Genomic DNA, 70,435 nt, shown 5'->3' on the forward strand with positions numbered 1-70,435 from the left:
TCACCAGGCCTGAAAATTCCATACACCTGGGGTGGGCCAACTTGGGGCCTCAATCAGAAACATCACTGTTTCCAGCCCGAACACCCTGAGCAGCCTCAGGGGATGGGACAGACAGGCCTAAGGCCCTGAGATTAGCAAGGGGCACTTCCAGGTTGCACACAGCAGAACACCAGGGAAACAAAGAAGCCCAGAATAACTTCCTGGGGCCTGATGAGGGTACTTGTTGCAGAGAAGCTGCTGGCTTCAAGGGGAAAGCTTGTGCCCAGCTCACAGCCTGAGGCCAGATCGCTCCTGGCCCGACTCCCTCTGGACAGAGCCAAGGCCAGTGTAAACACTGTGAGGGAAACATGGTGTCTCCTGGCAGGGATGCTCCCCAACAATGCTCTGGATTCCTTCACGGCACTCACCAGTGCAGCTGGAAAAGGCATTGACCTTTCATTCCTGCCCTCAGTCAGACAGCCCCTGTCTCGGTGCCCTCGGGTTGTCCTGTCCATCTGTACAGTCCGTGTGCATGGTGGGTCAATGCTTGGAGGCTGGCTCGCTTCACAGAACCCTTGCTACCCGCCCTGGGCACTGACTGGGATGAAGGAACGCTGCCAGCATGACTCTTGCCCTCACCACTACTGCCCTCAAGAAATACCCAGCCCTAGAGGAGGACAAGCAACTACGCAGGAGTCTCCAGGGACCGCCATTCTAAAGATGGTGGGGGTCTAGAGTCCAGGAACAGGCAAGGGAGCAGGTATGGGGAAAAGGAGTTTGCTCAGGAGGGTCACACTCCTGGAGGAGGCAAGATGGGACACGGTAACCAGGATAGTGGCTTACCTCTCTAGAGACCAAGCCTGGGCATGGGGCCGTTGTGACAGCTACAAAATGGCTATGACCTCTCCCCCTCTGTCTGAGCTCACCCAGCGTCACCTGCCCCAGGTTCTGCAGTGGCTGTTGTGAGTATGGAGGTTGAAGCAGGAGCAAGGGCCTGACCCACAGGCAGTCTGAACTTGGGGTAGCCTGTACTTACTCCAGTTTTTTTGGTTTCCTCTTTGCTCTAGCTGGAACCTACCCTTCAGGCAGAGCAGACATGAGGAAGCTCACAGACTTAGAAGTAGCACTGTGACCTGGGTATGAACACGGCCCGTGGCCCCCGAGGGCAGAGCGAAGGCTTCAGTAGAGACCATTCTGGAGATAGCAGAGCTAGCTAGGCAAACACACCAAAGGAAGAAGTGCCCAGAAAAGAGGCTATGGCTGTGGGAGGGAGGAGAGGATGAGGCAACACTGGTGACACCTGATGAACAGATGATGGCACCTTTGCTTCAAAGAACCACAGAGCAGGTGACATGAGAGGTATGTATGCAAGGGACATGTGGCCAGGAACCACCGGGCAGCACCCTGGGCCTAGCTGACAGCTGAGTTACCATTCATCTATTCTAAACACATTTATCAGGACATCAGAGACAGCAGGGACTTGGGCATCCTGCCTGGGCTCTGTCCGCCCTTGTTAAGTTCTGTCTATGTGACAGTCCCTAACTAGTGTGACCCTGTGTCTTTTGTTTCCTCATGTGGGGGTGAGCCGAGGCCTCCTCCTGGGGTTGTTATGAGCATCACTGTGTGGACTGTAAAGCAATGTTGGACTAAGCACTCACGGGGCCTCTCTGGTCTCACTCATTACTGATTTGCCAGGAGCTGGGTTTGTGCTCTGGAGGTCCTCCAGCCATACAGAGGTGGCATTTATGAAAACAAATGGTCACTGGTCTGTGGCATAAGGGATAAAGACAAGAAGAAGCCTACTTTGCCTACAGAAAGAATTTTACACACATAAACATTTAAGTTGGGCATTCCAGAGTAAATAGGAGTTCCGTAGACAGAGACTAGGAGGAAGAAGGACATGGAAACTCTGGGCTAAGACCCAAAGATTTGAAATCCAGGACCATGATTCCCAAGAATTTGGTTTTCAGAGAATGACAGGAACGTTGGTTCAGTCTGCAGGGGCCAAGGATTTTGATTTCATTCTGTAAACAGCAGAGAGATACGACAGAATTTTAAGCCAGGGACCCACACGGTCAGGTTTACGTTTGGACAAACAACACATAAAAGATGAGAGGGTAAGAAACTACAGCAAAAGATAAAGGACGTTTTTTAACAAAACAACACACGAGAGGAAAGCCAACCCTGGCTTTCGCAGGCTCGCTGCCCAAGCACAGCTATTCATAGGCTCGCTGCCCAATCACTACTAGGTAGAGACCAAGACTCAGACCTGCTGCCTGTTGGATCTGAGCTGGCTTTGGGGCCCCAAAAGATGAATCAGGCTTAGCACCAACTGTGGACACAGGTAGACCAGATAGACAGGCCGGCAGTGTTAGGGAGTGGTATGTATTTGGGGAGGCTGGGATACATGAGGGCTCTGAGGGGCTGTTGCTACCCTGGGTGGAGAGGGGTGTCCTGGAGGAGGTGCCACTGGAGAACGAAGAACCTTCTAGAAGGAAGAATGCTGAGCAAAAGTGTCACAAGGGAGCTGGTCTGGAGTGCGCTGAGACACAACCAACATTTGCAGTCTAGAGTTTGAAGAAGTGCTAGAAAGGTGGGTGGGGGACGCAGCAGGAGCTCAGACTGCATTCCGTGGTCTAAGACTCACAGCCAAGGAGACAGATCAGAACCATGCATTTGGGCAGCCTCTAAAGCAGAGGTCTGGGGTGAGAGAAGCCAGCTTCCCTAGCACATGTGAGGCCTGGCTTCCACCCCCAGCACCTCATAAGCAAACCCCATAGATGGGCCTGAGTGAGTGCATGCAGGGTGGGCTTCTGGAGCATCGCACCTGTCCTGGGGCTCAGAACCCTTGCCACAGGAACCAAGAGCCACAGGAAAGATGGCCTAGCCAGGCTCACCTCTTGGGGCTGAACAGATGATGTGATGGGGGCTCGTCAGGACACCACAGGAGAGGACCAGGTCTGGAGGAATCAGTGTCCTAGCAGACGAGAAACAAGCAGACTTAAAAGCCACAGAGGAGGGACCCTGACAGAATTTGGAGTCCAGGAATACTGGGACAGGAATGGTGATGGGCAGAGGCACTCACTCCTGCGACATCCACTTGAGGAGAATCTGAAGCCAGGTCAGTGGCTCCTCAGCCTAAGTGTGAAGATTTCTTTTCAATATTGGCAAAAAGTATGTGGGGCTAAGAATATGATTCAGCAGGTAAGAGCTACGCTCTGCAAACACCAGGGCCTGCGTTCAAATCTCCCACACCCATGTAAGAGATCGGGCATAGTTACATGTGCCTGTGACTGGAAAATTGTCACGTGGAGACTGATGGCTCCCGAAAGCTTGCTGGCCGGTGAGCCTAGCCCAAAAGCTGAGTTTCTGGTTCCATGAGAAACCCTGCTTCAAGGCAATAAGAGAGCAACAGAGGAATACACATGACACCCTGCTCTGACTTCTGCACACAGGCGAGCACATTCACACACTCACATGCAGAAACGCACACACACATGCACGCATGCATGCACACGCCTGTGCACAATGTCTTGATAGACATTCCAAGAATAGAAAACACCCTGCAAACCAAGCCCTGGAGCTTCTGTAGATTTAGATCCCTGTATATACCGTGTCAGCACAGGCACCCACAAGAGACAGAGCAGATGCACAGGTCCTGATGCTGTATCTGCTCTCACTGGTGTGTGATCTTTGACTTATGGACTAGATGTCTGGTTTCTGAGCAATGGGTCTTGCTTAGCTCCTGTCCCTGGAGAGGTGCAGAGACCTGGAAGGCACCTGCCAGGCAGGAACTCTTGGGAGATCTCTCTATGCTCCTGGCAGGTGTGAGTGTCAGGGTCCAACCCCAACATACATTATCTCTCTTGACTGGCATGGAGGCACGGGAATAATTGAGACACGGTTCACGCAGCAATATCGGAAGGGAGTCTCAGGGTACATTTAAATCCTGAAGATCACTGGTATTTATTCTCAAAACAGCTTTTATATCCAAAGGTAAACTCAGGGAGAAGCTCATTAGCATCCTGTTTCCGGGGTAGCAGGACTGAAATCAAGTCCGCAACTACAGCTGCTCTGCCGCTAGCTTAGGTTAACACCTCTTCCCAGGCGATCTCTGTGATTACAAGGAAGGGAGCTGAACAACACCGGCATATCCTGACCCTCACAACAGCCAGTCTGTGCGTGCTAGGTGACCACCTCAGATGCGACCTATGGCTTGCGAGCCTGGCCGCCATACAGTGTAAAAATACGTGCCCTGTAAAATACCGCCTCACAGTGAGGGCACCCAGGTCAGGGTAGTGTCTTTGGCGGAGCTGCCTTGCTCTTGCCTGCCTAGATTGTGACAGGGGACACAGCTGACCAAAACATGTCCATGGACTGATCATTGTCCCATCCTTGAGAGGAAGTCATTCTTTGACCCCAAGGCACAGAGAAGTTTAACAAAGCGGGCAAGCTCATCCTGACACCTAGAGCTGAGCCCCATCACTGTCGCGACTCGTGACTTTTACTACATTAACGTTAGACTGGAGCTTCTGTAAGATGCCATCAGACCGTCCAGGAACTTGGGAGGCCCTTACCTTGGCACGCAGATGTTGGCCACTGGCCAGAGGTTGCAATCTAACATTGCTTAGCAGCTTTCCCCAGGCTTGACACAATATGGAGGACTCCACCCCCACCCCAGGCTTCCTGCTTTCTTCTTAGCCTTATCTGGAGGATGTCTCGAGACCCTGATGCCTGACTTATCTCAAGGATGACCCTGGTCACGGTTCCCTGCAATAGCTCTTCCCCTGCTGCCCACATGGTAATTAAGTACCAACTCTGTAGCTATGTTTGTAGCTTTGCACAGGAGCGCGCCACCTCATGCAAATTAGGGTTTGCCCAGCTACTACCCCAATCCTATACATCCCCTGTGATCTGGAATAAAATTGATCTGTCTCACTGAAGCTGTCTCCCGGAAGGCTGTTTCCACCGTGGTCACAGGCTGCCCAAGGCTCTCTGTGGCAGCTTTTGCCCCCCCCCTCGTTCTTGTGGACTGCTGGCCCACAGACTGCGAAGAGAAAGGACCCCGTATGCAGAAAGCTGTCATTCCCCACCTGAGCTTGGCTTCTTAAGGACCCGTGACGCAGAGCAGGGCTCATTGAGGCTACTGCCCAGCCATGGCAGCTGGGCAGCTTTGCATGCATTGCTGGAGCAACGGGATTGTCATGCCCTTGTGTGCCTCTCTTACCATTTCTACCCTGCCTTCTCTGCAGGGCTGCTGGGATGGTCTGCAAGCTGAGGAGCCCTAGGCAGGATTCCTGACAACCAAGGGAAAGGGATGCCATGGTTACCTCTTCCTTCCCTGGCCTTTGCCCTGCCTCCTTCTGTGGAAACAAGCAGAGAAGTCTGTAGGGAGGAGAAATAGAAACAGTCTACAAAGTGCCTCTGGCCCCATTTTCCACGAGCTTGAGCCATTGGGGGATTCTGGGTATAGACGGGTGTCTTGGCCAGAAGTAACCGGGTGAAGGAAACTCTTAGGCTGGGGATGGGGTGAGGAAGAATAAGGAAGATCAGTAGAACCCAAGAAAGCCACTGGTCATCTCTCTGATACAATGCCAGGCAGCAAAAGAAAATGATCACCCTAATGTCAAGTTGGGAGTGTAGGCCCCAGTCCCTCACATCTATCCCAGCCCCCAGGCCTGGTCTGGACTTCAAATTCCAGCAGGCCAAGGTCCTGACCCCTCCCTGGGGGGAGTCAGGACCACTCCCCAGGGTATTTAAGTGATTCCCCAAAAGAAGAACACGTGGTCTCTTTCTTCCTCCCGGGGGTGGGGGTAGCATTCCTGCAGCTTCCCAGTTTCCCCCTTGGGGCCACCCGAGAGTGCAGATCTCCCATTAAACCTGGATATTTCTTAATTTGGCTTGATTGGGAATTTTTGCATCATCAGGGAGCTCGCGTTAGGAAATATTCCTAATACCTACAAAGGGCTTCTGTCCCTCACAAATGCTATCCAGGAAGGGATCAAAGAGCTGCTGGGCTAGACCAAGGCTGGTTGTGTCCTACAGCGTGGGAGCAGGAGGCATGTCCTCACACAGCCCTGCCCTGGTGGTCCAGCACCACTAAGTCTGTCTTCGGGAAGCTGCAGATGAGCCCAGAGTGGGGATGCCAAGGATGCGGTGGAGTGTTCGCCACCTTGCTGAGACTAGCTCTCGGTTCCAGTGCTGTAGGGCAAAGGTAAGGAATGGGACAGGGCTGTTTGCCCTCATTGAGTTCACAGACTATAACTGATATCCCCACATGAGAACACAGAAACTCCGGAGGGACCTGAGTGGCCCAAAGGCTCCTCTAGTCAGCATGGAGAGGAAGCAGGGCCAGGACTGGTACCACACATGTGATCCTCTAAGCCCAGCACCGCTGACCTCAAATGAGGGACCCAAGGCAGGAATGGTGGTGCACAGCTGTGATCCCAGCATCTGGAAAAAGGAAGCAGGAGGATCAGGGGTTCAGAGTCATCCTTGGCTACATCATGACATGAAGCCATTTTGGGGTATGTATTATTCAAGGTTCTCTGGAGGAACAAACCCTGTGGAGTGAATTTATATATATTAAAGAATTTACTAATTCCGTGTACAGTAAAATAGCAACAACAACTGAATCACACCTGAGAGGCCAGGAACCTGGTAGCTGTTTGAGCCATGAGGCTGGATGCCTCAGTAGCTGGAGTAACCTCACGCTGGCTTTCTCTCACTGTGGGATGGCAACTTGGAAGATGCTCAATCCACAAGACTGGGTAGCTCAGCAGTCCCAATCAGATGCTGGAAGCCTGAAAACCTCCTTGGTCCATAACAGCAGGCTGGGAACACGGCTCTGACATCAGCGGGAGAAACGGTTGCTGTTGCAGCAATAGCAGCTGGGTAAAAAAACTCAGCAAGAGGGAAGGCCAATTGAGCATCAGGAGCCGCCTTCCCTTGGCCTTCCTGGGCTGCTACCAGGAGGTGCTGCCCACATATGGGGCGGGTCTTTCTGCATCAGTTAAGGCAAGGACAGTTCTTCAAGAGAGGTTCCCTTTCCAGGTGGTCCTAATTTATGCCAAATTGACATTCAAATCAACCATTATAGGCTCCATGAGGCCCCATTTCAAAGCAAAAACAATTTTTTAAAAAATCAAGAGCCCAAATGTCCAACAAGAGGAGGCACTGGGCAAATGAACTTGGGGGAGAAGAAACAGGGAAAGAACTGTGTGCACCGACATGGAGCAGCTGGCAAGTGATCCCGGGAGGGGACATTAAAAAGAGCAAAGGTAGGTGCTGGTGTGGCCTAGCCAGCAGCACTCAGGAGGCAGAGGCAGGGGATTACAACCTGCCTGGACTATTAAGAGGAAAAGAAGGAAGGGGAGGAAGAAGTGGGGAGGGAGGAAAGAAGGGGACGGAGGAGGGACGAGGAGAGACAAAGGAAAGCAGCTGAAAGAGAAGGAGAGGGAGGAAGGGGAGAGAAGAAGAGAAAGAAGATGAGGAAGAGGAAGCTGGAGAAGCAGAAGGGGTCCGCGGAGGAACAGCTCTGAGGCAGCAGAAAAATCTGGAACTTTTAACTCCAGCTACTCAGTAGGCAGAAGGAAGGAAGGAACGCAAGTTCAAGGGCAGTCTAGCAACTCAGTGAGACCCTGTCTTGAAAAGAAATGTTAAGGAAAAAGCAGCTGGAGATGTGGTTCAGTGAGAGGGTGCTTGCCTAGCCAGGACCAGGCCCTAGGTGGTGTCCTCAGTATCAGAGACAGAGGAGGGAGCAAAGACACTGCACATGGGGTCCCCTGGGTGGAAACAGGCATGGATCCACAATCAAATTATGATACATTAATAATAATAATATTTTTGTAAGAAGTGAGTGACAGAAACTGTCCTTGTTTAACCCTCTTAAACCCAGTGAAACAGACCCTGTGTCGAGCACCCAGACGTGCCAAGTCTGGGTGGGTGTTGTGGTTCCCAACAATGGACAGGCTCTGTCTTTTCCCAGCAGGAGCCCAGGTTCCCCCATCTGGACAGAGGGATGGGTGCCTCAGGATTCCCACAGCCTCTACCCTGCTGTGCACTCTATCCTGGGAGCCTCTTTGACGGGAGAGGAGTGGTGAGCCTCTGTGGGTCCTGGTGACCACCCTGAGGTCTGAGCCAAAACCCCTAAAGCCTACTCTGCCCTGCCTGGAAGTGGGAGGTGGGAGGCTGGGGCCCCTGATGGCTGCACTCGGAGGAATAGGGCGTCCTGTTGCACAATCTGCCCTTTCTTCTCTGGCCATAGTGCGCACTGCAGTAGCCAAGACAGCCGTTACCATGAGGGCCAAAGAACAGTGAGCCCCAGACTGATGGAGGTCTTGGTGGGTAGGCGAAGTCTCTAGAAAAGCAACTGAAACCCACCACAGTGGGGAGGCCACCTCTCTCCGAGGTCTGGCCTCCTGCATTCCACATCAGCCAGGCTGCCAGGCCTTCCCTGGTGGCACAGCTTGGATACACTTTCCACACTTTCCCAGCATTCCCCAGAAATGTCCAGGAGTGTCATTCGAGGAAGAGGTGGATATGTCACCCACTGTGTGTTTCCAACACTCCAAGAGCAGGGCTGCTCAGTCTGGAAAAGCCTTGGCTATGTGAGCAATGCTTCCTGCTCTAGCGAGCATCCCTGGACCCTAGGGCTAAGCAAGGAGGAAGACAGGCTGTTCTAACATGTGCACCTTAGGAAACTGAGGCTCAAATCTGCTCGCCAGGAATCGAGACAGGAACAAGGCTGGCATTTTAACCCAAGTGTCCTAACGCCACTCTGAGACTCTTCCCACAATGCTGGAACGGAATAGAGCTCAGAGTTCAGTTAGCATAACCTCGAGTTTTACAAACAGGGAGGGAAAGTGACACCGAGTACAAGAGTCAAAGCCGGGTGCCAGCGCTCAGGCCTCTGTCCCCACTTCAGAGCTTGTTCTAGCCTCTGCCGATGGCCACAGAAAGGCAGGTTGGCTCACCTCACCTATCTGTCCCCCTCCCTTTACCCTGCAGCTGCCGGTAGAGCAGTGGCTGTGAACTCCAGTGTCTCTCATGATGGAAAATAAGCATTGTGTAAAGAAGGGCCGCCATTTGTAGTGATGGAGCTGGGCTAAGGCAGCAGAGGCAGTAGACTGGCAGTCGTGTCGAACAGGGAAGTTCCTGCCCTGCCTAAAGGCATCCAAATAAAATAAAGTAAGTAAGAACTCCAAAACAAACCAGCAGGATTTTGTGGGAATAGGCACAGGAGAAACAAAATTGTCAAGAATGGGTAATTTTACTTATTTAGTAGTTACTTTTTCTTTTGAGACTGTCTCATTCAGTCTTCCAGCTGGCCTCAAACTTGTAGCAATTCTGTCTCTGGCCCCAAGTGCTGGGATTATTGACATGAGCCACCATATTATTACATTTCTATAATAATCACTTTCAGATTAGTATATCATGTTATGGTCACAAGGGCGCCAAACTGTACACTTGACCTTCCGATGAATGGCCCTGAGGGTCCCTCACCTTCATTCCACCTGTTTTGTATGTCCCAAAGCCAATGAAATAAGAGAAAGGGGATATTATTAGCTTCAGGAGAGATTGGAAACACTCCCAAGAGTGCAGACAAGTGGGTCCGTCACCTGCCTGCCCTGCCAGCACAGTACGAAGGAGGTAGCCAGGCAGTGAGTGAGGTTTACGTCCCTCCTCTTCTCTGGTGATTCTTCCCTATGACCCCTTCTGCAGCCCACTGTCTCACCAGCCTCTAAAGGGCCTCACACACTGGAACTCCCTGAGACACAGATGAGGACACAAGGCATCGCGAGATCAAGCGACTTGCCAGAGATCACACTTCACTTCCTGTGAGTGGAATGAAGAGTCGAGGGCTGGGGGGGGGGGGGTTGTCTCTGAAGGTCTTTGAGTGGATAATAATGACTGAGTGGATGTATTCCCCTGAGGTTCTGAGCAGGCAGTTGTACTGGATGCTCCTTCAAGCCAAGGGTGCCTGATTTTCAGCCGGGGGGAATATTGGTTTCCCGTAAGCGGATATGGATTAGGGAGGCTGTCATCCCCTTGCTACTGTCTCATGACCACACAGCCCCCAGATCTCACCTGAGTGTGACACAAAGCTGAAAGAAGACCCCCAGAAGACCCCCACACACACAAGGTCCTCATGAACTAGGAATGATGACTTGAGGATTTACAATCAGAAATCTGCTTTAACTTTGCTGCGTGATCCTTGGGCCAGATTTTTCTCCCTCTGATCTTCAGACTAGCCTTCTGGCCACCAAACCAGTTACCTCTTATGTCAGCTCACTGCACAGTGAGGCTCCACTCCCTTAGCAAGTTCCTGGAGATGATGGGGAAATACCAGCCCTGCTTCTGCTCTGAAAAGCATCCCACAACGAATTGAAGAATGAGCCCCAAGGAAGCAAGGCTAGCATTGGGAATTTAACAGGCCCGTGCTGGACCCAGTGACCCCGCCCCGCCTGCTCAGAAGCAGCGGCTGATTTCCAAGAGCTTCCCTCCCTTGATTTGGGCTTGTTCTCCAAACAACGGGTCAAACGGTCCCGCTCCAGAGTAGCGGGAGCAGGGAAACGTTATTAAAAGTGAGCCGTTAGTGGGCATCGGGTGTGGATGAGGGCTGTGCAGTTTTGGCTGCCAAATAAAGACTGTATTGTCATTCCTCCTTTCCCAAGCGCCCTCCCTCTCTCCTCTCTTCCCTCCCCCTCTGATCTGCCCCTCCCTCCTCCTAACCTAACCTCCCCACCCCAATAGGATCTGGTGGAAGAAAGTCAGGCAGACACACGCAGACAGGCACCACTGGGAGACCAGAACTCCTAGCTGGCTCTCGGCTGCCCCAGCTCCACCAAAAGGTGTGGAGGAAGAGAGGAGTGCCCCACAGTCCAGAGGAGAGGCAGGTGTGTGCAGGTAAGCCCAGGGCAGTGGGGAGAAGGCTGGAGACTAGAAGGCTCCTTCCTCCAAGGGTTCCCTCTAGCTCTGTCCAGCCTTTCTTCCCTCCCTCCTTCCCTTCCTCCTCCTTGTTTTTCTTCTCTCACGGAGCTCCTCATTTCTTGCTGACTCCCTCATATCTCCTCAGCATCCTCTGTCCTTGTGTTTGCTTGCTGCTGAAGTTAAACTTTCTTCAAGGGCAGATGTTTGTTGAACACACAGAGCTGTGTCGCACACAGAATTTCAACAGAGTAGGTGTTGCCATAGAAACCGGACACTAGAACCCAGTTCTTTGCACCTTTCGTGTACTGTCACACACTGCAAAAGACAGACAGAAACACACACACACACACACACACACACACTGGGTCTTGTCTCTCACCCTCTCACTTGCCTCCTCAGCTGCAAGACTGGAGAGAAAGTGTCCTCCCGCTGAGATGACAGAGCCAGAAGACAGTCATGTCTTGGCTTAGCAGGGAGGACGTGAGCAAGCGGGTGATTTTCCTCTTTCTTTTGAGCTTAATTAAGTAGGAGGGAGAGAGAAGTGGCTCTAGGGCCCGCACAGTATCTTCTCAGCAGCCTGAATTCCTGCCTCCCTGGTCCAAACCACTTGGCTTTTGCAAAGAGAAGTCGATGGAGCCTACAAGTCTTGGAGGCCTTAACTCCAAGTTAACAATTTTTCTTTTCCCTGCAGGTAGTCAGAGACCCATTTCTCTCTGAAGTTACTCTGAAATTATCCTGACCATTCAGTTGGTAAGGGGACTTCAAGTGGAGGAGGGGGAGGGGAGGGGATCCTGAGAACCTTATTTTCATAACTCCCTCCCTTCCAGCAATAGGGGAGGGGGCATGGCAGCCAGAAGGGTGATTTTCAGAAGCCCCTAAACAGTAGCAGGGAATATGGAAGCCAGACAGTCACTACTGACCGATTGAACAAGGCCCAAGGAGCCCAGAGCTGTTTTAATGCACCCTGAGACTTCCCGAGTGTTCAAGGCACAGAGGGCTATGTGGCTTCCTGGAAAAGGAACCCAATAGTCCCAACAGTGGGAGTGATCCTGGAGGGAACAGGCACTCTCATATGGATGCCCCCCCTCCACCATCATCATCATCTTCGTAAGCCTGGGCAACCATATTCCCACAGAACATTCTAGAAAGAAAAGAAGTTATCTCAAGACAGCTCCTCTTACCTGCTAGGATACCTATCCCAGGCACCCAAGAGCTGGCACTGGGCACAATTGCCATCCCTTTTAGATGCCCTCTGCCTGTGATCCACAACTCTGACTCTCTCAGAGGACAGACTAGTTGATAATAAGTTCCTTACCCTCCATTACCTTCCTGGAGGACATGTGGGTAGAGCATCTTGAGGCTGGAAGGAACAAAAAACAGCGGGCTAGGAGAAGCCACAACCAGCAGAAAAGAGAGATGGCCCTTTGCTGGCCAGGGTCCCCACTTGCTACAGAAAGCAGAGATCTGGGCTAGACAGTCAGGATGGAGATACAGTGAGCTTTGCCCAGGTGTCTGGGAAGTTCCAGCCAGCTGGTTCTGACTGTCGAGTGTGATCTTTTGAACCTCAAAGGTGATGAAGTTTCTCTGAGTGGAAGACCTAGTATTGTAAGAAAGACCCCAGTAGAGGGATGGAGGATGTTAACCAATGACTGATAGAAAAACAAAACAAAATATAAACAAACCATTAATTCAAAGTGGTACCAGCAACCCCTTTACACACACTGAGCACACACTTTGCACATCGACTGGTTTAACCCTCACGACACCCTCAGCTTGCATAGTATCCACAGAACCCTGGTCTTGATCTTTAGCACCTCAGAGGTGTCGAGCACGCCTCCTAGATGAGGAAACAGGCTTGTTAGTGGATGTAGTGGTACCCAGCTAAAACAGGTTGCAGGAGAGAACCAGAATCTATAGCCATATCCTGTCTCACGTGGATTCTTCTTGGCGTTAGGCAAGGTTTAAAGGTGCTGGGGAGAGAAGCAGAAAGGCAGATTTAGGGAGCAGCAGGCTATTAGGGATTTTCTGTCTGTCTGATTTCTTCCCCATCCCCTCCAATGGGGAGCTTGCCTTTCAGACTAGTTCCCTATAACCACAACATTTCCTTTCTGTTTCTACCCACCTATTCAAACAGGAACATGGCGGTTCCTCTGCACATAGTGTTAAACTTGTTTTTAGCACGTTTTGATCTGCACTGCCTTTTTAAGTTGCTTGTGCCACTTACATCGGATAACTGGGGAGGGGGAGAGCTTTGCCCAACCCCAGTTCATGCTGTGCATTTAGAAGGACCACTCTCCCTGGGCTGTCCTGGCCCACAGTACCCCAGCCCCATGCTGCAGGAGTCCACCGACAACCCCTGGGTTCTTACCACAGACAAACAGGGCAGGGAGGAAAGAGGACTGTCTCACTTTAAACTCGGGGAGCCTCTCCCAGAGCCTGCTCCCCATAAACAAGCTCTCTCTATCATCCGCAGAGCCTGCTTTCTAGAACATGCCCTCAGATGCATGAGCTCATCCCAGCCTCACACTCATGTCAAGCCTGGGCCCCCACGGGAGAGTCAGGGTCAGGATTCAAGCCCAGATCCACGCTGTCAGAACTGAAATTTGAGTTGCCAGATCTCTTAGGACAGAGCGTGAACTGGGGTCGGGGAAGCAGCAGCCTTTCCTGAGCCAGAGCTGGAGAGCTGCCTGCAGTTTAGCTAGTGAGGGGTGTGGTCATGTAGCACTCATTGACTGAGGGTGAGCAGGGCCAGTAGGGACTGGGATTGGACAGGACCTGGGGAGGTATGCTTTCTGGGGCATAAGTGATTTTAAGCACAGACACCCCACCCTAAGGGAGCTAATGACACGGAAGAAGGAGTCGTAGGGCCCTGTCTCTGGGCTTTGTTGGTGAGACTAAAAACCCCTCTGGAGTGGGGTGACCGCCAGTCTGTCTCAGCTGTCCTTTATGGAGCGCTAGGGCAGCAGAGGTATGACTGGAGAGAATGGCTCTACAGTGAGAGCTCCCCAGAAGCCTAGGACAGCCCCGCTCAGCAGGAAGGGGTGTGCCCTTGAGGAAGGCCTCAGAAAAGAACACAGTTTCCTTGTGTACTCTGGTTTAGCCCAGGGCCTGAAAGAGGGGAGGGCTGATCCTCTCTCCCCACGGAAAAGGCCCACTTTAGAGCCAGGAAACTTGTTTTGGGGAACCTCCTGGGGCTCTAGGCTTGAGAGCCGGAACAGAGAGTTTCCAAAGACACTGGCCTGGAGGTGAGGATGCGGAATGTCTGGGGAACCCCATGCCTGAGATAGGCAGGTAGAGCTGAACGAGTTTCCCCTTGGGATAGCCATGCCAGTAGAGCCAGGGCTGTTCAGCACACCGACAGGAGACCTAGCCCTTCCCCCAGCAACAGAGGCCAGGCTGTCCAGGACACTGTTCCTTACAGGCAGACTCTGCTGGGCCCCCTGGAAAGCTTAGTTTGGCTAACTTGGGGTCCCTTGGAAGTGCCTTTGGTGACAAAAACAAAGAGAACCAGGGAACTTAAGTCAGGGAACTAATTTTGGCCTTGGGGCAAGGTTTTCTCACAGTGTGGGGGTAATTTGGCCTACAGACTTCTGGATAATTTGTAAACAAAGAGATTCAAAAAGAACAAAAAAAAAAAAAAACAAATCAGGGTTGAAAGACTGGTGCTTTTCTAGTGGCTTTGGAATGGGAGAGCTTCACTCTCTTCGTTTCTCCATGATATGACTTCTGTTTTCAGGAAGACGAAAAGCCTTGTAAAAATGTGAATTCCTAACACCAGTTATAGAGTCCTGTGGGATCTGGGAACAAGGCTCAAGTTCAAGGGACACAAGGAACACATTATCTTTCTAGTCTTTTCAGAGAAGCTCAGTGTGGATAAACCAAGAATCTAACCTCAGTCCCTTGTCACAGAAGGCCCGGGGGAAATGACCTTCTAAATGTACCTGAGAGGTTTGTCTAAGAAACCCACCCCAGACTGGAGAAAGAAACACCAGGCAGTAAGGCCTCTGTCTTTCCCATTTTACCCTCCTTCCCACATAGACCAACATACAAAGGTCATCAAGAAGGTGTGTTTGCCCACATGTATGGGAGAGGTCTGAGTGTATGTACAAAGTGGTACAGGCAGGGGGCAAAGAGGGGTGTGTGTGTGCATGCGTGTGTGTGCGCGTGCGCACGTGCTTGTGTGTGTATTTGTGTGGTACATAAACGGCTGGGGACAGGCACAGTTCGATTCTGCCCATCTGAGCTCTGCCTGCTTGCCTGTTATCTGTCACATTCAGCCCCACCTGAGCATCTGACACACAACTTGGGGACTGCCCCCACCCCTGCTCCTTTCCTAGATCAAAGCATGCAGAACGTAGCCCCTAGAAAAAGCAAAGGAAGATTTGCCATTGATAGGGGCTCAGGGGGGTCGGTGGGAGACGGAGGCCTAGATTGGAGGCCATGAACACAGGGTTTAGTTACAAGCTAGGGACATTCTAGCTCATTCTGCCTCTAAGAACCCCAAGAAGCCTGCATCCCCAGAGCTACAGTAGTGAGGAAGATCCGAGGAGCCAGTGATGGGATATGGACAGTATCAGGGATGAGGAGCTACAGGGATTCAAGGTACAGGACCCTCTCCCTGTGCCCTTCTTACCCCAGGCCCGAGAGGGAGCACTGGGAGATGGCACTCTTCAGCAAGGACGATCATTCTGCATTTCCCCTCTTTCAACCTAGCTCCAACTGTTAGGCTGGGAGCCTAGGCCCCGATCCCTGGCATCTATCTCAGCCCCCAGGCCTGGTCTGGACTTCAAAAATCCCAGCAGGCCAGTCCTGACCCCTCCCTGGGGGTGGGGTCAGGACCACTCCCCAGGGTACTTAAGTGATCCCCCAAAAGAAGAACACGTGGTCCCCCTTTCTTCCTCCCAGGGGTCGCTTTTCTGCGGCTTCCCGTTTCCCCCTCGGGGCCACCCGAGAGAACAGATCTCCCATTAAACCTGGATATTTCTTAATTTGGCCTGTTTTGATTTGGCTTGATTGGGAATTTTTGCGTCGTCAGAGCTCACTTAGGAAATATTCCTAACACCAACCACACAAGGCAGCAGAGTCACCCAAAAGCCCCTTCTGCTCTTGACCCCAGTGTCACTAAGGCTACCCAGAAGTTCTTCCTAATACTCCATTTCAATGCTACCAATTCCAAAGTCTCTGAAGCGACAATGGCCGCTCTAAAGCAAGGAAAGTGTCCCCCACGTCTTTCTATTCCTTTCCTGTTTATTTTCCCAAGGGCCTCTACATCTGGAGAGGAATTCTTGGCATGTCTCATGTTGGCAATGACCGGCACTCTTTGAGCCAAGTGCAGGGGAGGGGACAGAGCACGGGTGAGTGGCTGAGTGCTGGTGTCTGAGCATTTCCCTTTCAGGAGACCTGGATTTGGTGTCCTGTGCCCATTGTCAAACAGCCTTCCGGCCTCCACTGGCCACTTCTTTCCTCCAGACTCAACATTATAAACAGCAGGGGCTGGATATGGTGGGCAGATTGCAGGCCAATTTTAGCAATGATTTTTTTTTCTTCAAATGCTTTGTCTAACCATCCTCTGTGTGTGTGTGTGTGTGTGTGTGTGTGTGTGTGTGTGTGTGTGTTCTTATCTTTCTCAGTATTTCTATCTCTGTCTATAACAGATTTAAGGAGCAAGACTGTTCATGCTAGCACAGCAGACACCTTGGGGGTCCCCTCTCAGGGGGTTCACAGAAATGCAGGCACGGTTTGAAAACCACGGCCATACGGGGTTTGTAAGGAGTCGCGCAGGCCCACTGCTTAGGACTCTGGGCCATATCCCAGCAGCCCCCTGAAAAGGCTTGGGAACTCTTCTCGGAGGAGGGGTGATATAAATAGCATCCGGTGGATTCTTGATGTCATTCTATGGCTGAGCACTCTCCTTAGAGGAGCAGAGGTGATCTCATATTACAGCTGGGGAGAGCCCACCCCCAGTTAAAGGTCTCCAAAGTGCCTTAAGACTCAGGGTTCCCGGGGCTGGAGAGATGCCTCAGAGGTTAAGAGCACTGACTGCTCTTCAGGAGGTCCTGAGTTCAATTCCCAGCAACCACATGGTGGCTCACAACCATCTGTAATGAGATCTGGTGCCCTCTTCTGGCCTGCAGGCATACATGGAAGCTGAACACTGTGTACATAATAAATAAATCCTAGAGAAAAAAAAAAAAGACTCAGGGTTCCCAGCACCTGTGCTTTCTACCAACATATACCTTCCCACAGGGGTTTCCCTTCGAAGAATCCCACAGCCCCAGGTCCTCGCCTGCTCTTCAGGTCCCTGGCTCTGCCTCTCTCCAGGATTTAGTTCTAGAGGAGCCCACTGCAGACATGCCTTCTATTTCTGAGGCCCTGCAGACTAATTATCCCAGTTTCCTCCCTGCAGGTACATCACCTGGATCATGAGGGCATCCTTCTTCTGGCTCCTCCCACTTCTCCTCCTCTTGGCCTCAGTGGCCCAAGGCCAACCAACAAGACCAAAGCCTGGGATTAGGCGGAAACCCAAGCCAAGGCCCACACCCAGCTTTCCTCAGCCCCATGAGCCAGCAGAGCCAGTAGAGCCGACAGACCTTCCTCCACCCCTTCCTCCTGGCCCTCCCTCTGTCTTCCCTGACTGTCCTCGGGAATGCTACTGCCCCCCTGACTTCCCATCAGCCCTCTACTGTGACAGCCGAAACCTTCGCAAGGTCCCTGTCATCCCACCCCGCATCCATTACCTTTACCTGCAGAACAACTTCATCACCGAGCTCCCTCTGGACTCTTTCAAGAATGCCACAGGCCTGAGGTGGATTAACCTGGACAACAACCGAATCCGCAAGGTGGACCAAAGGGTGCTGGAGAAGCTCCCAGGCCTGGCATTCCTCTACATGGAGAAGAATCAGCTGGAAGAGGTGCCGTCAGCTCTGCCCCGGAACCTGGAACAGCTGCGACTGAGCCAGAACCACATCTCCAGGATTCCACCCGGTGTATTCAGTAAGCTCGAGAACCTGCTCCTCCTGGATCTGCAACACAATCGACTGAGCGACGGCGTCTTCAAGGCCGACACCTTCCAGGGCCTCAAGAACCTCATGCAGCTCAATCTGGCCCACAACATCCTGAGAAAGATGCCGCCCAAGGTGCCCCCGGTCATTCACCAGCTCTACCTGGACAGCAACAAGATCGAGACCATCCCCAAAGACTATTTCAAGAACTTCCCCAACCTCGCTTTCATCCGCATGAACTACAACAAGCTGTCTGACCGAGGACTCCCCAAGAACTCCTTCAACATCTCCAACTTGCTGGTCCTCCACCTGGCACACAACAAGATCAGCAATGTACCGGCCATCAACAACAAGCTGGAACACCTGTACCTCAACAACAACAGCATTGAGAGTGAGTGCAGTGGGGAGCCCGGGGCCGACCACAGGGGAGAGCAGAACAGGCTGATCTCAGACTCAGGAGATCTGCCTGCCTCTGTCTCAGGAGTGCCGGGATTAAAGGCCTATGCCGCCACTGCCTGACTTAGAGTTCTTTCTCATATGCATAAGACCTTACATTCCATACCTAGCACTGAAGAAAGGGGTGGGGGGGAATCCCACTAGTTTTGACTGTGGCCTCACTATTTGCTGCCTCTGAAAAAGATATTCTACCCATATAAAATGTTTCCTTACCTGTAAAATGAGGGTGGCAATGATATCTTCTAAAACAAAGTCAATAGGATGACCTAATTGTGTTTGCATGAAGTGTGCCGAGCACCATGCTTGAGGTTTTCTCTCTCCATCCTTTCTCAACAACATCAGCTTTTCTGGCCACTGGACCTATGAAAAGGATAGATACAGGAACACTGCTGGGTGTTTTCCTACAAGTAGAATAGAGATGCAAAGCGCTTATGTTCCGGGCCTGCTTCTGCAAAAGAAGCCAGCAGCAGACATGGCGGGGAACTTCCCAAATCTAAGCCTTGGTTTTAAAACATCCATGAAGAGGACTCAGAGAGGCAGTTACGCAGTCAGGGTATAGAACTTATAAAGACAGGACAGGGGAATGTTTATCTGATTTCTGAGTTTATATGGAAGGTTGCAATGTTTAGCCAAGATAGTTTCCTAAGGCACACTTACAGGGTCCTGAGCTTGGTGTGTCAACTGTAGCCCAGGACGGGAGGCTGGAGCTCAATTTTACTTTAGTCAAAAATGTCAGCTCAGACATGAGGGTACGTGTGTGCAACCCCAGCACTTGAGAGTGAAGGCGAGAGAATCGGAAGTTCCGAGCAATCCTGGACTCCATTAGACTGTGTCTCAAAAAAACAAAAACAAAAAACCCTCTGCCCACAGGATGTGGTGGCACATGCCTATAATACTGACTCTTGAGACGCAGGATGGAGAGTTCAAGGTCAACCTAGGGGGACAATAGCTCTGAGTAGTGCACCAGCAGAAAAGCTCAGAAAAAGATGAGTATTTAGTCCTTAAATAAACCATCCATGCAAGCAGTGCCGCTGCCCACCATCCCCAGAGGGAATCATGTGACTGACTCTGGAGGGGATCTACGGTCACACCTAGCCGAAGTCACTCTGTCCAGAGAGGAGACCTGTAGAGTCATCCCCCCTTTCCTCGCCCCTGCTGCCAGTTCCTCTGCGGCTGACTTCTCCTCTTCTCTCCCCAGAAATCAACGGGACCCAGATTTGCCCCAACAACCTCGTGGCTTTCCATGACTTCTCCTCGGATCTGGAGAATGTGCCTCACCTGCGCTACCTGCGGCTGGATGGGAATTTCCTGAAGCCACCCATCCCGCTGGACCTAATGATGTGTTTCCGCCTCCTGCAGTCTGTGGTCATCTAGGCTGTGCCCAGAGCTGGACTCCCTGACAGCACTTGAAGGCTGGTGGCCCAAGCTCTGGTGCCCATCATGTCTCTCTGTCTCCCTCTCTTACTCCCGGCTCTGCCTTTCTTCCTATCCCTTTCTGAAGATGGGAAATGCCGTGTGTCCTCCTCCAGCTCTAAAGCGAGATCCCCCACCTGGTCCAAAGACACCCTGCCAGCCAAATCCTCTCTTCTTCTTTGGTCTCCCTTGCTTTAGAAACATGGGCGTGGGCTAACAGAAGCACACGTATCCCTCCCTCCCTGGGTAAGGTAACGGACGATGCCTTTTCTTAGTCTTAATCAAGCAAGAATTGGAGTCATCCCAGAGGAGAACCCTGGGAAATTCTGCTGAGTGCTCCTACACCTTGGGCATCATTGCCTCAAGAAGGCTGACAAACCCAGGTGTCCTTCCAAAACTATTGCTCTGCCTCCCTGTTTCCTGACACCAGACATCAACCTGCTTTCTGCTGCCTACGTTCTCCAGGAAGCAAGTGTGAGGGAATGACTGAGGTGGGGTGGAGGGTCAGGGCTCCCCACAAGTGTCTCCATCAGCCCTTCCTTCTCTTCCTCCTCCTGGCCAAGCACAGCACACACCCTCTTGGCTGGGTCTCAGAGAACAGCCAGGGAGGAGAATGGTTCAAGGAACTAGAATTTAGCTAATGTGTGCTGGCTGGGAGCCAGAGCCCCAGAATGGGCCTGTATGGATGTAGATGGGCCCTACAGTTTCCCTGACCCAAACCTGACAAGAGACCCAAAGCCGTGGAGGACAGTGTTCACTGTGGAAGCCCAAGAGGCAGCACCCCAGACTCTGTTATGTGCATGACCCAGTCCCCACCCCAGAGGCAGTTCTTGAGAAACAGAGAAAAGGGGGTGGAGCACCTGGAAATCTCCCAGAAGCCTCTTCCACACTGGGGCTTAGCCGCTACCTCTAAAACAGACTCATCGGTGACATCTGGTGGCTGGCGAAGGTCACAGACGACTCCACTCTCTATGGGGCTGTTGCAAACAGCTTCCGTGGGGGAAGAGGCCCATGGGTGACTGGCTGAGTGTCTCTCTCCCTAAGGGTCTAAAGGGAAGGATAGAGCTGGGGCTTCGTCCCCATATGAGTGGGTGTGAATGGGAAAGCCTTGGGAGTCAAAGGGAAGCTAGTTTGGCCTTGGCTTTGCCAGGTCTCTTGCTCTCAGCCTCCACATTTGTACTCAGGACAGAAGTAGGTGGGATGCTCCCCAAGGTCCTCTCAGCTGTGTAGCATGTCTGTGCACACTCTTCCGGAGCATACCTAATGCCGGACAAGTGGTGTCACCGCGCCCCCTTGCAGGAAGTTATTCCTTGCACAAGGGCCCCTCCTCCAAAAGCTTCTCTACCGAGGTGAGCAACTTGGCAGGTTTCCAAGAACCTGGGGTTCTGGCCTCTCCTGTCCTTCCCTTCCCTCTAGGAGAGGCTGCACCTGCCCTGCCGCAGTTCCCTGAGTGTGTGATAGGAGGAACATGGGGAGGTGAATGTTCTGGAAGTGAGGGGAGCACAGAACCCACCCACATTAGGATGGGGAAGTGTCACACAACTGTTTCAAGACATGGATTAGGCTGGGCCTGACAGTCCAGAAAGCCCATTTATATTCTTGATCACATCTCTCATCTGCTCAAGATTGAAAATAGAGCCCCACTTCACACAGACTATCTACCCCTCGCTGTGCAACTTCCTTGTTCTTCCTAGTTGCAGCTGGTTTCTCCAAGGCTCCTGCTTAAAGTCAATACAGTATGACGGCTGAAAGCAATCTGGTGCTACGGCCTGGACAAGCCCCTTCTGCATCTAAGCACAACCTGCAGCCTCAACCCCTTTGGGGAGGCCAGTAGGGAGCATAGCTCCTGCGGCCGCTAGGCATGGGGGTGGGCACTGATCTTGCAGACTGAAGTAGCAGTCACACCTTCGGCAGCCCATCATTCCACCTAGAACATGCCAGCTTCCCCCACGGCTCTCCACAGCTGCCAGCTAGAGGGACTAGAGCTAAACTGGCTTTACAGGAGACAGACAGACACAGTGTGCGTGTGTGCTAGTTACATTTGGGTTTAGAAAGCCCCTTCTCACACAAGTTCATTCGCTCAATGCCACTGGCATCTATACATGCAGGTGCACGCGTGGGTGAGTGTATGTGTGTGTGCGCGCACTGTATGTCTTATCTATTCTCTTAAAGACCATATTGACTCTGAACATTTCAACAAGCTTCATAGCAGAGGAAATAAAGTCATACGGACAAACACCCAGCATGAACCTGAGCATGGGGACGGGTCCAATGCTGTCTTGCTACCCCGCTCCCTACATCTTGCTGAGCAGATGATTGAAGAAAATACCTTTCTTAAGAAGCACTTTTTAGATGTATTTATGTGTAGAGGTGTTTAACCTGCATGTATGTGTGTGCACCATATGCATGCTTGGTGCTCACAGAGGTTAGACAATGGTACTGGATCCCCTGGATCTGGGAATATGAATGACTGAGGACCTCCATGTGGGTGCTGAGAAACAAACCCAGATCCCCTAGATGAGCAACAAATGGTCTTAACTTCTGAGTCACATCTTCGCCCCCCAAATACCTTAAGCTCCTAGGAGCCAGGAGTAATGGTGCACACCTTTAATTCCAGCACTCAGGTAAAAGAGGCAGACAGATCTCTCAGTCTGAGACCAGCCAAGGTGACATAGTAAAACCTTGTCACAATAAATGAATGATTTGTAGCAGAGATATCCCAGAGCCTATTCTCAGCGAATTTCCCACAAACTCATAACCTGCATGAAAAATGATTCCTAAAGTCAGACCAGAAATCTAATAGCTCCATTTGAAACTGAAACAGCCAGGTTCTTTGAGCCCACAGACATCACGCTGTGGGGTTTCCCAGCGCTCAGAACCTAGGCAGACTCCGGAAGATTCATGGTCACCTTTTCTGCCCAAGGAAAGATTATAGACGAATTGTGGAAAGGCAGTGTGCATGGAAAGGGCCCATGGCAGAGAGCCAAGGACAAATCACCTGGAAAGATCCAAAGGCCAAGAAAAAATTCGAAAAGACTAGTCACTAGAGCTGTCTTTAGAGGGAATGTGGCTACAGAAAGGGATTTGCGACCCTCCTAGCCTAGGCTATCTTGTGTAGAATGAAAACCGACAGATTTCCTGGCCCCTTATCCCTGTCTGATCAACCCCCGATCAAACTGTGTGCCAGGCAGGTCCCGGTTAAGAATTCAAAGATGGGCAAAACATGCTCCATGCCTTTGGGGGGATTAATAACTTGATAAGAGGGTAGGATGCACCCACAAATTCTTTTTTTTTCCTTAATTGTAATGGCGTTAACATAACTATAAGCAATTCAGAGTCGACCTACTCTCTCTGCCTGGAAAGTCTCACGTGAGCAGGGTCTAAGGGATCTAGTTTTGCCAGATAAGAAATGGAGAAAGTGTATGACTTGGAGGAAAAGTGCGTAAGCAAAAAGGTAGCTAGCTGGGTTGGGGTCTAGCTTATGTCGGGGTGGGTAGTGGTTTTCAGTCCTCAGCAGGGAATACCAATAGGCAGGCAGGTCCCTGAACGTTCTGCCCCCCTCTCTCACTGCCCACAGCAGGGCAGCAGGAGGGTCAGTTGGCCGCACTATTGTCCACATGGCCTGCTGCCTCTGTTCCATCAGCATGCCTCGTGTCTCTCCTAAAGGGCAGAGCTCGCCAGGTTCGCAGATCAGGGACAGAGCCCGCCCACCCGCGCGCCGCTTCCCACACAAGTTCCCGTTCACCAACGCCCCCAAATCCATGGGAACAACCGCAAGCTTGCGAAGGCGGGAATAGAAGCTGGGAGAAAGTGTAGGATGAAAGCCTGCAACGCAAAGAGTTTGCCTCCGCGGACAGGGTTGGGGAAAAGCGCGTGGGAGCAGGCGCATGCGCAGGGCAGGGCTGGCTGCGCCCGCCTAGAAGTGCGGGGGCGGATGCTCAGGGGAAGAGGTGGGACGACTGGGAGGGGGGTGACGGACGGCGGGAGTGTGGAGGGGGTGTGTCGCCGAGAGTGGGGAAAAGGGTGGGAGCAGGTGGCAGGGGGAAATGAATGAACCGTCTCATCTACATTCCTTGCAGGGACAAATAGCGAGGAGGTGGGAGGGGAACGCGCTCTCTCTCGGCTGTCTGTAGGGACCAAGGGTCTCTGGAAGAGAAGAATGGAGGAGCAGGGCCAGCCAAACGGGCCATCTGCTTCGAGGGCGTCCTCCTGGCGTGGGAGTCTTATCTCCCTCCACCCAGCCAAGCTTTTGAAAGCTCTCATTCCCCACATGGGGGAATCTCCGAGACAAAACAGCCTTGTTCTCGCAGGTGGCCTCTTGGGTTGCCAGAAGCCCCTTCTCACACCAGCTGAGGCCTCCTCAGGGTCTGGCTATGAGGTGTGCCCACTCACCTGGCATCTCAAGCCGGGCATAGGTTTTGCCAAGGCCATCTGTTCTGAGGGCACAGGGTCACCGTGTTCTTAGCGTTCCTGGGATGAGGTTGAAAGAGGGTGAGCCTTGTGAACTCAGAAGAGTCAAAATGTGGTGCTGGCCTTGGACCAGCCGCTTCCCCTCGTTGGCCCTCGGTTTCCCCTACAGTAGGGAGTTTGAATAGATGATATTCAGGGGGCCTCCCAGCTGGGATTCAGGGTGTGGCCCAAGAAGAGGAGGGAACTGGAGAGCCTCAGTGAAGAAGCTGGGCGGCAGGATCAGGATGGCATTCTCCAGCTCCTGCTCTCCTCTGGGGATATCTGGGCATATCCCAAAGAAAGATGGGATCGTTGGGGATGGGGGTTAGTTTCTAGACTAAAGGCCATGCACAATGGCACGATGTCCTGGGTGTTTGTAAACCAAAGCCCCACTGCTGTCCTTGTCCTTTCTTCCGCCAGGAGTAGAGAACTTTCTGTCTTGTACTTGGTGACTACCTCTGTGAACTTGAAGTTGGTCTTCAAATTCTACCCCACTTCCTGTTTCTCTTTGCATTGCTTGCCCAAGCCCTAAAACCTTCCTTGGTGATTCTGCTTAGTATGATTCCCAGTGCTCTAAGGGTGGGGCTGGATGGGGTGCCCCAGTCCAGACTCCTTCCTCTTTGCAGTCCATCTGTGAAGTCAAGTGTCATCATCCCTGGGGGGGGGGGGTGTGAGCAGCAAACTTCATCCCTTCAGATAACTTCAGTTGAGCCTTCTTAGTTTAGGAAAACTCCTAATCTGACTGGCCATCCCCCAGAGAAGAAGGTGGTGTGGAGGGTGTGTGTGTGTGTGTGTGTGTGTGTGTGTGTGTGTGTGTGTGTGTACAACGAATTCCTGTTCATTAAGTGAAGAATTCAGATTAGGGACCCCTGGGGAAAAAGGAAAGGAAACAGCAGGACATCTCAAAGAATGGGAAATCTACTTAGACACATGACTCCCTGGGCCAACTGCTTGTCCTCCCCCTGGCCAATAGATGAGGACGTGTCTAGTTGTTCCCTAGTCAGACAGACAGTCATCCTCTCCATCAGAGCCTTTATCTCCCTGAAAGCTGCAGGGCCAGACAGCACCCGAAAGCATCTAAAAGGTAAGGTCCAAGGTTGGAGGCCTCATGCATATTGGCATGCAAATAAAAGGGACAGGGCAGGGACTGGGCAGTCAAAGAAGCTATAGGATGGTCAATAAACTGCCTTGGGAATTGTTTTTAAAAGCATATATTTTGGTTGGAGTGGGGGTTGGGAACAGAGATACAACCTTTTGCTGCTGATGGGGACTTACCGCTCAGTCCAGCTGAAGTTAAGAAACATGTGCGGCGGCTTTAGGAGGCCTATGTAGCCCGACACATGCTGGCTACAATGACACTATGTGTCCATAGCGCTCACAGCTCTCCCCCTGTGTGCACGGATGTGAGTGAAAGGCACAGACGTGTGCGCCATATGCACACACGTGTACATAAACATGTCCATAGATAGCTACCCAGCTTTCATGATGGGAAAACACTCTGACAACCACACACAGACTCTCTGGTTTCTAAAATATGTTTCTAAAAAGTTTCATTTCTAAGTCTATTTTATGAGTGAACACCCTTCTTTTACATTGTATGTCAATTATAAGATTTGCCTCCAAGTTAACTGGTTGCTCCTAATACGCTCCTTATTCATTTCCACACCTCCAGAGGGAAGTCCAGAGACTGCAACTCAGTAGACACCACATGAGTGTTTAAGTGACTGCATGAATGAGTGACCTTAGACCAACCACAAGAAGTTCTAGGGAGAGAGAAGGCCCACTTGATAGTGAGCTTACCTAACATGCAGGAAGCTCGGGGCTTGGTACCCCGCATCTAATACACCAGGTGTGATGGTGCACACCTGTAATCGCAGCACTTGGGAGGTGGAGGCAGGAGGATCAGAAGTCCAATGTCCTTCTCCACTACATAGCAAACTTGAGGCCAATCTAGGGCACGTGAGACCCTATCACAAAAGCAAAAGCCAAAGGAAACAAAAGTCTCTTTAGTGTAGTTTCTTGAAAGCTAAGTTTTTTTGTTTTGTTTTGTTTTATTTTTTTGATGAAGAGTTTGTTCTGAATATGTGGTTGTTTACTGGGGAGTATCTGTGCAAATGCGCAAGTGTGTCCAGTGCACAGGTGAGTGGACGAGATTTTCTTTTTTTTTTCCATAGCATTATTTATTTTTTTTACTTAAAAATTTCCACCTCCTCCCATTTCGTTTCCCCTCCCCCGCCCCCCTTCCTCCCAATCCTCTTCCCCCTCCCTCTCCAGTCCAAAGAGCAGTCAGGGTTCCCTGCCCTGTGGGAAGTCCAAGGTCCTTCCCCCTCCATCCAGGTCTAGGAAGGTGAACATCCAAACTGCCTAGGCTCCCACAAAGCCAGTACATGCAGTAGGATCAAAACCCAATGCCATTGTCCTTGGCTTCTCAGACAGCCCTCCTTGAGTGGACGGGATTTTCTAAGCCTGTCTGTGGTGAGATGAGTAAGCCAGCCTGTGGGAACTATTAGTGGGAGCCTAAGTGACTGATGGCTGCACTGTGAGCCGCAGTGAGGGATGGCTAAAGATCCCTCCGGACACAGCCTGGTCTTCAAGGAGCCTTAGTGGCAGATGAGCCTTCTGAGGAGGCTGTGTGGTGGAGGGCAAGGGTGAGCAAACATGCCGGTCGGAGGTTGGGTGACTTTGTGGGCCATTCCCATGGGGCACTAGAGACCTCAGGTACCGGCCCTTCTACTACCTACCCACAGGATGGACATCAGTGGGATTCAGCCATTCCCGCTCCTATTTCTCCCCAGAACCCCATGAGGCTCCTGGCTTTCCTGAGTCTGCTGGCCCTGGTGCTGCATGAGGCAGGGACAGCTTCTCTCCCAGGGGAGAGGAAGAGAGAAGAGCAGAGCCCCGAGGAAGGTGACACCTACGCATTTCCACACATGGGGAACTATGCCCTGAGCCTGGAGGACTACAGTGACGTCATTGACCTGAGCAGCTATGAGGAGCCAGCTGACTATGGGGACCAGACCCCTGAGGTGAAAGGACACAGCTGACTTGGGTTCCCTCATTAGAGCCAGCTCCCCTTCCACCTGCCCTGTAATACAAGTCTCTTGAGCCTTCAACTCTTACTCTATATGATGCAAATTCTTTATGGGTATATATGTTCATTCCTATGTGTGCAGATACACATGCATGTGTGCACAGGTATAGGAAGCCAAAAGACGGATGGCCTTAGGTGTTGCTCCTCCAGAACTGTCCGTCGCGTTTTAAGACAGACTCTCTCCCTGGCCTGGAGCTTGTCAAGTGAGCTAGGCTGGCTGGCCAGCAATCCTCCCCAGCACCGAGATTATGAGCACTAACCACAGAGCTGGCAAACAGACACATGAGGGTCTGGGGAATCAAATGTGTGCCCTTATCTTCAAGGGAAGCGTTTTTTCCAACAGTGCTGTCTTCCCAGGCACAGGGTACAAACTTTTATCCCTCCTTAGGAACTTGTCACTTGCAGGCTACAAAAAAGAGGACACTAACCTCCAAGGTCGTAGTCCATCCTAGCAGGGGACCTCATACATACCTCCCCATGTGGTCAGATAGGATCATGAGTTGTGTCATGGGGTGAAGCTCAGCTGTGTCTTCATGTTCTCCGCCCCCCCCCCAAAAGGGAAATGCTAGCTTGTTAGTTCGTAGTCTTGTTAGTTCTAGTCTGAAGTTCTCTCCTGTCCTATGCAAGGATTGACCTGTGCGACGTGGCACAGGAGCTCAGAAGCCTCTGCCCATTGTGATGTGATGAGGACTGGCGTAGAGAAAAGGGTTAGGGCCGACCTGAACAATGCAGAAAGGACAGGAGTACCAGCCTGGATGAGCCAGAGATCCAGACTTCAGCTCTGTGTTGGGGCCTTCTGGGTACCTGACCCTTACCCTCTCCTCTCTTGACCTCAGTTTCCTCATCTGTAAATGATATTAGATGCCATGTCCTCCAAGATCCCTTCCTTGCTCTCCCTCCCTCCTCTTAATCCGCATGTTTCGATTTGGTCTCTGAGATTACCAGAGGTCACAGCTAAGTCCTTCTCAGGCATAGACTGACTATGATATGCTTTGTGCTGTGTCTCCAGGCTAAAGTGGACAGCCTGACTCTCCCAACAAGAACCAGTCTCTCCCAGAGCACTGTGGCTCCAAACTCCACCATGACCAAGCCTACCACCACTGGCCTACTGACCTCCCAGAGCAGTCATGGTAAGTGCACGCAATCTGAAGGTCACAGTACACAAAGATCACAGACCGAGGAACCTCAAGCTAGCACCGGGCAGTTCTAAAGTGGAACGTGGTGAGGGCTAAGGCCAAGGAGTCCTGGGTCTCTGCCAGCGGGAAAAGAAGGGGAGGTTGCCATGGTGAAAACAAACACCACCGCCATAAAGGGGAGTGGCTGTCTGTCCCTGATACTTCTGCATAAATATTATGCACAAATTGAGTGGGAGGCAAAGCAAGCGGGAACTCCTACACCCTATCAAATCCACCCTACCTTAATTAACAGCATCACTTGGGGAGCAGTTTGAGTGGTGATTAGATTAGAGATGATTAAATGTCTGGAAAGGAGAAGAAATAACTGCGGCTGTCACTTGGCACGGGAGCAAATGAAGCAGTGACACCGACTTCAGTGTAAAGTCACCTTTGTTAGCAGCCCCACACCCGGTGCCTTTCTGGGCCAGGGGTGCAGCATCCCTGACTGCTGGGGATCAAAATCTGGGACACATGAGGAACCCACCTTATTCTGGACTTGTGGATACTTAATGTCCTGTTCCGTCAGATGCTTGCCAGCATGGACCTGGGGTACTGAGATCGGCTGAGATGTTCCCTGAGGAGTCCATGAACGCTCACAGCCCCAATCTCAGCCTTGAAGAGGCCATGAAGGGTCTCAGCTGGACCTACCTTTCTCAGCCTTGGGAGAAGGGCGCAGGACCTCTCTCTGCTCCTTGGCCCTGCTGATCCCTCTTGCTGCCTCATCTCTGGGCTGTGAACTTTCTTCCGGTGCCTTTTGGATACAAGCCTACCTCTCAGTAAGCTCTGTGACTTGTGACAGCAAGTGACACTAACATTGTTCAGATGTCTGAACTCTTGACCGCTCTGTGCAGAGAGAGCACCAGGGGCCAAGAACAGGAGAGGGATGCTTCCCACCGGAAAATCAGGATGCTGACAACATCCCAAGAGGAAATGGATGCTCGGCAGGCACTGTCCACTCCACCTTGGCCCTGCTCTGCTTCCTGAAGCCACATACAGCATAGGCAGTTCCTCTTCCTGAGACAGAGGCAGCAACCCCTGGCTATTCCATATCACTCTGGCTTTTTTTTTTTTTTTCTCATTTACACTGTACCTTTTGGCACTAAAGAAGGATCCTCTGGGGAAGAGACAGACAGAGGTCCTAGAAATAGCCACATTAATTCAGGGGAACCTCCAAAGGGTCTGAGTCTGATGAACGCACCAATGAGACTTGCACTGGGTGGTAGTGAGGTGAGTCCTCTTTTAGGCCAGGGTGAACCTGAGTCTTGTCTGGTGCCTTGTGCTGGGTGGTTCTGGGCAAAAACCCAGAGCTAATCTAAAAGTCACAGGTGCTCATGGCTTAGGAATCTGCTAAAGCAAAGACCACTGCCCACAGAGGCTGAAGCCCCTCTGTTCTGTTTTCTACCTGGCCAGGCCTGCCTACCTGCCTGGTCTGTGTGTGCCTTGGCTCTTCCGTGTACTGTGATGATGCAGACCTCAAGACCATTCCTCCCCTTCCCCAGATGACCACCTACCTGTACGCCCGCTTCAATCACATCAGCCACATCCAGGCCGGAGACTTCAAAGGGCTGAGTGAGTTATGCTTTGGGAAAAGGTCGTGGCAAGGCAGAGAGGACAGCCAGGACACAGACATGAGCTCACAGGCTGTCAAAGGGACAGACGCTCCAATCCTTCTAAATCCCATAGAGTTTAAAGTGGTGGAAGTAGCCCGTTCTTCTCACGAAGGATCTAGGGCACAGAAAGGGAAGGTATATTGTGCTCAAGGCAACATTGCCAGGATGTTTCAGAAGCCAGACGTACCTGCTCTGGGCTAGACCTCCCTGCACCTCCTCTCGGTGGCCCTGATGCTATCCAAAGAGCTGTTTGCTGTTTCTTTATTTTGCTACTTCTTACCATATTCCCTGCTTGAGGTGGGCGGCCTGGGCTTGCATTGCTAGTAGCCTTTCAGGTCCTCAGTGTCCTCCATGTAAAGTAAGTCATACAGGGGGTGGGGGAGGGTTGAATGCAGCGATTCCTGAACTTGAACTTGTTAGTTCTTCTTCTGAAGCGGGGTGGGGCCCTTTTAAGATGGGTAACTACCATAGAACCAAAGCTCTGGAGGAAGCTGTCGAGGACTGAGGTGATTTAGCCTTGTTTCTCGTGGTCTGGACCTGATTCAGGTGGCAGCTAGTTAGAACTCGCTTGAGAAGGATGGAGCAAGGCGTGGAGGCAAAGACATCCCGCCTGGGGCCAGGGGAGATGTCTGTTCCAGCTCCACCCTTCCTTCTCTCCCAACATCCTTCAGCAAAACTGAAGAGGATTGATCTCTCCAGCAACTCCATCTCCTCCATCCACAACGACGCCTTCTGCCTGCTGCCTGCCCTGCAGGATCTCATCCTCTCAGAGAACCAGCTGGCAGCTCTGCCTGTGCTGCCCAGCAGCATCGAGTTCCTGGATGTCCGCCTGAATCGGCTGCAGAGCTCGGGGATACAGCCTGAGGCCTTCGTGGTGAGTCAGGACCTTAGTCCACCACACAACACCCACCCTGCCCATGTACCCTGATCTCATAGCAATTCATGTTCAACCCTGGTTGGGGCCTAAAAATCAATTCCCAGTTTTTAATCTTCTTTTTCTATTTATGTGTTGGAGGAGGTCTGCTTGTTGGTTTCTGGTCGCCCAGCTACAGTCACATAAAAATTGTATTAATTAAATCACTGCTTGGTCCATTAGCTCTAACTTCTTATTGGCTAACTCTTATTTCTATTTCTTTTAATCCATTTCTATTAATATGTGTATAGCCATGTGACAGTGGCTTGCAGGCTAAAGATACCAGCGTCTGTCTCCAGAGGATTCATGGCTTCTCACTGACTCCACCGTTCTTCCTCCCAGCATTCAGCCTAGCTTTCCCCTGCCTAGCTAAGTTCTGCCTTGCTATAGGTCCAAAGCAGTTTCTTTATTCATTAATGGTAATCACAGCACACAGAGACTCCCACATCATTTATGGCTTCTTAAACATTCTTCTCCAGAAAAGATTGCAGTACATTATGCCATCATGGTAGCCTCTGTCGCTTGTGTGAGCGGGAAACACAGTGCTCTCAGGTCCCAGGACCCTGTTAGTGGGGACAGAACACAGGAAATCAATACCAGCAACTCTCCCGTGCCTCTGTGAGGATACCACTGCAGTGCTGGCCTTTTTCTATGCATCTGTTCCACTTGCTTTCTTTGTACCAGACCTGCTCACCACAGACCTGTTCACCTCAGACCTGTTCATACCAGACCTGATCACCCCAGACCTCTTCATACCAGACCTGCTCATCCCAGACCAGTTCACCCCAGACCTGATCACCCCAGACCTGTTCACCCCAGACCTGATCACCCCAGACCTGATCACCCCAGACCTGTTCACCCCAGACCTGTTTACACTAGACCTCTTCACACCAGACCTGCTCACACCAGGCTTTTTTGCCCCAGACCTGCTCACCCTAGACCTGCTCACCCCAGACCTGTTCACCCCAGACCTGCTCACTCCAAACCTGCTCACCCCAGACCTGTTCACACCAGACCTGCTCACACCAGAACTGCTCACCCACTCTGATCTTGAGAACTCCAGATTGTCTGTAGTGCTGACCCTGACTCCAACTCCTACATACCATCTTAATGGTTTTGAAATCTACCACCAAGTAACTGATCACCGGGGGCTGGAGAGATGGTTCAGAGGTTAAGCCTGTTGTTCCAGAGGTCCTGAATTCAATTCCCAGCCACCCACATGGTGGCTCACAACAATCTGTAGTAAGATCTGGTGCTCTCTTCTGAGCTGCAGGCACACATGCAAACAGAACACTGTATACATAATGAATAAATAAATCTTTTTTAAAAAGTAACTGATCACTGTCTCTCTATGGTCAGATTCTCAAGACACAATTTGATGGGTTTCTGAACAGATTTGGTGGAAAGTATTAAGTCATTTGACACAATTGTGGTCCTGTGGGACTGCCCAAGGAACAGGCTGGTAAGAGCCCAGGAAGCCAAGGGAAGGGTGGCACAGCTGGCACCAGCCAGCAGGCCGGCTGCAGGACTGGGAAGGGCCTTCACAGCTGGTGTCTCCTGTGCAGCCTCTCTGTCTCTCAATACAGTCAACCACATGACAGCGTCTCTGTCAGTACTGGACTACGGGCCCGGTGGTGGCCCCTAAGAGTGAGTCATCTAGTAACTTCACAGCCCTTTTGGTTTGTGTAAGTAATTTCACAATGACACATTTCTCAGAACGCATCCCTGTCCTTAAGCAATGCTCGATTGTGACAGGCTCCTTTTCACAAAGAGTCATCTGTAGAAGCATCAAATAGAGAAGGTAAAAAGGGCAGTATATATAACCATTTATATATTTTCTATTATATGTTATGTTTTATACACATAATGTGTATTCATAGACGAGGGTCTTGCTTTGTAGTCCGGGATACCGGCAAACTCGTTATCCCCTCCCCCAGCTTCCTGACGCTGCCGTAACCGTGGTACATCACCGTGCTCACCAAGAGCTGGGTGCTGCTCTTTCACTGGTCCTCTTCACAAGCATCCTCCACCCTCCAGGATGCTGTGGGTTGGGGGCCTACAGCAAGTACAGAGAACAGTATCCGCGCCACTGGCGGATGGGACGCAAGCCCTGCAGACACTGGTTTTCTTGGCCATGCAGCAAATTCTGGGATTGTCTGTCCAGGGAGGTCCCTGGCTGCTCCAGTCTTCAGAGACATCCTGACTGCTTCCATATTAGGAGGTGCTTTTCTGCCTTCACTCGGGCCTATTTTCTTGGTCCAGAAAAGGCAGGGGCTTTGGAGCCGAAGGACCTGAGCTCACTGAGTGAGTCACCTCCGCTCTTGTTTCCTCATTTATAGAACGAGGGTGATAATGCCCACTTGACACGGCTACTGCAGGATTGAGCACAGCATTTGCAGAGATAACAGGATAGCTAAATGGAGGCAGTGGATGCTCCGTTAAGTGGTAGCTTATACCTCCCTGTTCTCCCATCCCCCTGCAGGCTGAGCTCTTTCCCCAGCTCCTATCTGATCGGCCTTCCCTGGTTCTACAGTGCTGAAACACTCCCATGCTCCGTGTGTCTGTGTGCCTTGAATTCAGTTCTGCCATCCTCTGATCTTGTTCTCCATTCCGAGTGGAGCATTTGGAAGACTTTTCACTGGTGGCAGAGTAGTTGAGACGGAGCTGAAATGTCCCCTGGTCCTTCCTTCTACCTGTTCCTGCCTTCATCTGTTCCTCCCAGCCAGCACTAACAGCTCCTTTATGCTCCCCAGCTGCCAGAACTCAATGACAGCAGCTTTCTTTTGGCATCCAAATGGAGTTGGTATCTGTAAGCTCCTTAAAGAACCAGCGTCCTTAGCTGGGCTTGGTGGTACACGTAGGCCTCAGAAGGATGGAGTAGGAGGATCACAAGAGTGAGGCCAGCCTGGGCTACATAGAGAATTCTAGGCTAGCCTGAGGTACAGAGTAAGATGCTGGAGAGGAAGGGGAGACAGAGACAGACAGATAGACAGATAGACAGACAGACAGATAGGCAGGGACAGCCCCACCCCCACAAGTGTGACCAACCCGACGCTGGCCTCCTGGGGCACCGCTGCATGACCAGAGCCTGAGAGGACTCACCAGTCTCCTATGCTTTGTGTCCCCACAGGCACTGGAGAAGCTTCAGTTTCTCTACCTGGCAGACAACCTGCTGGATTCCATCCCTGGGCCTTTGCCCCTGAGCCTGCGCTCCCTGCACCTGCAGGTGAGGAGCCTTGATGAGACCAAGGGCCAAAGAGAGTGAGCAGGGTGGAAGACAGATGCCCCGGGAATTCGGGGCAGCGAGGACGAGCATGGCCTGTGTGAATGCTGGTCTCCTCTCCTGGTGAAGCATTTCCTTCCTGTACGCGTCCGTATTCCACCTGCTTTGTGCCCTCAATCTCCACTCCTCTTCTCACTCCCTATCTTTCCTAACTCCCTCTCTCTCTTCACTCTCCACAAGCATCCTCTTCTCCCCATGTATGGTCTCAGCTCTACCTGCCTCAGTTTCCCCAGCTGCTGTGAGCCTTCAGCGTATGCTGTTCCTTCCAGAACAACATGATCGAGACCATGGAAAGAGACACCTTCTGTGACCCCAGGGAACACAGCCCCGAGCGACGGCAACTGGAAGACATCCGCCTGGACAGGAACCCGATCAATCTAAGCCTTTTCCCCGAGGCCTATTTCTGCCTGCCAAGGCTCCCTGTGGGCCGCTTCACCTAGATGCCAACGGCCATCTCTTCCCAGGTGCAGTGCTCATGGGCTCACTGATAGAGCGCTAGATTCCTGCAGCTAAATGGTGGTCTGTAGCCCAAGTGTTGGGCAGCCTGTGAGCCGCAGTCGCAAAATTTCACAGAGAGAGAGAGAGAGAGAGAGAGAGAGAGAGAGAGAGAGAGAGAGAGAGAGCCTCCTCCAGCCACCGAGTTTGCTTTTCTCCCTCCTCTTTCCTTACACCTTATGGCTCCTCACTCGGAGAAGAGCTGCAGCAGAGATCTTTCCCATCTTCTCCATCCGTGTCTTCCCACAGAATTCCAGGAGAGCCATGAAAGAAAGAGGAAGAAGAGGAGGCGCCAGAGGGACAGAAGCAGGCTAGGAGGGGAGGGTGGGAGAGAGGAAACACCGGTGTGCTGGAGTCTCGTCTTCACTGACGGGTAGGCCGACAAGACTGATAATTACGTTTCCCAGAATTTTGCAGTTCAGTTGTCAAACACAGCCATTATGAAAAATTAAATTATATAACCTCACAGTAAAGTATATTATGCTGAAAATGACTGGAATGAACACTCAAAATTTGCCAGCTCCCAATGAGTTTACCCTGCCTTGTGTCCCTGGTAGCTTTGTGGTAGACATTCCAGGCAACGGAGTGCTATAGGGCAGCCTTCCCGACTCATTGGTGACATTGTGTTGGCAGTTTGAAACCCGCCATAGTGGGAGATTTACACCATGGAAATCTATGGGTGTTGTAAATCGTGTGTGTGTGTGTGTGTGAGAGAGAGAGAGAGAGAGAGAGAGAGACAGAGACAGAGACAGAGACAGAGACAGAGAGACAGAGAGAGTCTATATGGGTGTGTCTGTGCATGTCTGTGTGTCTGCTTACATCTGTCTCTAACTGAGATCTAACTGTTGCAAACTTGCCAGCACACCACCGAGGACAAAGAACTATGTTTAAAACTAGTGCTCCCTGACCCTACACTCCCCAATGGCCAGCGAGTACAGTCCCTATGGTACAGCCCTTCGTTTCTTGCTTTTCCTAGGTTCTCCTGTTCTAGTTGGAGGGAACCATCCCCAAGGAGGGAAAACTGACCTGGCTTCTCACCTCTTAGCCCTCTGGCTGGGACTCACCTCTTCTGTGGCTCCGCCTCAAGCCTCCTGGTTTCTGGCCCCAGAGTGCCATCCTTTCTAGTAGCTCCTCTATATGCAACCAGCAGAGGGCAGCCTTGTGCAAAGATAAATAAATAAATAGAGCAATTACCTACAGGCTTTGGATCTTGGGCGGGGCCTGGGGCGCTGAGAGAGGGAAGAGAGCAGCTGATCAGTCAACTTCTTTGTTGAATGGAGGGGGAAGAGAGAGAGAACCAACTTCCCGTATTGCCTTTTTTTTTTTTTAAGGACAACCTTGTTATGGCCCTGAGTTTGTCATCTCCTGCCTCAGCCTCCTCACTGCTGGGATTACAAACATAGACCACCATGCGCTGCTGCCATGGTTTTCATAAGGCGGGAATGTGACGGAGGGCACAGGGCCCCAGGTATTGCCTCTGGGGTGTTGGCTGGGGCATGGAAAGGGCATGCGGCAGACAAAGCCTTGGCTTGCTTGGTAGGACTTTTATGGCACGGCTGTCTGCCGTGTGCCTGCGAAAGCGTCCCTGGTGCTAAGGTGGGCGGCTGTACCTCAGAAGCTCTCTATCCGGGTGGCATTTAATGAAGGGCTAGCACAGAAAGTAAATCATCCCTCAATCAAATACATTATTCAACTCAGACATGCTACAAGGGAAATTACAGAATGTGACAGGAGCCGGTAAGAGGGGTCACGTCTCAGAGTCTGGAGACCTCTCTGCAGGACTAGCATTCAAGCCAAAACTGAAGAAGGCGTGGGAACCAACCAAGCCCTGAATTGCCCAGGCAACCACTCAAGGTCCCAGGTGGTCTCTGAGCCGGAAGGGACAGCTGTTTGTAGGGGCCCATGGGGGAGGGGAGCCGTCTATCTGCCTTTCCTGGCCCTGGGTAGCACCTCATCAATCCCATGTTCACCACAGTCCTGTGAACAGGCATGTCAGGGTTGATCTTTCCCCTTCTTCAGATGAAGAAACTGAGTCCCGAAGAAGATAAATCAATGGCCCATCTCTCATGTTTACTAAAGTTTGGACCAAGACTCTTCCTACTGTCTCTAGGATGGCAAAGAGGGGTCTTAGAGACGCTGGAGGTACCCTCATATCTTGGCTGAGGCTTCTGTCTTCTCTCCCAGAGACTTAGGTCTCAGCACACCTCATCCCAGGAGAGGTCTGGAGGGCAGAAGTCTAAGATCCTAGAGATGCCAAAGCTCTCACTGGTTCCCAAGGAGTTTGCTATAGCAGATTGTGTGTGTGTGTGTGTGTGTGTGTTTCTGTCTCTTTTGTATGTGTTGGTGTTCATGTTTGTACACGTGTGGGTGGGTATGTATTTACACATGTATGTGTGGGTACTCACGGAGGTCAGAAAATGATATCCAGTATCTAGATTCCTTAGTTGTTCTCTGCCATTTTTTTCCTCTGTGTAACAGTTCTGGCTGTCCTAGAACTCACTCTTTAGACCAGGCTGGCCTCGAACTCACTGAGATCTGCCAGCCTCTACCTCCCGAGTGCTAGGATTAAAGGTGTGCGCCACCACTGCCCAGCTTGTTTGTTGTAGATGGGTATTTTGTCTGCATGTATGTCTGTGCACTATGTGTGAGCTTGGTGCCCATGGAGGCAAGGAGAGAGTACTGGACTTCCTGGGACTGGAGTAACAGGCAGATAGATGTGAGTTGCCATGTGGGTTCTGGGAATCAAACCCAAGTTCTCTTGGAGAACAGTCAGTGCTGAGCCATCTCTCCAGCCTGGGCTGCCCCCCACCCCCATGAGAGTTGGGTACATGAACTCGGGGCTTCAGGCTTATGCAGCCTTACTGACTAAGCTCTCACCCCTGAGTTTCCTTTGTGGCACCCCCAACACTCCCCTCTCTACCAATCCTACACCAATCCACATCCCATATCTGCCTCCCTTTACTGGATTTTTAAAAGGCGTAGGTGTTCAACAGCTGAATGGACCCACCCAAGATTCCTAGCTTTAAGAAACCCCGTATTGAAGGAACCCACTAATAAATAGTACTTGTATATATAATAGATCATATATATAATTTTTCCAGCACCAGGGCTCCTGTTTGCTGCAGCCACGTCACACCTAGATGCCTACACACCTGTGATGAATCTGTACTGACAGAAATCCCTCAGCCACCGTTCTATAAGAGGAGGGGCTGGCACTTACTGGGCTTCAGAGTTTGCTCTTGGTGCCCTGGACACTTTAAGCATGTCTTGTTTAATCCCAAAGGTAGTGCTAGGTGAGAGGGAGGCGCATCTCCTCACCACAGATGTGGAAACGAGTCTCTAAAACAAACTGGTCCAATCGACCCTCAAACCCAGGTCATCTACTCTGGGTCCCGAGAGCCCAGTTCCTACTTCACACTCCTGGGCAGACGCTGTGGTCAAGTGCAGGTCAAGGAGGCAAAACTGTTTTCCCTGAGGCTGTCCTGTGCCCTGGATAGACTCTCCCTGAGGCCACACCTCCGCAGCTGTCTCCTGACTAATCCCTGGTTTTGAGGGAAGCTCAAAAAACAAAAGGAATGCCCTTATTGGCTCATTGAAGACATTTGAAACAGAGCGTCTGTCCCTCTGTTGCAGAGAAGGTTTGCAAGGATCAACTTGCTCCTAGCAGCTGTTGCGTCTCCATTCCTGTGAAATAGCCAGGCTGGCATTTATAGCTCAGGACCAGAAGGTGTTGGGTTGGACCATGGCAGAACAAGCAGAGAGCATCTCTCCAGCTAGAGCGACACCCCACCCCACTCCTCCTGTCAAATGGTAACACAGTGAAAATGGTCAGGAGAACCCGTGCCAGCCAGCCATGAAGGAATAAAGGAAAGGTCCTTAATGTCCCTACAGGCATGGCAGTCAGCCCACATGCCTCAAGCCTCTTCCAGGAGGCACAGTGCCTGCCTGACTCCTGAGATAAGCCCCCACTGAACTCCATCTGACCCTGGCAAGGGCACTGGTGCAGGAAGTACCACACGGCTCTCCTTGGCCCCTGGCCTTCAGGAAAGTCTCCTTTGCCAGCTCTGCGAATGTGGGGAAAGGGGGCAGAGGGGCAGAGGCATGGCCTCTCCTTCCTCAGCCAAGGTGAGCTTGCAGTGACCTCCTCTTCCTCTTGAACCACCCTGTACCCAACTCCACAGTCATTTCTATCCCCAGAGCTCACCCACGGGGGACCCAGGGCCAGAGGAGGAAGGAAAAGACGGCAAGGAGCTAGAGCCAAGTTGAGCTGAGGAGGCTGGGAGAGTTCCTCCCTGACCTCGCCTGGGCTTCCTTCCTGCTTCCCTTTCCTTTTGCCTTCTCCCCTGTGAATCATTCACGCTGCACATGTGAGCTTTGCAAAGTTCCTTCACATGTGGCATCCGACTCCATAGTCTGACCCCATGGGGGGTGAATTCCTACTTTTCCAGGCCATGTGCCGTACTGAAAGAAAGACGACAAACTAGGCTGGGTTTACGAAAACAAGACAGAAAGCCCGGCTTACTGGTCCATGCCTATCATCCTAGCACTCAGCAGGAAAATAAAAAGTTCAAAGTCAGCATGCCTTTAATGCCAGCACTGTGTGGGGTTGCGGGACGAGGCAGCTGGGTCTCTGTGAGTTCGAAATAAGCCTGGTCTGCTACCAAGTTCCAGGCCAACCAAAGCTAAGTAGTGAGACCCTGCTGCAGGGAGGGAGGGCCAAGATACAGGAACACAGAGATAGAAAGAGAAAGAAGCGTTCAAGGTCATCTTCGGCTACGGAGTGAGTTTGAGGCCAGCCTGGGCTACGTGAAACACTGTTTCAAAAAAACAATACAGGTTTTAAAAAAAAAAAAAGGTTAGGTAGGCTGCTGTGAGGAAAACGTGGCTCAATGCTCCCCTCCATCCCACAAAACACCTTGCTGTTGCTGTTTACATGTTGGGGATCAAATCCATGATAAGAGTTCCACCAAGTGAACCACATCCCCAATCCCTTTAAAGAGCAAAAGCTGAGGACTGTATCCCACAGACTGGAAAAGGGGTGCCCAGCAAGGGCCTGCGTCCTAGAAGAGCCCTGTGGCTCAAGGACACCCTGTCCCCAACCGCCCACTGCCACAGACCTGTGTCTGTGTCAGTCTCTCTCCTGGCCAGGAGGAAGGCGGACAGATGCAAGCGGCCTGGCTTTACCCCGCCCCCTCCCATCTGCATCCTCTCAGCTGCTCCTCTTTCCTGACCCCTCCTCTCCAGCACACCTCTCTCAAGGTCATCTCCAGCCTGGCCAGCAGACTCCCAGGTCCCCTGGGATGCTGCAGCTTGAAGAATTTCCCAATGGGGGGGAGGTGCCTGTGTGTCCCCCACATGTCCTTTTTCCTTTGATCAAAGCTGACTGGCTACCACAATCATGCCCACACTCAGACCTCTTCCTCTGTCTTAATCCTTGTCCAGTCTGGCCAGCCCTCCCAGCCTCCATCTGGTCTTGCAGCAGAGACTCATTATCTGTCTCTAGCCTGTGCTGAAGAAGAAACCATCCAAACCCCACTCCTGTTCCTGACGACCCCAGAAACAGTGCCTGAACAGCACACCTCGGGGTTAAAACACTAGACCTGGAAGAAAGATCCTACAGCCCAGACCTAGTAGATCCAGAAGCAGCTATGGCTCTCTTGGAGAGCCAAAGAAATTCCTGTGTCCTGGTGATGGGCAATGAGGAAAATGAAGCATTGGTTTTTGGGGTGTTCAGGGCTAGGGGCCCTCGGGAAATGGGAGGGTAGAGAGGAGAAGGGCGCAGGAGGTGAATGAAGCCCTTGGCTGTGGGTAATCCTAAAAAAGACCAGCCTCTGTGCTGAGAATGTTCTGCAAAAATAGGAAAGTGTTAAGTGGCTGTCCAGATGTTTCAAGCCAAAGCTCCCTGAAGAGGAAAATTCTGGACTACTAGAGTCTTCCGGATCAGCTCTGTACTTAGGAGGAAATCACATTGCCAATTTCAAGCTAAGTGTTTGAAAAGGTGAGTCTAAAAATGGGGCCCTTCTCATTGTCACCAACCAGGACGTCATCCTGCAGAGACCAGAAGAGAGAAAGAAGTAGGCAGAATTCAGAATTCCAACCAACCCAACAGGCTTGAGTGCTTGGCCCTTGTGTCCAGACCGACCTTGACCTACTACAGGCTAGGTCTTCACTTGGGTGTGAGGCAGGGCCACAGGGCCAGGCTGTGAGGCACCATGGGAGCCTGTGCTTGCCCTCTGTGTCTCCCAGTTCACCTTTCGTCTCCAGAGGAGCAGTGTGGTGGGCCTTGCCTGCCTTCTATAGAACTCAATTCCTTGCTCAAGGTCACAGAGCAAGTAAAAGTCAGACTATCCCCAAAGCCCTCCAGGCCTTCTGGATTGGAACTGGATGTCTAACACACAAGCTGAATTGTGTCTCACCTCATCCTTCCCGTAGGGACCTCACTGGGGGCACACCTGATAAACACTGCCAGGTCAGCTCCATAGCACAACACAGAAGGACAGAGCCCTGAGAAAAATCTGACTGGTTTTGTTTGTTTTTTTTTCCTGGAACTCACTATGTAGACCAGGCTGGCCTCAAACTCACTGAGATCCACCTACCTGAGTGCTGGGACTAAAGGCTTGTTCTGTATTAACAGTCAAAGCCTCTGTCTTCTTCACTTTCCAAAGGTCTCCAGATGGCTTTCTCCTCTAGCCTCTCCGGCCTCAACGCCTCCCCCCATCTATTGTCCCGGTCGGTCGGGTCTTGGCTCCTCAGCACCCATTCACTGCCAGTTCCTTTCTACTTCCCTGTCTACAAAGGCTTCTTCCTGGTCAACAGACCCATAAGGCGGCCCAAGTGGGGCTGTTCTCCCTCTGGAGTCTTACTTACTGTGGGTTTCCAAATAGGGATGTAAGCTTCTGGAGTGGCAGCCTAGTCCTCTCTGTCTCTTGGCTCCCTCTCATCCTCACCCCACCCCCACTCCATCCTCCCTGCTGCAGCTTGGGAAGCAGGTAAGCAGCTTCAGATGGCTGCCTCCTTCTTTTTCTGAGTTCAGGAAGGGCGCATTTCTTTTGGCTGCCAAAGGAAATGTAAGAAAGGGAGAGATGATTTTTGCCACAATCAAGCATGTTTCCATGAACCTGAGGTCTGAAGAGCAGATTCTTAAGCCTGTGAAGACTCAATCCTGCCCGAGATTGAGGCACCAATCCCCGCCAATGTATCCTAGGATCAAGCAAGTGCACGTGGCCCCACCCCAACCAGAGTGGCCGCCCTCAGCGCCTTTGTCTCACACGAAAGGGAAGCTGTTCATTCTTGACCAAAAAGATGACTGGCTTCACATGGATTTTGAGGCTCAATTTTCTGAGCTCCCGAAGACCCCAAGTGTGCAAAGGCCCAGCTAAAGAGATTTCCACAGATCCAGACCCCGCCTCACTCCTAAGAGTCTCTAGTTTCCTTCCTTGATTCTCTCAAGAGCTCTTCATTAAGTTCTGAACTCCAGGGACTTCATCAGAGCCAAGACGGGCAAGGCCTCTTCACTGCGGGGGAGGAAGCAAACACTAACAGATAAAGCAGATAATTCACAGAGGGAATGTTTCAGCTACACGGGAATGAGGGGACAGATAGTCTGTGACTTTGTGAGCCCACGGGGACTTCTGTCTCTTACATATTAATGCCACCGAGGAATGTACGTGAGATTGGAGGGTAGCCGCTAGTGGCGTTAGACAGGTGGGCAAGGGGGATCTTTTCAGATGGTGACGTTTGAGCAGAGACACCACCAGAAAGCAGCAGCCTGAACAGTGGGCAGAAACCGCTCTCTCTGAGCAGAAGAAAGCGAGACAAGAGGTTATCTGTGTGGGCAGCTCTAGCTGACTGGTAGAATGGTATGGTGTGGAGGATGCTTCTCTGAGAAACTCAAGTGCCCTCCACCCCTTCCTCTGCAGTTAGTCATGCGAAAAACATAAGGCAGGGAGAAGGGAGTGTTATTCACAAACCAGAGGGTGACAGTGACCCGAGCAAACATAACCTTTTAAGAAAGGAAGAATGTGTTGCTTGGCTACCAGACCTGGGTATGCTAATGGGTAGAAATGAGGAACTGACAGGGAGAAGGGGAGACCCCCACTCCCAGGACTACTCATGGAGGGGTAACGATGCCAGCAGCTTCCAAAGGGTGTGGGACCTTGAGAAGGGGGTAGCAAGAGTATTTGAAGGGTGCTTAGTGGGTTTAATACAGTAAAACCTTCCCTCGGACGGTGTCCCAAGAAGACAGGTTTGCTTACCTGGGGCCACAGCAGTAGGAGAGGCCCTGTCACTGTCTCTGTTCCTCCAAGTGGAACTGCTTTGTGGTTTACAGGAGTCCTGTGTCCTCTTCTACTCCAACCAGGAGTAGAGCGGAGTCCATGATCAGAAGGTCAAGATAGTCTGGACCTCCATGCCCATATAGATGGCTGCTTTCTTTCTATTTTTAAAGTTTATTCATTCATTTTAGTTGATGTGTGTGTGTGTTTGTGTGTGTTGTACAAGTGTATGTGTATGCAGGTCCCTGCAGAAGCCAGAAGACATTGGATCGCCTGGAACTGGAGTTACAGGTGGCTCTAAGTCACCTGATATGGGCTCTGAGAACTGAATTTGCAGCTTTTGAAAGAGCAGCAAGTGCGCTTAACCCCTGAGTCATCTCTCCAACCTGTTTCTGCTTTCTTAACAGGGGTGGGTACTCAAAGACAGGAGGTGAGCAGACCTACTACTGATCCCCAGAGCAAGCTGGAGAAATTTCCCCCAAGACAAGTGTGCTGGACTTCCTGTCCCTGTGACAAAATCCTAGACATAAGCAACCTAAAGGAGGGAAGATTCATCAGGAACTTTAAACAAAGGTCATCCGCACCCATTGCCTGCAGTGAGGCAGAAGGGCAGTGGCAATGTGTGGAGATGGCTGCTCACTTCATGGCAGACAGGAGCCAGAGAGAGGGTGACAGGAAAAGTCAGGGCCAAGACATGTTCTTCAACAATGCATCCCCCATGACACACTTACTCCATCCAGACCTCACAGTCCTCAGAGCCACCGTCTCCTGCCTATCCAAACGATGATAATCTGAACAGAAGATCAAGCCAGGCATTAGGTCAGAGCCATCCTGGTCTAACAGTCTCTGGGAACACCCTCCAGACACACCCAGGGGGGGTGCTTTCCACATCTTCTCATCCAGTTAAGGCGCAGGCAAGAGTAAGATGAACTGTCTCCCTGGGAGAGCATATAACCCAGTGGTCAAATACAGCCTAACGCCAGCAGTGACCCTCAGTTCTGGCTCCAGCACCACAGGAAATAGGGAAAGAAGAAGAGAGATTAGCCACGACCTCCCAAGGATGAAAACTGTATGGCTCAGGTAGTTACCTCAAAGGGACACTGACTGGGGACTGGGGACTCTCAGCTACCTCCATAAGCTGCTATATGGATGCCAGGGCAGGGCACGGGAAAGTAAACATAGGAACAAGTGCTCATACAAACACCTCCCTGAGGACGCAGTCTGTGGGCTCCATGGATGAAATCGCCTTGAAATACAGAAAAACCCCTTCCCTCCAGGTGACTGTGGCCTTTGGGAGAGCCAATAAACCATTCTAGTCCTTCTGGCCCTTTCCACCCAGCAATCCCCTGCCCTGTGGGGCCCCAGGCTCCCTCTCCTCCCCTCCTGCAGACTGGAGGTAGCTTTTTAACAGGCAGCTTGCTTTCTCATGCGCAATAAATGCCTCCCAGCAGAACCTGCTGCGCCGCCTTCCCCACATCAGTAATTCAGCGCACAGAACGAGCCAGCCCCAGCCGGCGATTTCTCTTGCTTTCCTCCCCCCTCCCCCGCCTCCTGTCTCTCTCTTCTCTTTTTTTCTCTCCCCCTTCCCTTACTCCTCCAGCCTTCTCCCCTCCGAGCTGAGTCGCCCCGCCACCTCATGGGAAGCTGAGAAGGTTTATCATCAGACCAAGGTTGTCATGAGGAAACCAGTTTTATTTTCCTCACTTTGAGAAGGTGCTGAGGGGAGGAGCGAGGAGGGTGTTTTATGCCTTCCCTGCAGCTGAACCTGGCACTATATTCCAGCTGCTCCTGCGACCCTCCTGCCTAGTCCTTCTCTGTGACCATTGTTCACTCTGCCTGTCCCTGCCCAGTCCCTTCTTCCTTCTCTTCCTGTCATGTTCAGTCATTTGGAGTCATCCATGTGCCAGGAATCCCAGAGGCTGCTGATAGGAGACACACGGGGAGGAATGTGCCGTGGAGGCATGAATAAGATGCAACAATGTGGTAGCTGAGGCAACGGAGGTGCTCACACAGCCTCCTGGTGGCAGCACCCAGGGGAGCAGCTAGTCCATGAGGGAGTAGAGAAGATGGCGTTCTGGAGCAAACCAGAGTTGAGTGCTCCGAAACAGGGTGTTACTCCTGACCCAGGCCTGTGGAACCCCATGGCATCAGCACCATGAGCCCAGCAGGGGCAGGGTACCACCAGAGCCAAACTGTTAGGGGAGGCAGAAGGGGCAGAGACTGGTGGGTTGCCTGTGGTTGGCATTAGGTCCGGTGGTTGTTTGAGAAATTCTGGGAAACATGGGTTTAAAGAGAAGAACTGACTAGGAGGTCTACCCTGCGGGGAGGAAAAATGGCACTGAAGTTGCCCCAAGCAAAGTAGCAGGCACCCCAAGAAACACTAAGGATTCACAGATGTGGGATTCTTCAGCAGCAGGGTCAGTTGACTCAGCGGAAGATGGGGTCAGAGGCAGAAACACTCTGTAGGAAGCACACATGGCCAGAGGCAGGCCAGGAGATGCCACAGAGGTCTGGGAGCAGAAGAGAAACCATGGAGTTGACCTGCTGGAGAACTTAGATCCCCCCCCCCCCCCACGCTAGGTAGGAAGAGTATAGCATCAGTCCTCCCCGGGTAGGAAGAGTGTAGCTGCAGTCCTCTCGTGGCAGGCACTGCTCCTGGCGACAGGGCTGTGTGCAGTCTGGGCTCACTGCTGTCTACCTATGTTGCCCCGTTCACTCATGTCTTGAGTTTCCTAGGGATAAAGCAGTCTTTGTTCTGTCCCCCACCAGGGTCATGGTGTCCACTCTACACTGGGGGACCACTGGCTGTGGCTGGTCATCAGTTCTCTCTAACTGGGCTCTAACTTAGAGAAGAGACAGAACCTTCATGCTCAAGGAAATCCTGATTTGATGCAGAGGGTATGTACAAAGCCCTATCCACTAAAAAAGTAAAATAATAATAATAATAAAAGGCAACCATCAAGTGACATCAACACAGGAACGGTCCCCATGCAAAATGAATGCAGAAATGCATGCTAAAGGGGAAAGCTGCCTGAGGATAGAGAGGCAGGGACACTCTCTGTGGCTCCTGAGCACGGAGACCAACTGGGATGTGCCATCCATAATTCATAGCCATCAATCCTAGAGGGACTGGTTCTCTGACCCTTTTGGAAGGCACTCTTCTCACTGACAGCTGAGCCCTCATCCTCCGAGGCCCGGGGCAGGAGGTTTTCTCTGTGAGATAGACTCCAGCGCCCCATGATCAGATGATGGATAAGGAGGCAAGAGCTGCTGGGGTGGAGGAGGCCAGCACAGAGGACCAGGGAGAGAAATATGGCAACGGAATAATCCAGAAACAAAAGAGACTGGATTGAGAGCTGGGTGAGAGAGGGAAGGCGAATCCAGCTCTCTGCCATCTTCATCCCCCTGCCTCTCTTCAGCTGGGCCCTCTATTTCGTGACTCCAAGTGGTGATGGTGGGTGGGTGAAAGGGAAAGGTGGAAAATCAGGGTCTGAAGGTCCCCCTCTTCTGTCTCTTTGGGGCCACGGATTTGGAAAGTTGTCTGGCTCTTCTGAGGAGTAGGTCGCCCACAGGCAGCTCTGCTTCCTGCCTAGTGCCCCAGTGCCTGAGAGACAGCCCCACCTCTTGGCAGACACTGGGCCAGCAGGGCAAAGGAGGATCGCTTGGGATTCTGCCCATTCGGTACTCCACCCCAGGGCTGGAGGTAGACAAGAACTGAGGCCAGCATCTCCTGGAGTCAGAGCCTGCAATTCCAGCTCCCTGGCAGGCGCAGGAGTGTGTAGGTGTGATGGGCAGAGGCTCAGCCTACTCTTCCCAGCCTGCGAATTCCATTTGTCCATTTTTTCCGTGTGCGCACAGGACATCAGGGAAACTGACAGGTTAGCATTGGCCTCCCACTCGCTCCTGTCAGCTGCTGGGAGCAGAGGAGGAGCAAGGGAGCAGAAAGACATAGGAGCCCCACTTCTTACAAGTCAGCTAAGAGGATGCGAGGCGGGGTTTCTGATTCTGGGGTCTTCAGGTACTTTTGATCTCTCGTGCCCAACACACAGGGTGGGGGAAAGGGCAGTTAGGCTGGGTCATTGAGCAGTCTCTCTGAAAGTGAACACAGGGCGGTTAAGATCATAGAGCATCTCAGATCTGGGCCTCACCTCCTGCGGCTCCCATAATTGTAGGCATGAAGCTTATATTAATGGCTCAAACATGGAACTTGATTCTGGAGCAATGGTGGTAGGCTGTAATGTTAACAGAGACACGGCCTTCATGGAATAGGCTGGAAGACCTAGCAAGTACATTGGCCAAATGACCCAGGCAAGGTCACGCCGTGCAGATGGATGGTTGCTTAGCATAAGATTCTACAGGGCAGAAAGGGGCTCTGTACAGCCCAATGCATGTCTGTAGGATGAGTAAGAGGCTGCCCACAGCGAGTGTGTTTGAGAAGCAGGAATGTGGCTTCCATGAGAGACTAGGCTTTTCTCATTCTTCTTCCTTCACAGGCTGAGGCTTACTTACCTAATCCCTCTCCACCTCCCACTAGCTCCCCTGCAGTACTCCAGATAGACCTCTGTTCAAAGTGGGGCAACTGTCCAGCTCCTCGTGGAGAAGAGCAGGCATGCCTCCACGCCAGAGCCCAGCGTGGTGATGGGTCAAAGAAACCAGAGGGACAGCTGTCCTCAGCTAGCAGAATTAGCACCCTGGCTCTCCCTGCCAGGCCCTTATCAGAGATGCCCAGGCTGACCTAACCCTCCCCTCAGATCCCTGCAGAGGCAGCCTGCTCAGAGCCCACTCTGCTTGCCCCTCCACCTTTCCCATTTTCTCCTATTCCACTCAGATCTGCGCCTTTCCAGACTGCCAAGATCACCTGTCTGGCAAGTGCTGCTAGGGAGATGGGGAAGGGAGGCCTAGTTGGAAGGCCCAAGGCCTTCAGAAGTTTTCTGCCCACTGCACACTCACTGCCAGGCCTCGGTCTGTGCTGACAGGTGGTGCCCATCCTCCAAGGCTGGAAATCCAGAGGTCCTGCAAGGCGGCCCCTGCACTGGCTGTGGGAGGTTTCCCGTGTCTTAGAAACGAAGGCTCTATTCCGCTTTCTTCTCAGGGCCCCGGCTTTGCTGGTTTCCCTTAGCCCTACCTGGCTACATGGCAACCCTCTCTCTTCTCCAACTGTCTTAGTTAGGGTTTTCTTGTTGTGAATAGACTCCATGACCACAGCAACTCTTGTAAAGGAAAGTCTTTAATTGGGGCTGATGTAGAGTTCAGAGGTTTAGACCGTTATTGTCAGGGCAGAACGCATGACAACACATGGGCCAAGATGATGCTGGAGGAAGAGCCGAGAGTTCTACAGCTGGGCTGGCAGGTGGCGGGAAGAGAGAACCACACTGGGTCTGGCAGGAGCAATTGAAACCTCAAAGCCCACCTCTGCTGACACACTTCCTCCAACATGGCTGCACCTCCTCCAACAAGGCCACACCTCCTAATAGTGCCGCTCCTATGGGCCTGTGGGGGCCATTTTCATTCAAACCCCATATCTGGCTTCTGCCCCCCTAGCAGTGGGAGAAACACGGAGAAAACTACCTTAGACCTAGTCACTTCTGAGGTAGGGCCTAGCCTGGTTCATGTGTGAAGAGCCTGGGCTCGAATGTTAGCCCTGCCAGTTGGTAGGTGGTTTTCTTGTGCTACACTTACAGCTACAAAATGAGATGCTACCCCTGTCTGGGCTGTGATGCACCTACCAACAGGGCTTGCATTGTTTGGAGCACAAAGTCCAACAAAAGGAAGCTATTGCTCTGCTGCTGTGCGGCAAGAGAAGAGTGGAGCATCTAAGCTCTTCCCTCTGGGAGCTTTCTGAGGATCGGTTATGGTGCTGTGGCTTCTGGGAGGCTTCAGGCAGTTCCTACAAGTTAGGTAGCAGACCGCTGCCCTGGAGTCACCCCTCCTCTAAAAGGTTATTGTCCCGGAGACCCCACCTCCTGCCTTCTGAGTAGGTAGGAGTCTCTGTCCTGGGAGAGGCAGAAAACAAAGGCTGTTTATATTAGAATCCCAGGGAGCAAGGGCAGGGGCCAAAGCAGCCTACCTCTGAGACACACTTACTAGTTTCTCTGACGTTTATTATCACAACCAGGATCCCAGCACTAGCGTCTGTCCCGCCTTTGCTCTCAGCTTGTGACTGACTCATACCGAGTCTCGGGGCCTCTCAGGAGCTACAGGGATGTGTGACTCCATAAGACACTTTTTGGGGGTGGGAACAGACAGAAGCTCACAGCGTCTGGTGACACAGACGCAGCATGACCGGCAAGCCACCCGTCCCATCCCATCCCCTCCCCAACCAGATACCACAGCGAAAAGGGCACTGGGCAGCTGAAGCAAGGAAACGGAAGTTCGCATCCAGGCCTAGGGAATGCCAGAGGAGTGGGCAGCCACTGGATGAGGTACTGCGCACACAGTCTGGCTTGTTGTTGTTTAATTCTCATCCCCATCCCCATTGGACGGGTAAGAAAACCCGAGGCTCAGGAGCATCCTGGGCTCCACATGAAGACACACACGCAGCTCTCCAAGAGGACTCCAGCCTGACCCAGCTGACTGCTTCCTCCTAGATACACCCTGGTTACATGGTCCCAGGCAGGCGGGCATGGAGTCTAGAGAACGGTTGGGTGTTCAAGTAGGGGAAACGTGAGTGCTTCTGACTGCCAACAGAAAGCTGGGCATGTAGAGGTGATCACTGTGCACGGGGTAAAGAGTGGGGTCCTGAAGCACCTGGGTTGGGGACAGTGAGCGCCAGAGGCCCTGGGTTCACCCCCTAGTCTCTGAGAAGTCCAGAAGGACAGTGTTTTTCAGAGACAGGAGGCAGTAAAAGAAGCATAACCTAATATATTTTAAAAAGAGAATGAAAATGTCATCATAAAGGAGCCCATTATTATGTATAATTAATTATGCTAATAAAAACATTTGAGAGAAAGAGAGATGGGGGTCAAGGGAGCAGTGTTCCGAGACCAGAGACACAACCTGAGGGTGGGAGAGACAAAATAAGGAAGGCTAGACCAGCCCACAGCCCTGGACATGCCCACAGGAGTAACAACACACGTAGGCAATTTTGTTGAAGGCACCAGAGCCAGTCTGCCAGCAGAACCTTGGGAGGTGGGCATTCAGGCAGGGTAAAAGTCAGAGAGGGGAAAAAAACAACCAAGCGGGTCAAGCCAGTGAGGTCCACAAGACGACATGATTCTCACCACATCAGACTCCGAAGGGGGCTGGAGATGCAGGAAAAGGGACATGGAAGAGAGTATAGAGCCCTCTGCAGACCCAGTGGACAAAAGGGTGTGCCAGGTCCTTAGCTCTCCTCCATCCTGTTTTCTCTCTAATGGTTGAAGGGCCCCAGGTGTCTAAAGAGCACTAGAATGCTGGTGCCCGGGCTTCTAGGGCTTTTTTTAGTACCGACATTCAGAAATAGCCTGCCTGGGACGCCACTTATCCCAGCCCCTCTAGCCTGGGCAAGCATGTGGGGATCCAGCTGGACCTGAAGTTTACCATCGCCAACCACAAAGACCTGTCTGTAGTCATTTTTAACTGGGAAAGCGCAACCTGCTCCTTCTTTTCCGCAGAGCCAAAAACGCTCGCATTATACATCCATTTGTTGTGACTGTACGCAATCCATTTTCACAATGTTTAATATTTTTGATTTATTGATTTTCTCATTTGACTTTTATTGCCTACTCTTCCTTCTGCACTTGGTACAGGGCTATATGTGGCTATGACTTGCAGGAACACAGCTGGGGACATAATGACATCCTAGGCAAGAAGAGATGCAGAGACAGGATCCCAAGTCTGACAACACCCTCTGGGGTGTAGTGGGCAAGGCCTTCAGCCTGTCAGGGTTGCTTTACCTCAGCACACAAATGGAAAGAGGACCCGGAGGGCACACAGAGAGCCAGAACTGAGGCATAGGAGTTCCCTGGGTAGGTGTTTCCATCAGTACACAGGCCTACCTCTCTTGGGTTCATATGCAAAGAATCTAGCCAGGTGTGGTGGTTTAATCCTTTAATCCCAGCACTCTGGAGGCAGAGAAAGGCCAGGAGGAACTCTGTGAGTTCAAGACCAGCCTGGTCTCTATAGCAAATTCTAGGACAGTCAGTACTACATAAAAAGATCCTGCCTTTAAGAACAAACACAAAGAGAGTCTAGACCTCACATGATGTGGTACTGACATCCTACAGGTCTGGAAGATTTTCCATTACATGTAAAATGTCATTTTTATTATCTATAGAAATGTGAGACCCTAAGTCACTGTTCAAACCCAGCTGAGTAAATTTGGGCAAGCCTCCTTGTGGTCTCCATGTCTGTCCGATGTGCCTAGTGATGTGTCTAAAAAAAGATTGATGAGGCCGGGCGGTGGTGGCACACACCTTTAATTCCAGCACTGGGGAGGCAGAGGCAGGGAGTCCGAGGCCAGCCTGGTCTACAAGAGCTAGTTCCGGGACAGGCACCAAAGCTACAGAGAAACCCTGTCTCGAAAAAGGAGGAGCTCCCAACACTGTGCCCGACAGGCGATAAGGGTTTGGCAGAAATGAATTCGTTCTCACCCCTACCTGAGCTCTGGTCAGAGTATCACGGTCACATCCTAGGCCATGATGTCACTTCGCAGTGATCCTTCCGGTCTCCACAGACACCCAGACATTGTCTCAGCTGCCGGGGACACGTTGTGGGGATGCCAGGTAACTGTGAAGGGGCACGGAACCTTCCCAGGCTACAGAGGGGTTGGCAGTGTACCAAGAATATCCAGCTGGAAGCACCAGTCAGCCTAGCCTAGGAGGTGCCAGTCCCCTCTTCTGCCGCCAGACGGAAGCAAGATGTGTCTGCGTTGAGTGCCCCGTGTGACACCAGAACCCTAGGGAACCTTGCCTGCCTGGCTGAAAAGGTCCCTGTGTCCTGCTCTGCACCTGCCCTGGGGCCCGCGGAGGCTTGCGTTACCAACAATAGCTCCAAATTCCTATTAAAATCCTAGAGCAGGGAGAATCAATAACCATTGGCAGCTGAACCGCTAATAAGTATAATAATCACCATTAAGGGAAGAGTGGGGGAGGAAGGGAGGAAGGGGAGCTGGTAATACAGTGATTATATTAATCTGCCTCTGGCACTCTGTATCCGCCTGCTCTTGGCATGCCTTTGCTTCTGAGCCCACCGGGAGCCCATAGGCTGCCAGCCAAGGCAGGCAACCTGGTTGCCCCCTGCTCCGCCTCTGCAGCTCCAAAGCCCCTACAATCACCTCATCTATGTGGGAAGAAAGGTTCCCTGCTGGGTGAGAGGTGATGGAGATCTTAGTGGGGAGCAGAGGCCAGAGGGAGCTGCAGCTGAGGGAAGAAGGGGATGACTGCAGAGCCCCAGTCTGGGTTTCGAGATTCGTCACCGAGTGAGCTTCATGGCACCCGCAGTTTGCAGGACCTCACTTAAAAGCAACTTCCATAGTTTCTGCCCCGTGCCAAGCATTGCTCTAAGAGCTTCGCAGTTCTGAGTTTCCTTCATTCTTGCTGCAAACCACCAGGCAGATGAGAATTTTCACTCTGCAGATAAGAAACTGAGTCACAGAGGTGGTCAAATAATTCACCCTTGCCGGGCGACGGCAGCGCATACCTTTAATCCGGGAAGGCAGCACTGGTAAGTATGAAAGAGGCCCGAGCATACGAGAGGACAGCCTTCGTGCCCACTTCAGCTAAACCTTGAACATTGGCAGTGCCCCCCTCATAGCGGTGAGGCTGTGATACCAGCCCAGTGTGCTTCTCTGGTGACACACTTGGATAACTGACACATGGGTCAGTAAGTGAACTGGTTTGCTCAGACACTCCCTTCCAGAAGAAGAGTTTTCTCAGCCAAGATGACAAATCGGATGAGGAGTTCATTAGAAAGATTGTGTCCACATCATCCACATGGCACCCAGCCATCTATCCATCAGAGAAACCCAGCCCCAGCCTGCAAAATCCAGGCACTTGGGCCTGAATTATTTCAGACAAATTAACAGATTCTGTGGACTGCAAGATCAACACCAGAAGGATGGATCGGGGCTCTCTTGTCCCATTCTGTATCAAGACAATACTTACGCACGTGTATTTGTGTACACACATGTACTCGTGACATGAATGAATGCATGTTATTTTTGGTTCCATTCATCTCTCCTATTCCATACTCCACATGAGTTCTAGTTACGTGATTTCAGAAAAGGGAATTTTTATTTCTATTTATTTTATTGATTGTTTATTTTCAAACAGGGTTTCTCTGTGTAGCCTTGACTGACTGTCCTGGAACTCGATCTATACACCAGGCCGACCTCAGACACATAGAGATCCGCCTGCCTCTGCCTCCCCAAGTGCTGAGATTAAAGGCGTGCGCCACCACTGTCTGGCCAAAAGGAATTTTTAAAGTATTTTAAACTTCTCTGGTGAACATGCAGCCAATGTACAGTTCTTTAATTCTGTAAAATGTACAGAGCATAAACTTTGCCACTTTTGAGACAAGGCCTTGCTCTATAGATTTCCTCAGGCTCCCAAGCCTCTGCTTCCGCCTCTGGGATTCGGGAGGGCACCACTGATCCCAGTGTACACACGTACACTTGTTGAAGTGTTCAATTGGCCTCGTTTGCATCCCCAAGTGCATTTACACTCTGTGGCCATCACCACCACCCACTTCCAGAACTCTATGTCTACCAACAGTATCTCTGCGGCCCCTCCTCCACTCCCTTTCTTCTCTATGACTTTGATGGCTCCACAAACCTCATAATCTCGAGGAGGCAGCTCTCTCATTAGTTAACTAGTATCTTTTTATTTTATTTTATTTATTTATTTTGGTTTTTCGAGTCAGGGTTTCTCTGTGGTTTTGGAGCCTGTCCTGGAACTAGCCCTTGTAGACCAGGCTGGTCTCGAACTCACAGAGATCCGCCTGCCTCTGCCTCCCAAGTGCTGGGATTAAAGGCGTGTGCGGCCACCGCCCAGCTATTTTATTTTATTTTATTTTATTAGAAATTTCCACCTCCTCCCCTACTAGTAGCTTATTAGGATAAAATTTACAGATTTTTCCCATTCTTTCCTTATTATCCGTAACAGGACAACAAACTTGTGCAGCTCACTCTTGTGTGTGTGAAGGACTCTTTCCTTGGGTTTGATGTCCCATGGAGGATGCCCTGGGCCGGGAATACAGCTGAGAGTTGTAATGTTTAAGTAGCGTGAGCATGCACGCCTCAGTTCTATCTCCAGCACTGGAGAAAAAGTTACTAGGGGAAAAGTGCATCAATATTCCTATATTTCTCATGTGTCTTGTCAGTCAGTTATCCTAAGGGATTTTAGCAGTTTATAGATTCAGTCTGAAGCATTTTCTTAACAGTGTGTAAAAAGGCCCATTCTTGCCGCCGTTAGACTCTCTAAGAGCGTTGCAGATTCATCAAGCAGGAGGAGGAAAAGGGAGGAAAAAGGCCACGGGGTCCGCAACAGGCTCTTCCTTAGGAGAGGAGTCAAGGTCAGTGAGGCGGCCACTCCACCCGTTCCGACGGAATAGACATCTTCAAGACCCTCATTTTACAGCAGAGGGAGCTGAGGTTGAAGGCTGTAGATAACATTTGTAAGGCCATACTCTCCCCAGGGTAGTGTCACCTGTGACAGGCCAGCCGTGCTGAAGAACTCTTGCCGTGCCCCTTGCGGCAAATCTGGTTCCGAGGTATAGATTGCCCAGGATCACAGAACTAAGAGGCCACCATCCTGCCTCTGGGATTTGCCTCCCAGACCTGCCTGTGAGCCCTGTCCCATCTCAGAGCACCAGGCACCATCAATCACACAATCGCCTAAGAGAGTCTTCCTCCCTTTTGTTCCATGCTGGTTCCTTTCCCTGTTGGGGGTTTTGTTGTTGTTGTGTGTGTGTGCTCTGTGTGGTGTGTGTGAGTGTGTATGTGTCTGTATGTGCATGTGGAGTCATGAGGATGACATCAAGAGTCTTCCCCTTGAGACAGGGACTGAATTTTAAGCTAGGCGGACTGGCAAGCAAGCCCCAGTCTCTGAAGCACTTGAGTTACAGGCTTGCATGTACCAGGCTTTTATGTGGGTGCTGGGGATCTGAACTCGGGTCTCATGCTTAAAGCCTGAGTGTGCTTATCCACCGAGCTATCTCCCAGGCCGTTTTCTACCCAGAGCCCTTTCCTTTAGACTCAGTCACTAGGGGGACTGGCTAATCCACCCATAAGGACAAGCTCTGAATCAACCCCGGCCAGCTGCACCCCCAGTAATGCCACGCAGGGCATATTGTACTGTAATGGAGGCCAGGGTGCTGCAGCCAGCATCTTGGAGATAGATCACAGGCTGGTGGTTTTGTTGTTGTTTTGTTTGTTTGTTGTTTGTTTTAATCTCCACATGACCTTATGTCCCACCTCAGACACACAGTTGGTCAAGGGTGCAGTGAATGAACACGCCTCTGCCACTCCAGCCCAGCCTTGGGCCACACCGCAGTCTAGGCAGGCATTTCCTGCATAGGTGACCGAAGCACAAAGCTTGCAAGACCAGGGTCCTGCATCCTCTTCTTGAATACGTCCAGCTCTGAACTAAATCTCGGAGACCAGCCCATGACTTTCCTCCCATCCTACACCTTCACCTTGAGACCCCCACACTCCATTAGCCCAGGAAGGAGACTCTGTGGAGTTAGGGCCGTCAGCCTAGAGAGAGGGCCATAATTCAATTTCTCTGCTAACAAGGACATCCCGGAACTGCCTCCTCTCCAGACAGGGCATCTGGGAGCAGAGAGCTACCTGTTTTCTTCCTCTACTGCCAGAGCTGGTAGCTGACTTTCTCGCTGAAAGTTCAGGAAGCCCAGAAGCTGCTGGTGTCCAGAGGTGAGAAAACGGGTCCTGAGAGCTGCAGAGAACACGATGCTGCCTAGAACCTGAATGTCAATGTTCTCAGAATAGGTTAGGGGGCCCTAGTGCAAGCATATCAGGAGTCTAGTCTCTTTTCAAAAATGGCTCTGCCACTGACAGGAACACAGCAAAACAGATACAGAACCCTCCCCCCCCCAAAAAAAAAAAGACATTCTAGCTGTCCTCATGGGAACCTAGACTCCATCGGCCTCTTGCCTCCAGCTTATGTTGAAATTCAAGTTGCACATGAATGGAGACATGTGTTGTAATCTTTACAAACCTCAGGACCTCATAAATATCTTACTCTGGCTCTGGTAGGTCCAGAGGCGATGCATAAAGGTGGGGGGAGGGGCTTGGTTTGGGGGTTCCGGTCAAAGAGGAGTAAAGAGAGCTGGGCACGTCCCAGAAAGTCAAGAACTTGGCAAGTCCCAGTCTGTGTCTCTCATCTGGACTGTGTGGCGCCTCACCCTCCCTTCTAGGACTCTATGTCCAAGCCCAGGGGCATCGGAGGCGGGCGGCTGCCCTTTGCCCAGCCATGGCCCCGTGGGCTGATGGCAGACAGTCGTGTTCTTATGAGCCACTCCTCCCACTTCCCAACATTTCATCTTGGAGAGGAAAGTTCCCAGAGAGGGTGAGGGAGGCGGGCCCTGAGGAAGGTGGGCTCTGGAGGACCGTGGTTCCCTCGCAGAATTTCAGCTACAGAGTGTTTAAGGATCAGGATGAAAAATTAAAAAAGCAAAAAACAAACGCAGCAAGCTCATTACTCTCGAGAAACTTCCTTGAAAGAAAAGTGGGGAAATCAATATTTAATTCAGAATGCATTGATTTGCAATCTGGGGACCGCATTCGGTTCTCAGTTCCATCCAAGTTTCTCAGGAGAGATTATGGAGTTCGTGGCAATGGCTACTGAATGTCTTAGGGAAGCAGGGATGAGAAAGAAGCAGAGAGATCTGTCTCAGTCTCCCTACCTGCATCTTCTCCAGGACCTTGGCTTGGGGAGACTCAGGCTGAGTAAGAGGCAAACATAAATAAAGTAAACATAGGCCCTCCCTCACCTTTCCTCAAGAAGGAACACATCCCTACACACACACACACACACACACGCACACACACATACCTTTTGTCACACATATGTATCACACACATAAATTACTGTTATACCATGTGTCATTATATACTTGTGCCATAACTCATACTGCACACGTGTGTACAGAATACAGACACACCACACACAAGCAAACATAAACCATCATGCATACATACTAAATACACATGCACGAGTAAACACTATACACATTACATGAACCATACATGCATGGGTGCACACAACACACACACATATACACACATGCACGCACGCGCACAAACACACACACACAGCAAACAGTCCTAAGGCCACACCTTTAATCCCAGCACTCAGGCAGAGAGTCAAGTGAATCTCTAGTTCCAATCCAATCCAACTTGCTCTACACAATGAGACCTCATCTCAAAAGCAAAAATTCCCGGCTCTAATAGTAGTTGTCCCCCGCCTTGGGATTTTTGTTTTTAAGAAATAGTTCTAATGTTTCAGAGGCAAATTGATACAGAAATGAAAAATCGTATTTGTAATTCACTCTGAAGTACTTAAGGAAAAAGAAACAAAAACCCTTAAAACTTCAGTCTCTCCCCTCCTTTTCATTTCTCAGGCCTCCTAGCTAATTTAATCTGTGTAAAATCTCACTTAAATCCTCATTACTGCATACAAAACAAGCCCTTCTAACATTCCACAGCCCTCCCTGCAGCCCCAAATCCCCAAACAGAAGGCAATGCAGACAGACTTAGGAAACACTGGAGGTAGCCATACAGGCAGCCTAGCTTCCGGCAGCACTCCACAGAGGTCTGGGAACCACTCTGCGGGAACCCAGGGAAACGGGCAGGAATGGAAAAGACGGAGTGGGAGTTGATCTTAGTCCTCTGCCTGGGAGCATTTAGGATAGGTGAGCTCCTAATCAGTATTACAGCACAGTTGATCCAGACAGATACAAAATAACAAGAGAGCACACAAAATGCCCTTCCAGACCTTCCGAGCTTCACGCTCCTCAGTGCTCTTTGACATCTATGACCTTAGGGTGGATCTTGATCAGAACAATCATGAAATGCACCCATTTTACAAACGAAGACTTGGAGACCCAGGGCTAGCGCAGGATAACATGGGGACTAGGACCCACTGCGCCTGCCAGTCCTACAGCTGTCATCTGCAGATGCTGCTTCTCAGGACTGTGGTGAAAACCCACCTCCAATCTTCCTCTGCCCCCCTCTCCAAGCAAGGATCCTCCAGGACTGTGTGGGGCGGTGGCGGGTCTGGATTCCCTGCTTTACTTATCAGTCTGTCTCCACGCAAGGAGTCTGGGAATTTGTTCCATCCTGAAGCCCTGAGGTCCCTTTTGGCCCCAGTGGTTCCTGTGTTCTTCCTACCTCTCTTTTCCAGCCTCTCTAACGGTGATTCTCGGTCTGTGGGTCTCAAGCCCTTTGGCGGTCATATAGCAGGTATTTACATTACAGCTCAGAGCAGTAGCAAAATTACAGTTAAGAAGTAGCAACAAAATAATAGTATGGTTGGGGGTCACCACAACACGAGGAACCGTGTTAAAGAGGTGCCGCTGCAGGAAGGTTGAGAACCACTGCTCTAGAAATGAGTGAGCAGTTCAGCACCTGCCTGTGCCCTGTAAAGTTGTCACCGCCCACCTCTCTCCTGCGGCACTCCTCTTTCCAATCAGAGGATGCTGTCCCCCATTTCCCCAGTCCTAGTTCCTTGCTGTCCCCCAAACCGTGAGGACACCTGATCTTCCTTGTAAGGAGCTCATTTTTTTTAATCACTCGGGAGTGGATGGGGTCTGCAGAAGAGAGTGGATGGGAGGCGGCAGAACGATCCAATAAGAAGAAAGGACAAAGCTCACAAAGTCTGGGGCCAGTGGTCTCCACTTGGTCTTCTCTGCCTCATCTCTTTTCTGAGATAGTAAAAGAACATAGCAGGCGCACTTGCTGCAATCCTTTGACTCCAAACAGGCTCCACAACCTCCCCCACTGTAACCACTGGTCATGTGATTCCCTCTGGGTCAACGCTTTCTTCGGCAGCACGACAGAAGCCATGGAAGGAAGGAAAGGCTTATTTTGGGTTGCAGTTTCAGAGGGACTTCAAATCCTTCCTGGCAAGAAGGCAAGAACTCAGTTCTCAGCAGTGGAAGTGGGTGGTCAAGGTTGCTCCTAATACATCAGACCAGAGACGCCGGCAGCATGCAGCCGTCAAAGGTCCACTCCTACCGCCCTACTCAGCTAACTGTGCTAGCCAGACCTCGCTTCCTAAAAGTTCCACAGCCTTCAAAACAGCACCACAGGCTGGGGACCGAGAGCACAAAGCACAAACCTATTGGTGACCCCCGCCCCCCCCCCCGACTCAATCATGGCACCTCCCCACCCCTTCTGACAGAAAGGTCCCTGGCCTCTGGTTGATACTAGCCATTAGCTCTCTGTCTTGCCCCAGCTCAGTTCCCTCTCAGACATTCTATTCTAGCTGTGTGGCCTTGACCCAGCCCTTACCTCTTTCAGCCACAGATTTCTCCTGACTAGAAAGAGCCAAAAATACCTCCCTGCTTCTCGGGGTTACGATAATGGATCTGAAAGGGCCTTATACATTATTACAAAGGGCAATCCTATGATGAGCTATTTTGTTGCAGCTAGATTAAAAAAAACATCAATGTCTCTCATTAATAGCTATAATTTATTAAGCACCAACTAGGTGCCAGCCCCTATATTGAGTATGATAGATACATTTATCCAATAGACACAGAACCATATGGAAGACACTTGACCCCATTTTAGAAACGAGCTGTCTAAAGTGTTCAGGTAAGAGGCAGCTCTGAAGTCTGAGGCTGGTGTAACTGCTTGCATGCTCTGAATGCTCCCCCCATTCCATGAACAGCTCCCTATATCATGCGCGTACTTCTGCTGCTGTGTTTATCACATTGCGTTTGTAATTCTCTTATGTGCAGGTTTTCTCTTAGCAGGCTATGAACTTCTAAAAGGCCAAAACAGTATGCCTTGGCCATTTTTGTGATATCAGTTGTCATCTTGTTCTTCCCAAACAGCAAGCATCCACCAGTGGTTGACCGACTGGTTATTCGCTGCGGCTCTTCACCTTGTCTCCTCGTCCCCTGTTCAGGAGCCCTGTGTGAGCATGGGGAACTGGGTGAAAGATGGAGCTTGCAAGGCTTCTGGATTCTCCAACAACCAGGCTCTACATCCAGAAGCTGTGCCCACCAGCCTTTCTTTTCCCCACGTTCTAAGTGCTCATCCATATTCATAATGAGGGAACACACTGAGAGGGAATATTTGTTTTCTTTATTAAACTGGCGTCTCAGCAAATTTATAGCAGAAAATGAATAGTCTGTTTCCTCCAATGTGTTTGCATTCTGAGAACTGAATTCAGGGTGCCTCCTAGACCGGCAGGGAAGGGAGCAATGCGACTTAGGCCCTCTCCCAGCCAGAGGGCTACGGAGTTCATGGTGGAACATTTGCCTGACGTCCACTGGGCCCTGGATTCCATTCCCAGCACGGAGCCTGGAGGCACCGCTTCTGCCTGTGTGCTTCAGCTCTGCCCAGAGCCCCCGCTCAGGCTCCTTTCCCACCACCCTGGGTCCTGAGCTTCCTCTCACCAGCAAAGGACCAGCAGGTAACAGACATTTTCTCCACATACATCCTGGAAAGTGGGCAGGGCACACGCAACTGTATCCTGTAGACAAATGAAGCTGATGTAGCTAAGCAATATCTCGAAGTCCCATGGCTACTATGTGACAGTGACAGACATGGGACACAGTATCGGGGTGCTAAGGCTGCACCTGTAGATGAGCCACCTGGGAACTTTGCATATCTTTCTCAACTGAGGGAGCCTGAGGAGGAGATGCGGACACATGAGCATCCTAACAGGTGGACTCAGCACAAGGAGAAAGATGTCTGCTGGGGCATGAGAGGCCAGAGAGACGGCACCCCTGGGGTAGGGATGTAGCTCAGTGGTAGAGCACTTTGCTTGCTTGCTTGTTTAGCATGTGAAAAGCCCTGAGTTTGGCCCCAGCACTGGAAAAAAAAATTACCCAATATTGTTTAAAACTTGTTCTGAAAAGGGGGTGGCAGCGACTGCTTTGTGCCTGACTGCATGGCATACAGGATGGCTGTCTAATGGGCTTGTCAAGATGTCCCTGGTCTCCTAGAACGACCAGGTTTTGCTTGTCTTCATGCAGGCCAGAACCAGGAACATTCATCATGCATTAATTCATAGGCTTTTGTTTGGTGGAAATGCAAATGATTCTGTTTGGAACAATAAATAATGCAAAGGCTGCAGTTTCATTGCACTGTAGGATAATAACTGGTTTTGCATCTAATTTAATAAATTTGCTCTGCACTTCTTTTCTGGTTAACTATATAGGCTTCTGTTCATCTGATGTTCCTTTTAATCCTTTACATTTTTTAAAATGCATTTTTTTTGGTTTTTCGAGACAGGGTTTCTCTGTAGCTTTGGAGCCTGTCCTGGAACTCCCTTTGTAGACCAGGCTGGCCTCGAACTCACAGAGATCCGCCTGCCTCTGCCTCCCGAGTGCTGGGATTAAAGGCTTGCGCTACCACCGCCAGGCTTTAAAATGCATTTTTATGTATGTGGTTGCTTGTCTGTGTACCATGTGTTTGCGATGCCCAAGGAGATGACAAGAGGGCATCCGATCTACTGGGACTAGAGTTATAGATGGTTATGAGCCACCATGTGGGTGCTAGGAACTGAACCTGGGTCCTCTGCTACAGCAGCAAGTGCTCTTAACCCCCAAGCCATCTCCACAGTCCCTCATTAGATATGTGATAAGCCTATTCCAGAGCATACTCTTGACGAAGTCACAACGCAGTGGAGGGAGCAGTTTATAATAACAGAACACAAGGTGGAACCCAGCAGGAGCAGTCTTCAAAATCACAACACAAAGGCCAAGAGGGACTACACTCGTAGAAGGACACGGAGCAAATGAATATAAAGATGAGATCAGAGCGTCAATGGTGGCACCAAACCATGCTCCCTCAGTTGAGAAAGGAATGCACAGTTCCCAGGTGGCTCGTCTGCAGGTGCAGCCCTAGCACCCCGATACTGTGTTCCATCTCTGCCACTGTCACATAGTAGCCATGGGACTTCGGGATGTTGCTTAGCTACATCAGCTTCAGTTGTCTACAGGATACAGTTGCGTGTACCCTGCCCACTTTCCAGAATGTATGTGGAGAAAACTCTGTGACCTGCTGGTCCTTTGCTGGTGAGAGGAAGCTCAGGACCCAGGGTGGTGGGAAAGGAGCCTGAGCGGGGGCTCTGGGCAGAGCTGAAGCACACAGGCAGAGGCTGTGCCTCCAGGCTCCGTGCTGGGAATGGAATCCAGGGCCCAGTGGACGTCAGGCAAATGTTCCAACATGAGCTCCATAGCCCTTGGCTCTTTTCTTCATACAGTTAATTTTCTCTGTGAGTATGTGCCAACTGGGCCGGTTGCAAGGGAGCATTTGCTGCCCATGGGCTGGGTTTAGTCCCTGGCAGGTAGAGGTGCCTTCTCCAGCACATGGAGCTAGTGGGCCATGTGTTCGGGTACTTGTGAGCTTCTAGAAGGAAAGAAAAGAACCTTAGGGATAAAGGTGGGGACCGGGGCTGAAAGGGAATTCCAGCTCTGCCACTTGCTAGCCACGTGACCTGCGGAGGTCACCTTATCTCCTTGAGCCTCATTTCCTCTTTTGTGAAATAGAAGAACACCAGATACCTCACTCCGTGGGCCCAGGAAGAGTGGTATAAATGCCAGGTCAATATAATTTTTAAATATATGTTTTTACTTTATATTTATAATATAAATATAAATTATATATATTTACTTAAAATTGCTTGGGCTGCTTTGCCTGTGGATATAGACCAGTTGAAGAGCCCATTCCTAGCATAGATGAGGCCCTGGGTTTGATCCTCAAGATCAAAATAGGGAGAAAGGAAAGTTGTTCATATGTGATGGGTGTGGTGACACACACCTGCAGTACCAAGGAGGCTAAAGCAAGAGGACCACAAGGTCCAGGGCAGTCTGGACACATGGCAAGACCCTATGTCAAAAACAAACAAAACAATAACAACCAAAAAATAATAATAAAAGGAAGTAGTAGGGTGTAGGATGGGTACCCACAAAGCCAAGCTCGTTTGTTTGTTTGTTTGTTTGTTTCATTTGGGGGGGTTTGTTTTTGTTTTGTTTTGAATCTAGATGTCTTGAAAACAAGACAAGAACTTTAAAAACACATCAAATGAAATATGACCCGGGTGGAAGGTGGCCTAGCATGTACTACTCTTCTAGAGGACCAGAGTTCAATTCTCAGCACCCACTTGGTACGTTACAATCATCCATAACTCCAGTTCCAGGAGGATCCAATTATCTCTTCTTGTTCCTCAGGCATAGATGTCATACACAGAAATATATGCAAGCAAAATATATGCATACATATAGTAATTTTCAAAGTTAAAAATAATAAATGAAAATAAAATTGAATGCACACAAGGCTTTTCACGTGGGTGCTGGGGATTTGAACTAAAGTTTCCATGTTAATAAAGGAGTCTCAGTGAACAAGTTAACATTCTATTGTTGTGAAGAGACACCGTGACCACAGCAACTCCTGTAAAGAACGAACATTTATTTGAGGTGGCTTGTTTACATTTTCAGAGGATTGGTCCATTATTATCATGGGGCAACATGGTGACACGCAGGCAGACATGATGCAAGCTACATCTTGATAAGCAGGCAACAGGAAGTGGACTGAGACAGTGGGTGTATCTTGAGCATATATGAGACCTCAAAGCCTGCCCTCACAGTAACACACTTCCTCCAACAAGCCCACACCTACTCCAACAAGGTCACACCTCCTAATAGTGCCTCTCTCTTTGGGGGCCTTTTTCTTTCAAAACCACTGCATATGGCAAGCACCTTACCCACTAAGCCATCTCTTCAGCTTTTTGTTTTGTTTTCTTCATACAGGATCTTAGGTAGCACAGGCTGGCCTTAACCTTCTAACCCTCTTGCCTCTACCTCCCCTCATAGGTGCTTGGTTCATAGGCATGCAACAAACCTGGGTTTCATAGCAAATTTTGAGAAACTCTTACAAGTATTTCCCAAACCACCAACCAGTAATATCAGTTAAGGAGACACTCTAGGCTCCAGCACTCAAGGCCAAATAGATGGTTCCAGAACAATAGACACCATTGTGAGTTTGCACACACGCTAATCGCTGCTAGCTGGAGAGTGCCTCTCCTTTATTTTGGTTCTGCCATCTTCACTTGTGGTTTCCAAGGCACTGGTTCTTTCTGAGATAAGGTCTTCCTAGGCAACCCTGGAACTCACTATATAGACCAGGCTGGCCTCGAACTCACCGGTCCCTGGCTGCTGCCTCCCAAGAGCTGGGGTTTGCAGGGCTGTGCCACCACGCCCTGACCCAAGGTCCTGCTTTTGGATTAAGCAAATGAGAAGAGGGGAAGGGGAGGATAAGGAAGGCACTTTATTTCTGGAAGTGGCACAGGTGACTTTGCTCACACGCCAATGGCAAGAAGCAGCGAATTCCCTTCCAGCGCAGAGTTCTGAGAATTGTCCAGCTGTGAGCCTCGGAAACTGCAGGAGCCAAGTTTGTGAGGACACAGCCAGTCTCTGCCGTGGCTGCTCTTGCAGTCGGTTCCTTTGTCTTGGCATTCACATTTTACTGATCAATGTCAATACCGAGATTGGGAAAGTCTGATTTATGTAATGTATGGCCAAGTTACATAATGGCAGTAATAAGAACATTTCCAAGTCTGGAAACAAAAGCAGCTTGGTGAGAGCAGCTCTGATGGGAACGATGTAAACAGCTCCAGAGCAGCCGGTCTCGGGTGGTTCCCGTACCACAGACATCATCCCAGGGGAGCTACTGGAGGCCACCTGGTTAGTGAGTGATTGCTGGACATCCAGGCTCTTTCTACTGATTCTGCCTTGTAGAGATGTAGCGACTGTTAACATATTCCACACAAGGGTCTTTGTTCCAGAGTATACCAGCAGGCAACTTCAGGACTGTTACTGTCAGTCTGTCCTGACTAATTTGTTGGGAGGAGGCAGAGAGTATCCTGCTGTCCCGCTGTCCTGTGTATTGTAGGATGCCCAGCAGCATCTCTGTCATCTGCCTATTCCATGTCAATAGTAGGCTTCTCCATGTGGAAGCATGTTGACTGAGTTTTCTGTCCTGCCTGGTTCCCACAGTTGTTAAGTCCCAAAGAAATCACACAGAGGTCTACATTAGTATAAACTGATTGGCCCATTAGTTCAGGCTTCTTATTAACTCTTATAACTTATATTAGCCCATTATTCTTGTATATGTTAGCCACGTGGCTCGGTACCTTATTCAGCGAGGCATTCACATCTTGCTTCTTCTGTGGCAGGGTCACAACTGCAGAGCAATAGGCTTCCTTCTTCCTGGAATTCTCCTGTTCCTCTTGACCTGTATCTACTTCCTGTCTGGTTGTCCTGCCTATACTTCCTGCCTGACTACTGGCCAATCAGCGTTTATTTAAAATACAATTGACAGAATACAGACCATGGTCCCACACCAGCAGCCAAAGCCAGAAATGTCCCTAAACAAGGCCATGTAGAGTTCTAATCCACTGTGTGTGTGCACTGTAAAAAGATTTTGTGTGTGTGTGTGTGTGTGTGTGTGTGTGTGTGTGTGTGTGTGTGTTTGGGTCCACTTGCCTAGGCATGTATGGAGGTCAAAGGTGATGCTAGGTGTCTTCTTCTATTGTTGGCCATCTTACTTTTTTGAGCAAGAACCTGAGGCTCACCATTTTGGCTAGACTGTTGGCCATCAAGGCCCTGGGGTCTGACTGTCTCTGCCCTCCCAGTGCTAGGTTTACAAACCTAGCTTTTACCTGGGTCCTGGGGATCTGAACTTGGGTCTTCATGCTTGCTCAGAAAGCCCTTTGCCCACTGAGCCGTCTCCCAAGCACCACGATCCATGCATCTTACAGTGCCAAGAACTTAGTCATAATCATTACCTTAATTTCTTTCTCTGCATCTCCCCACCTCCATATTCCACTCAGGATCCCTCAGCCTCATCCATTTCCCATGAAATTGGGAAATGAAGTTAATAATAAGCTGAATTCATGACGCATTTTGCCATGAATTTTTTTATTTTTATTTTTGATTGCTCATATATGAGTGATTTAAAGTAAGCCTGCCCCCAGAGAGTTACAGGAGTGAGGCTTGCATGCCGCGAAAGTAGAATGTTCTCTGGAAGATATGACTGAAGGGAACGGTACTGCCTTGGACTTTCATTTGAGTAAACTGGATGCAATTTCAGGTAAATCTGTATCTTGTTAAGTGCCAATTTAGTCAATTGTGCTCTGTCTGAAGAAAGATGGACAGCGATAGGGACTGACCTAGGCTAGCTAGGTTTGGGGCTCTTCGGTTCCTGTAAAGTACCATAGGAAATAGACACCAGTAACAGTCTACGGTGCAACAATCAAAAGCGCATGCACCGCACCCACTTGTTCAGGCGTGTCCATTGCTAGAAATGGAATTAGAATACAATAGAAACTGAGCACAGTGGGCATAATTTAATCCCAGTGCTCTGGAGGTGGGGGGGGGAGGTCATGAGATCAAGACTACCCTGGACTACATGATAAAATCCTGTCTCATAAAAAACCCAAACACTTATATGTAATATACACACATACAGGCATACATATAACCTAACTCTGTGTGTGTATAATGGATACTATACATTGCCTTCCAAACCCTTGCTACTAAGTTATATTTCCACTCATAACAAGGATACGTGCGTGAACTGGGCTGGTGGTACATGACTATAATCCCAGCGCTCAGGGGGACTAGATGGTTTGGTATTGTCTTTCTGTTGTTGCTGCCGTCATTCGAGACAAGGTCTTGGTGTGCCGCCTGAAGTTCTGTCCCCCTCGGCCCCACATGTGCTGGGATTACAGGGGGATGAAGCAGCCTGCAGACCCTGTCTCCAAAAGGGGATGGGGCTAAGGAGATGGCTCAGACACTAAAGTAAGGATGTGGACCTCGGTTTACATAACAGGACGCTTGTGAAAGCTGAGAGAAACAGGGCGTGTGTGTCATCCCAGCAATACAGGAATCAGAGACAAGCAGATGGTTGGTCAGACAGCCTAGGCGGCTCCGTGAGCTCTAGGTTCAGTGAGAGAACCTGTCTGAAAACACAGAAATCCTGAAGAAGTCTAAGGTCAAGCTCTGGCCTCTAAGCAATGTGCACACACACGCATGCACATCATACACACACACACGTAAATGAATAAAAAGAAAGGAATATGTGTGTGAATTCATTTCCCAAAGTCTTGATAATATGATATCCTACATTTTATCTTAAACTAGTATGATGGATGATAGATGTGTTTCTGAATTAGTATTCTGTTATAAATTATCTTTGAAGCATATTGTTTTCTTAATTAAAAAAACTTTTTATATATAACTGATAGCAACCTATTTTCTAGTTTATATGTTCAAAATATTTTTAGTTTATTGTTTGTATTTTATTTTCTTTATTGTTGTTTTACTTTGCTTCTATATTTGATATTTCTGCTCTTAAGATGGTCTCACTGTGTAGCCCAGGCTGGTCTTGAACTGGCTCTCCTCTCTCACCACAAGTACTTGTCTCAAAACTTCTCATTTGATTTTAAAAAATTAAATTTTTTTATGTATTATACTTACTGTGTGTGTGTGTGTATGTGTGTGCGCTCGCGCGTGCGTGTGTGGAGGCCAGGGGTCAGCTTCCAGGACTTGGTTCTCTCCTTTCATCCTATGGGTCCCCAGGAATTGAACTCAGCTCATCAGCCTTGGTAGCAGGCACTGTTACCCACTGAGACTGCTCACCAGCCTCTTGTTTTGTTTTGGGGCCTTTTTATTGTTATTGTTGTTGTTTGGTTGGTTTTTTAATAATGCCCTTCTTCAAAAAGAAGTTTAATACTTCTATACCACAAAATCTGATAATCTCTACTTTATTATTATTTTTTTTGTATTTAGGGCTGAACTCTTGTTTTCTTACACTGCTTTTATGTTTTGGGAATTTTTTTCCTCCCTATATATTTAGCTCTATAATTCACTTGGAATTTTATTTTTTCGATATGGTATGAGGCATAAGTCAGATACTATTTTATTTTTAAATCTTTATCATTTTTAGTGTTTGATGGTGACAGTATACTTTACATTTTACCGACACAATAATTGTGTATATTTATGGGGTCCAGGCTATTCTCATACACATAGACGACATATATTAGACAGACAGGGTAATTAGGATACCCATCGATTGTAGCGTTCATCACTGCGAATACCCAGAGTCTTCTCTCTGAACTATTTTGAAATATACAATAAACCATTGCTAACTATGGTCACTCTACTGCGGAAGACCAGAACTTGGTTTTGCAGTGCTGGGCATAGAACCCCAGGTCCCCCACACACACAAGGTAAGCACTCCATTCCTGAGCTACATCCCTTCTCCCCCTTTAACTATCTTGTCTCAAGCCCCTGTCCCCCTTCTCTTCCCAGACTCTGCTAATCACTCTCCTAACCTGTTTCTATGAGACCAGCCTCTGTAAGAGCCCAGCATCAGGAATCCAGCATGTACCGTTGGTCTTCTGTTCTCTGCCTTATCTCCCTACACACATTACCCTCCAGAGCTGTGCACTCTGCGGCCAGTAAGAGGATTGCATTCCTTTCGAAAGCCGAATAGTATCTCATCGCAAGTGCCCTGTTTTCTTTACGCACTCATTGGTTGACAAACCCATAGCTTGATTCCATGTCTTGGCTGCTATGCGTGGTACCACAGTATACATGAGAGCCCAGGGATCCTCTGTGCCCAGGAGTGGGACAGTTGACCACAATGCCATACCATTTTAGTTCTGGAGCTTTAGAGTAGGTTCTAAGGTCATCTGTCACTTTTCTCTTCTATTTCTTCGCTACTCTTTCACATCTCCTCCTCCAACTTTCAGATTTGTGTGTTTTATTTTGTGTCGCACATAGATGCATTAACGCTCTGCTTCCGGAGTGGAGTCGTTCACTTTCGCCAGACGCCTGGCCACCATCGGGCAGGCAGGGCTCCCCGCTATGTTCATTTGAACATGGTGGGCTATCTGGCAGTTCTGCTCACAGAATTCTGCTGGTTGTAAGAAATAACTAGCTAGTCGTTTAGACACAGGACCTAATTAATCTGGAACAATCACTTTAGCCAGATCTCTGTTGCTTAGCAGCAACTGGGCTGCACCCAACTTTACCTTTTGTTTCTTATCCTACTGCAGGAGCCAGACTTCCTTTCTCACGTTTGCGTTCAAGCCCAACACCCCGCCTTCTCTGCACGCTTGTCCCAGTCAAAGAAGGTATTTCTGGCGGAATGTGTCTGATACTTATTTGGAGCCTTGCAGTGGGGAGCTCTCTGGAGAGCCCCACCCCCTTTTCCCACTTCTCACTTATCCACGTTCCCAGCTAACAAATCTCTTCCTTTCTTAGTCTAGACATTCCTTTGAGCCACAGAAAGGGTCTGGCAGAGAATTCAACTGTCGCAATTTAGTGAAATGAATAAATAATTTCACAGCGTGGCCTGTGTGGCCCGGGTATGGATAGTGGCAAGGGGGAAGGTGTTGTACAAAAAGGACTGGCCAGGCATTCACCCCGTCAGTTACTGCTTCAGCCTGAAGCCTAGCCCAGAGCTGCTGCTTTCTTGCTGCATTCAGTGCCAGGCTGCAGGGAAGAAGCCCCATGGCGGTTCCCCTGCCATTCTGCATCCCCTGCGGATACATCCGATACAACAATACATCTGATACGTCCCCTACTCTCAAAGCTTTGACCTCAGTGAGATGGACCATGTAGCAGAAGAGGTCTCAGGACTGCCTGTCATTGGCTAGGAATCTCCACAGAGATTCTGCCTCAGCCTGAGCTCACAGGCCCCCTCCACTCGCCACTCTTCCAGTTCTCTCACAGCTTGCAGGCTCCAGATATCTTCCTTGTGCTAGTCTGTCTTAGAGTAAAGCTCCCCAAATACGGTGGAACGAGTGACAGGCGTGCGTGTGCCATGTGCTTGAGCAAGATTATGCCATATAGCAGAGATGTCCGGAAAGCGCTGCAGTGGAGAGTCATTTGATTGTGGGAATAAAATTCATCGGAGCTTCTTTTGGCAGAAAAGGGGCTTCACTGGCAGGTTCTGGAGGTATTTCATAAAACCATGAACAGGAGACAATGGAGCTCTGGAAAGAGGGGAAGTTGCAGCTTCTCTCCACCCTCCCAGTCCCATTTCCTGACAGGCCTGTTCCATTCCATAGAAAACTCACAAAAAAATAATAAAAATAATAATCATTTAAAAAAAATTTGAAAGATCTATGAGATGTCCTCGCAGATAAAGGCACTTGCTGGACAAACCTAGTGACCTG

The 70,435-nt window shown here is 50.5% G+C and overlaps 2 protein-coding genes and 1 long non-coding RNA gene across 6 annotated transcripts; 2 read left to right on the forward strand and 1 right to left on the reverse strand.

The window, feature by feature from the left end:
* The first annotated feature begins 8,914 nt into the window (after positions 1–8,914).
* Prelp (proline and arginine rich end leucine rich repeat protein) lies at positions 8,915–22,035 on the forward strand. 3 transcript variants are annotated; one of them, XM_050147766.1, is made up of 5 exons: positions 8,915–9,168; positions 9,703–9,818; positions 10,735–10,887; positions 17,318–18,303; positions 19,567–22,035. In XM_050147766.1, exons 2-5 carry the CDS (start codon positions 9,760–9,762, stop codon positions 19,740–19,742), a joined length of 1,374 nt encoding a protein of 457 aa, XP_050003723.1. In that variant the 5' UTR covers positions 8,915–9,168; positions 9,703–9,759; the 3' UTR covers positions 19,743–22,035. The 3 variants fall into 3 exon arrangements, with proteins under 3 accessions (XP_050003723.1, XP_050003724.1, XP_050003726.1); XM_050147767.1 differs by lacking the exons at positions 8,915–9,168; positions 9,703–9,818 and adding an exon at positions 11,603–11,661; XM_050147769.1 differs by lacking the exons at positions 8,915–9,168; positions 9,703–9,818 and having other exon boundaries at positions 10,735–10,877.
* Positions 22,036–25,033: 2,998 nt separating this feature from the next.
* Optc (opticin) lies at positions 25,034–35,458 on the forward strand. Its single transcript, XM_050147572.1, is given in 9 exon segments — positions 25,034–25,293; positions 25,295–25,314; positions 26,978–27,012; positions 27,015–27,256; positions 28,331–28,451; positions 29,907–30,065; positions 30,778–30,980; positions 34,150–34,245; positions 34,572–35,458. Coding segments are annotated over 9 exon segments (1,137 nt in total). The 5' UTR covers positions 25,034–25,203; the 3' UTR covers positions 34,743–35,458.
* Positions 31,170–41,752, reverse strand: LOC126504958 (uncharacterized). 2 transcript variants are annotated; one of them, XR_007592767.1, is made up of 3 exons: positions 41,665–41,752; positions 35,862–35,955; positions 31,170–31,582 (listed from the first exon to the last, which is right to left on the reverse strand). It is a non-coding gene; the product is annotated as an uncharacterized lncRNA (long non-coding RNA). The 2 variants fall into 2 exon arrangements; XR_007592766.1 differs by lacking the exon at positions 41,665–41,752 and adding an exon at positions 41,394–41,654.
* Positions 41,753–70,435: the final 28,683 nt, after the last annotated feature.

The sequence above is a fragment of the Alexandromys fortis genome, unplaced genomic scaffold (genome assembly GCF_014885135.2).
Source record: "Alexandromys fortis isolate MF-2015 unplaced genomic scaffold, M_Fortis_MF-2015_v1.1 scaffold_58, whole genome shotgun sequence".
NCBI lineage: Eukaryota > Metazoa > Chordata > Mammalia > Rodentia > Cricetidae > Alexandromys > Alexandromys fortis.

Coding starts and splice junctions, on each gene's coding strand:
- Prelp (XM_050147766.1), top strand. CDS start 9,760: ATGAGGACACAAGGCATCGCGAGATCAAGCGACTTGCCAGAGATCACA. Junction 10,888..17,317: donor GGAGAGGCAGGTGTGTGCAG/GTAAGCCCAGGG, acceptor TCCTCCCTGCAG/GTACATCACCTGGATCATGA. Junction 18,304..19,566: donor CAACAACAACAGCATTGAGA/GTGAGTGCAGTG, acceptor TTCTCTCCCCAG/AAATCAACGGGACCCAGATT.